Genomic DNA, 72,089 nt, shown 5'->3' with positions numbered 1-72,089 from the left:
CAAGCCTTAGGAGAGCGTCTCTTGAGTCGGGTAGCGGTCTTTTGTCTGGTCTCTCCCTTATAGGTATGTCACAATCATCATCCGTGCCTTTGTCTTTATGATTAGGGTTTGCTTGTAGTAATAGGTATTTGTATGGTGATAATAGGCTTTGCTTGGTCGCTGGATATGTTATCTGTCAGCATGGATTGGTCGCGGTTGCTTAAAGGTAGGTTCGCCTACTCAGTTGCTGTAGATTGTCTAGTGTGTCGGTCGTGGTGATAGTATTGTAATTGTTTGATATGATGATTGTAATTGTGTTGTGTGGTTGTGATCGTTGTTGATGGTTCTCGAGGTGCGTCCTCGGCTGAGTGGAGTCACTTGCGGGAGTGGCTTCACGCCCTAGTTTCGCCTTCATGGGAACCCGCCACGAAGGGATGTGCACATTAATGATACAGGGTTATCGCTCGTACGATGAGCGGGGCTTAGGTGGGAACGGCCGCGGTCCCCCACGGGCGAGGTCGGTCCAAAGGACGATCGATGATAGGTTTGGTTGGACCGCATGACCGTGGTTGAGTCGATGTCGTTGGTTATCTTGTTGTTGTAGTTGTCGTTGCCTTGTCTTGTCTCAGTACTGACCTTGTGTGGTTGTTTGTTTGTTATGTGTCTGCCGTGATCCCTTATGGTGAGCAGTCGGTCTTAGCAGGTGTTGGTATTGATGATAGCTGGAGTCCGGGCAGGGAGGAGTCTTCACGACATACGACGGTCATAGCGAGTAGTCTTGAGTTGTACCTTGCATTGTATTTTGGTTTAAATCACTTGTAATATAACTTAATAGTTCTTTTATTGGCGTTTGATAATTACTTGCCTCGGGCAACCGAGATGGTAATGCCCTTATATGCTAAGGAAGGCCTAGTTAAGGCTCCTCAGTATATCGGGGTGTTACAAAGTGGTATCAGAGCGACGATTTTGGAACCTGTAACAAATGAACATAATGAACGTAGAGAGTCTAATAAAATGAACCTGGTGTATGTAAGATGGGAGCCCCAGCTGATGCTAGATTTTGGGTGAGTAGGCGCCCTCATTTCAAAATCTTGGCCCCATGATACTTAAGCCAGTCACATGGGATGGGGAATGTGGAGTCCGTGTGTCTTTGTGTGTACTCGGCATGATGATTGTACCGGAGCTACCTCCGGTTAAGTTTTGTTAGAATTAATAGCGGTGCGACATAGTACTTGGATTGAATATAGTAATTGTTGATGAAGTTATGGATTCTTTGAATAATTAGTGAACCTATATGATAGATATGTGATGCGTGACGAAATTATTCGTCATGGAATGCGTGAAAGCGTGAATTTGAATGTGTAATAGGGATAGCGAACACGTAGGTGTTTGTTATAAAATTTATTAGCTAGTTGAAATTTTTCCGCTGCGATATATTGAATTATGCAAAATAGATTGCTTAGAATAACATGTAAAGCATAATTGATTAAGTGATTAGCAAAGTATATAACTATGTGATAAGTAAATATGGGAATTAATGTGAACTATACGTTTCAAGTTGATGTAAACACGGGTTTAGTAATGGCATGTAAAGTAGGTTTAAATGTAATAAGATAACACGGCTAGATTTATACGTAACTCGGTGACAGGTAGACCGAGTTGGGTAATTGTATAAAGTAACATGACATGTCTCTTAGTTGTTGGAGAGTTGTATTTTGTGCGACGACGGTTATAAAACATGATTGAATGCGATAATTAGTGTCAAGTTCCGAACTTAGTTGGAATCGACACGCGGTGTTGTTTTTGCAGGAATCTTCAAAGCCACTTCGTATTCTTGATCGAGTACTTAACTATACTTGACCGAGTGCGAGTGCTTACTTGACCGAGTAGACCTCACTCGATCTAATTAGGAAGCTATGATGTCGGATGTGGGAAAAATTCCCGCAGTTACTCGATGATTTAGCTCCTACTCGATCGAGTGGGGTGGTACTCGATCGAGTACCACAGGCACTCGATCGAGTAGGTTACTGTACAGTGACTTCTACGGGTTTTCTTAAAACCCCTAATCCTCCTATATCTTCTTCTTATTCTTCTATACTCCGACACTTTTACACATAAACCACTCTCAACCTCCTTTTTCCTCTCAAATCCTCTCTTTCTTTTGGGTTGGTAGTGATTGTTAGGGGTGATTTTCTTGTTTGATTCGTTCCTTATCTTACTAATCAATTAAGGTATGTTATTCTACTCAATCTATGTGATTTATTGCTTGAAGGTGATAAAATAGAGTAATAATAATCTGAAATTTTCGATTATAATGATCAAATTGGTGCCTTTAATTGTTGAAATATGATTCATATGTCTCCTTTCATGGTTGTTGGTGATTATAGGTTGTAAAATTAGATTGGGAATTGCAATAGTTGAACCCGAAATTTCTAGGGTTTCCAAATTGAAATCGATTTTGATTGTTTTTATGATGATTAGATAGTAGAATTGAGCCCCAAGTATTGATTGTAGTATGTTAGAGGATAGATTTTGATGATTTTACCCTTAGAAAGTTGCCTTAAAACTCCGTCTTAAAAGTGTCATATGAGAAATTCGTGACTGAGAATGAGAAAATTGATGTTGTAATTGGCAATGTAAGCCTAAATAGGATTCCAATATGATAAAAGAAACAATGAGTGATGAATACATGCCACAATTTTCACAGCTGTAAAGACCGTCTGAAAATTTTGATTGAGTTGTTTTACACAATAGTGAAGAGTGATATTGGTTTGTCATAAATTATTCTTTCTCTTGCATTAGTGACGTGTAGTTTGCAATATAAATGGAACGACCTTTAGAAGCATGCTAGGATATTCAAATTGCCGAGTATATGTGTCTACATGCCAAACTTTCGTAATTATGGTTTATAAGTGGTTACAAACTGAGTTCATAGGATAAAAGTGAGGAAACTAGTGATGATATATGACTACTTAGCGAAACATCTAAGTTTAATGACATTAACTATGAGCCTCGAGTATGGAATTGGTTAGCAAGTTAGTGAAGTTGCTGATTGTATAAAACTCGAATTGTGTAAAGTGTACGCCAACATGTCTTATACAAATTGCTTGAGCTTATATGTCAGAAACTGGAAACTGTTGATAAACATGTACACTTACCTTAATATCCAAGTTTAAATAACATGAATTATGTGCTTCGCATGTCAAAATTGTTGGGAAATTCTGTGCTTAGCTGGATATGCGAATTCAAGCTACATGAATTAAGTGTTTGGATGTTTATACAAGTTGTTTGGACTTATGCCTAAAACAGATGCCGAGACTAAACCTTGGAATCCGTCAGAGTAAACGGGGAAGGGTTGACCCACTTGAGAGGGGGGAGGCTAGTGGACCGGTAGTACCCGCTGTTGCTGAGTACCCTTCTGTTGTTTTTGTCGACTTCAAGCAAAGGGAGCGTTTTGTAGCTTTACAGAAACGCAAGATGAGACCCACAAAGTGTATAGACACCGGTGTGCTAGAGGAGTTGGAAATAGAGACGGATGTCCGTCATATATTTGAGACCTTGGGTTTTATTGGTTTGTACCGGCTGAGGAAGCACACTTACCCTTTTCTTACCCTAGAATTCATGAGTTCCTTTGACTATGACCCAGCGGGTCAGACGGTTGAGTTTAGATTGATGAATACCAGTTATCTGTTGACCATGGACCAGTTTGCCTCTCACCTTGGGTTGGCCAAGCCTCCCAAGGACTCCATCACCGACATCCCAGCTGAGTGCGGCGTCTGCCGCCTAATGCCTTGCTTGACTGGGAAGCAAGCTCCCACCGCGAGCAATATGCTGATTAATGACGTTCAGCACATCACTTTGAGAATCTTTCTCCGTTCTCTTTCAAACCTCCTCTATGACCGGAAAGATATCAGTAAGTTGAATAACCATGAGGTTTTACTTTTGATGTCGTACCTCAATCCGGAGCGGGCCAAGAAAGTGGTCTTCAATGCTCCTTCCATAGTTTGTGCTGCTCTTGCCTTGATGGCTTCCTCTACTTCTCGGTACCTGAGCTGTGGTGCCATTGCCACTCGGTTAGCTGAAAAGCTAACCTCCTTTGAGGCTTCTTCAGAGTACGTGCCTCTAGCTACCCCTGTGCCTACCATGGATCGTGAGTACTATCTCGACCTGAAATGGTTGAGAACCTTAGCTGACGGTAGCCTGGCATGGAGAGTGCTTGGCATGAGTTGGATGAAGATTCCAGCTCCTGAGCACCTCCCAGCCACGGAGCCCTTGGAGCCGGCAGTGGTGACTGTGGATGGGGACGATGAGGAGGAGGAGGAGGAGGATGAGGACACACCCCGCCAGCTGCAGACTTATCTCATTGATGGCACGATCCTCCAGGAGATGCCGGAGCCGACGAAGGGCGAGAATGCGGGAGTTCAGAGGGTGGAGAGACCCAGAGTGGTGAGAGGACCCCGTCGCGTGAGGGAGAGGGCCCCGGAGGCTAGGCCACAGCCGAGCACCACCGCAAAGAAGCGGCAGCCCTTCCCGTACTACCCTTACCTCGACACCCCGGAGACGCGATCCAGTTACCTAGCGGAGAGGGTGTCATCTACTTTGACACTCCGGAACATGCATGAGATGGCGTACGCTCAGGGGATAGGGACCGAGGGACCGCATCCAGTTTGGTGGAGTGGCGTTGGGGATTACTCGGGGGTCTTCCATTCCTACGGGGTGGAACAGTCGACATGGGGAGCACCTCAGTCCTTTCCTTATGGAGGCTTGACGCCTTGGTACGTGGGCCCGGGAGCAGGAGCAGGGGGTGATGCGGGAATAGGCACATCTGGAGGTGGTGGTGATGATGAGGTGATGTTCGAGCAGCAGCAGCAGCAGCAGCAGCAGCAGGAGTGATACTCCTTGTCTTTATCTTCGTTCGTGATTGTTGATAGTAGCTGATGTTAGATGGTGGTATTGTTGTTAGACTTTGATAGTTGTTTCCTTTTGTTTTGAGACTTAGTTGGACCTGTATGATTGGCCATAAGGCCGAATCTGATATTCTAACTGTTTGCAGGGTAATAGAAGTCGGGAAGTCGTCCCGACTCAATGTTATATGTGAAGTATTCGTAGGAGTGTTAGCTTGTGACAAATTTATGAGGAGTTGGCCTGTAGGTACTCGATAGAGTACCCCGTACTCTATTGAGTAGCTGCAGGATGGCATAAGGAAAAGCTTTCTGATCTAGGGCTACTCGATCGAGTAGCCAACACACTCGATCGAGTAGCATGGCACTCGATCGAGTACCTATACTTACTCGATCGAGTGTCACTGTTACAGGGGGTTTTAAAAATTCAAAATGTTCAATTGTTTTTATGATTGCATGTTTAATGTTTTAAGTTGTTGCAAACGCATAGTGACACCCCTGAGCCGTTAATTCCACACATTACAAGTCACGATTGAAGTTTTATAAGCGTATTTGTCACAAGTAGTGAGGCGGTAATAACTTCTTGTTACTTCTATTTTATATATACGCCTTTTTACAATCTAGTTATCGGAGTTGTGGCTTCTCGTATGTTTGTGTTTACCATATCAATATATGTTATCACTCGGTGGCTAGTTAGTCCGAGGACGTGTGTATGATTTTAATTTTAACGAGTGTATAATTAGTGAGTAATGTCCATAATAAACAACACGGTTTTCTTTAATAAGTAAGATACAAATAATAAGTGATACGCGTTGGTATTTGGGTGGTGAACTTCGAGGACGAAGTTCCTTTTTAGAGGGGAAGAGTAATGTCGCGAAATAAAAAGGCTGTTTTTGGAATAATGCTTTGTTTATTCATAATGTTGTCGGTATTATGTTTTGCTTGATTATAAGTCATCGGTAGTTGTTTAGAATGTTGTAGGTTTCGCGTGTAAAAAAAAAAAAAAAACGACCTACTTCCTTCTTTAATGCTTCAAAGTGTGTGTGATCATATTCGAATCATGTTGCCAAGTAACAGGGTGGCGTTAGTTGTACCACATGAAGGTTGATATGAAATATGCTCTAGGTGGATGGTTGGACAGTAATTAGCGTATGTGGAAGTTCGTGACCGACAATTCGCACTGCGCGTCGGATGTTTTATGTGTATATAATATAACGGTTGAATGTGATAAAGCTTGCATATAGTGGCAAAAGTCAATAGGTTTAAGTATGGACGGTGATGATGATGACATGGGGGGAAAATAGTATTTACAAGGAGTGATGGTTTGACCGGGAAGTTTGGTGAGATTGTGTTGGATCCGTACCATGAGCGGGTGAGGTGAGTTGAACTTCGGGGACGAAGTTCTTTTTAAGGGGGGAAGACTGTAATACCCGCCCTTTTAGGGATCCCGTTGACCGGCGTTGACTGCCCTTTGGGGGCGGGAGTAGCCTTAGGGAAGTATGCCAAACCATCTTGGGGTGCGTTTTAAGAGTGGTACTCGATAGAGTAGAGGCTACTCGATCGAGTAGCTAGGGCACTCGATCGAGTAGGGGGTTACTCGATCGAGTATGTTGGGTACTCGATCGAGTGCCCGGTTTCCAGCGAGGGTTATATATCGCGTTTTGTTAAATCCGCAAATCACTTTCGCCACTTTCCTCCTATCCTTCAGTCGCCTCCTTCCCTTCCCTTTCACCTAAAAACCTCCATGGATACCTCTTGAAGATCCTCAAGCCTTAGGAGAGCGTCTCTTGAGTCGGGTAGCGGTCTTTTGTCTGGTCTCTCCCTTATAGGTATGTCACAATCATCATCCGTGCCTTTGTCTTTATGATTAGGGTTTGCTTGTAGTAATAGGTATTTGTATGGTGATAATAGGCTTTGCTTGGTCGCTGGATATGTTATCTGTCAGCATGGATTGGTCGCGGTTGCTTAAAGGTAGGTTCGCCTACTCAGTTGCTGTAGATTGTCTAGTGTGTCGGTCGTGGTGATAGTATTGTAATTGTTTGATATGATGATTGTAATTGTGTTGTGTGGTTGTGATCGTTGTTGATGGTTCTCGAGGTGCGTCCTCGGCTGAGTGGAGTCACTTGCGGGAGTGGCTTCACGCCCTAGTTTCGCCTTCTGTGGAACCCGCCACAGAAGGGATGTGCACATTAATGAGCAGGGTTATCGCTCGTACGATGAGCGGGGCTTAGGTGGGAACGGCTGCGGTCCCCCACTGGCGGGTCGGTCCAAAGGGGATCGGTCGATAGGTTTGGTTGGACTGTTATGACTGTGGTTGAGTCTGATGTCGTTGGTTATCTTGTTGTTGTAGTTGTCGTTGCCTTGTCTTGTCTCAGTACTGACCTTGTGTGGTTGTTTGTTTGTTATGTGTCTGCCGTGATCCCTTATGGTGAGCAGTCGGTCTTAGCAGGTGTTGGTATTGATGATAGCTGGAGTCCGGGCAGGGAGGAGTCTTCACGACATACGACGGTCATAGCGAGTAGTCTTGAGTTGTACCTTGCATTGTATTTTGGTTTAAATCACTTGTAATATAACTTAATAGTTCTTTTATTGGCGTTTGATAATTACTTGCCTCGGGCAACCGAGATGGTAATGCCCTTATATGCTAAGGAAGGCCTAGTTAAGGCTCCTCAGTATATCGGGGTGTTACAGCCCATGTCAAACTCAGTATTGACAATTATGAAGAATGGAGTCGATCTGCTCGTATGTCACTCAAATCAAAACGGAAATTTGGGTTTTGCGACGGGCCCATCTCCAAACCAACAGACAAATTTTTGCTCGAACAGTGGGATGTTGTTCACTGTACTATTGTGCAATGGATAATGCATTCCATTGATTCATCTATTAAAGGTAGCATCTCGTACTTTGAAGATGCTCGTCTCCTTTGGGACGATTTAGCGGAGCGGTTTTCCACGGTGGACGGGTCCAAGATTCATTCTCTCAAATCACAACTACATGATTGCAGTCAATCGCCAGGTATGACCGTCACTTCTTATTTCGGTCAATTGAAAGCTCTATGGGATGCTCTTGCTTGTCACGAGCCTCCGTTCTCCTGTACTTGTGGGCGTTGTTCATGTGATATTTCGAAATCTGCGTTAGCACGTCAGGATTCTGAGCGACTTCATAAGTTTCTTATGGGGTTGGACCGTGCTCACTACGGTAATCTTCGCTCACAACTCTTATCACTTGATCCTTTGCCATCTATTAATCGTGCGTTTCAGTTAGCATTACAAGAAGAACGACTTTTTTCGAGTGGTACTGGTGTATCGAAAACAGAGTCACATGATGCTATTTTTGCTGTTCGTGATGCTCCTTCTGCCGCCTCTTCTTCTTCTACTGATTGGCGAGTTCTTCGCGATAAAGAGCGGCAGGAACGAAAGAAAATTGTGTGCTCTCATTGTACAGGTACTGGTCATGAGGTGGCTTCCTGTTTCATTAAATCAGGAAAGTTTCCCGATTGGTGGGGAGATCGCCCCCGCACTGTTGAAGAAGTCCGTGCTCGGTGTCGGGCTCGTTCCGGAGCTGCTGCCTCCTCGTCAAGTTCTCAAATCCCTGCAAAAGCCAATGTTTTAATGAATATTTCATCTTCTGATCGTCTCTCCGGTATGTCCTCTCACTGGATTATAGACACCGGCGCTTCACATCACGTTACTGGCGACATCACTTGGCTGACCGAGACCCACTCCATACCCTCTCGGCCAGTCAGTCTACCTAATGGACATAATGTTGTGTCTACTCTTGCTGGGACGGTCTGGTTATCCGACCAATTAAAACTTCTTCATGTTTTATACATCCCCAATTTAACCTGTAATTTGTTGTCCGTCTCGCAATTAGTCGCTACAACCGGTTACTCCTTGTCTTTTACTAATCAATCTTGTCATATACAGGACCCTTTGTCGAGGACGAGGATTGGAGTCGGTGAGCTCAGTGACGGTCTCTATCTTTTGCGTGTGGTGGGACGGACATCGGCTGTTCATGGGGTGAGCGCTGCTGCTTCCTTTGATTTGTGGCATAAGCGTCTTGGGCACCCTTCCAATAAAGTAGTACATTTACTTCCTTCCGTTAGCAATTTCTCTATTCCCGTTGAAAAAGCTTGTGAAGTTTGTCATCAAGCAAAACATTGTCGTTCCAGTTTTAAATTAAATAATACTAAAGCGTCGGACATTTTCGAATTAATTCATTGTGATTTGTGGGGTTCGTACCGTACTCCATCTACTTGTGGCGCTAGGTATTTTTTAACTATCGTAGACGACTGTTCTCGGGCTGTGTGGGTCTTTCTTCTTTCCAATAAAACAGAAGTTACATCCATGTTTATGCAATTTTTAGCTATGGTGGATACCCAATTTTCTAAACGGGTCAAACGAGTTCAATCCGACAACGGAACGGAATTTAATTTTATGGCTGAGTATTTCTCCAAAAATGGCATTTTATTTCAGACTTCGTGTGTCGGTACCCCACAACAAAATGGCCGGGTTGAACGGAAACACCGTCATATTTTAAATGTAGCCCGTGCTCTCTTATTCCAAGCGAATTTACCAACTACTTTTTGGGGTGAGAGTGTTTTATCAGCTGCTTATCTTATTAATCGCACACCCTCAATATTGCTTCACAATAAATCTCCTTATGAAATTCTTTTTAATAAACCGCCATCTTATGACAATATTCGCATTTTTGGTTGTTTATGTTTTGCTCACATTCAAAATAACGCTGGTGACAAATTCGCTCCTCGGAGTCGCAAGTGTCTTTTTATCGGATACCCTTACAATAAAAAAGGCTGGAAGGTCTACGACCTTGCCACCGGGGATATCTTTGTCTCTCGTGATGTTCACTTTTACGAACATGAGTTCCCTTATTCCCAGTCGACTCCTACCCCAACTGATGACCTCAATACTTCACCTTTTCTTATGCTGGGAGGGGATGACCAGAACACTCCTTCTTCCCAACCTCATATCAGTCACGGTGAGGAGAGCCCTGGTGAGGAGAGTCCAGATGGTTATTCGGGCAATGCTACCACCGGGGATCCGGGGGTTGATTTAAATAATGGGGACAGTCAGAATTCGGGCAGTAGTGAAGGTGAACCCGAGCCACTTGGACGTGGTCATCGCCTCAAGATTCCGTCTACACGGCTCCAAGGCTTTGTTGTTGGTACTACTAACGAACCCACCACACCGCCGTCTGATAGCTCGACTCCTTCCTCGTCCTCAGGTACACCCTATGCCATTGCTAATTATATTAATTGCAATAAATTTTCTGCCCCACATCGCCTTTTCCTTGCAGCGATTACGGAGGGAATTGAACCCCCTTCCTTTCGTCTTGCAATTTCGGACCCTAAATGGTGCCAAGCTATGCAAGATGAAATTTCCGCACTCGAGAATAATGGTACCTGGGAATTAACAGAACTTCCCGCTGACAAGAAAGCACTTGGGTGTAGATGGGTTTACAAGATCAAATATAAATCTGATGGTCAGATTGAACGCTATAAGGCTCGACTCGTAATTTTCGGCAATCATCAAATAGAGGGTATTGATTTTGGTGAGACATTTGCTTCGGTTGTCAAAATGGTCACAATCCGTATTTTTTTAGCTGTGGCTGCCATTAACAAATGGGAACTTCACCAGATGGATGTCCATAATGCCTTTTTACATGGAGATTTATCTGAAGAGGTTTATATGCGCTTGCCACCGGGTTTTAGCAAAGAAAAGGAAGGGAAGGTTTGTCGGTTACGAAAGTCCTTATATGGGCTTCGACAAGCACCCCGCTGTTGGTTTGCCAAGCTCGGATCTGCCTTACGCGCCTATGGTTTTATCCAATCCTACTCTGACTATTCTCTTTTCAGCTATACTAAGGCCGAGGTATGTGTTGATGTCTTAGTTTATGTGGATGATCTCGTCATTGCCGGAAACAATACAAATGCAATTGCTACTTTCAAAAATGATCTCAGCACTTGCTTTCATATGAAAGATCTTGGTCCGTTGAAATATTTCTTGGGAATTGAAGTTGCTCGAAATTCCGAAGGCATTTTTCTTAATCAACGGAAATATGCACTTGATATTGTGTCCGATGCCGGTTTTCTAGGAGCCAAGCCCGTAGCCACACCTATTGAGCAACATCATCAGCTAGGTCTTGCTACGGGTGCCTTTGTCTCAGATATTGAAGCTTATAGGCGCCTTGTGGGTCGCCTTGTATATTTGGCTGTCACACGGCCTGACCTCGCCTATGCGGTCCATGTCTTATCTCAGTTTCTCAATAAACCACGCCAAGAACACTTAGATGCCGCGCTTCGCGTGGTGCGGTATTTAAAGGGTAAACCGGGTCAAGGCATATTGTTACGCGCCTCTAGCTCTCTATCTCTTTCTGGGTGGTGTGATTCCGACTATGCTGGGTGCCCCGTTACTCGACGGTCTGTTTCCGGGTATGCGGTATTTCTTGGTGATTCACCGGTGTCATGGAAAACTAAAAAACAGCAAACAGTCTCTCTTTCCTCCGCCGAAGCTGAATATCGATCCATGGTCGCTGTCTTATGTGAATTAAAGTGGCTAGTTGGGCTTCTTTCCAGTTTAGGGGTGTCCGTTCCCCGACCCATACCAATTTTTTCGGATAGTTAGTCGGCTCTTCAACTCGCTCAAAACCCGGTCTTCCATGAACGGACGAAGCATATTGAAGTTGATTGTCACTTCATTCGCGATGCCATCACTGATGGTCTCATCACTGCAACTCACGTGGATACGCACTCTCAGATCGCTGATCTCTTTACTAAAGCCTTGGGCTCCGCGCAATTTGCCTTACTTCTCCGCAAACTGGGCGTTCTTGATTTACACGCTCCAGTTTGAGGGGGGGGGGGGGTATTAGACGTATCATATCGGAATTATATTATATGATATGATACGTATCTTTTTGTTATTGTAATCCCGAAATATCGGATTATTTCCTCTTTAATAGGATCCCGAGATCTTGTAATCCCTTATATAAGGGCTTGATAATTAATGAATGATACACACAATTTCACACAAATACACGTCTCTAATATTATCAGAAAATATTTTTGATTTCAATATTCTTTTAGTTAGAGACCACTGCTTTTGGTCTGAAATAAGACGGACAACATGTTATCATTTGACAGTAAAATGTTTATATTTTTCTGATAACATGTTATCATTATTTTTCCCACTATTTTCAGTGTGAAAAGTGACACATTTAGTAATAATATTTTGTAGATTCACTGCTTGCATTTTCTTAAAAAATGACAATATTTTGTCGGTCTTATTTCAGACGGGAAAACTGCCCGTCTGAAATAAGATTTTGCGCCAAAAATTTGTTATATACTGTATTCGCTTAGGTAAGTTTCTCGGTTATTTAGAGGTGATTGATTTAGCTTGATTAGACTTTTAAGACTTCTCACTTTCGATATCATGTGAATGTAATTAGGGAAAAGTATCAAAACTTAGTAAAAAGATTTTCTAAGCATTACAATTTGACTCGATTCGAATTTTAACCAGATGAAATAATCAAAAGTAAAAGGCCGTAAAGGAAAAATAGAACTCAAAGCATTATGCACGAAGCCAACCTTGGCATTGCTCAACTTGTAGTCTTGTACCAAAGTCACGGAAGAGGATTTTCTCCATTACTTTTTGGTCAATTTTATCTCTTAAAGAGTATTATATCATATATTTTCATCTTACCCATTTAACCTGTTTTTTTTTCTGTTAAATTATGATCGCCCGATTGGTCCATAACTAAATCTGAACCACTAAATAGATAATGAACCGAGTTTTAAACACATACCGCTTAGAATCAATCAATCAATCAATCAATACATATATATAAAGCAGAAACTTTTCGAGCGATATTAGAGAGTCCAACTTTTTTAGAAATCCTAACAAGAGTAGATTTCGAAAAAAGTTAAATAAATAATTATCCTAATCAAAGTAGATTTCTTTGTATTTAAAGCAAATTTTAATAAAATTATCCTAATATAATTCGTAGATCAAATATATTTTAATAAAATTTTCCTAATATAAGTAGATTAAAATGATCAAATAGATAATAGAAATTCATAATAGTTCAAGTTATCGCATTTATTTTCCCCCCACTTATGGTCTCATACATTTTTAGTTTGTATTCTCGCATCAAAATTCAAGAAGCTGGCGGATAAAAGATGAATTTATTTATTAAATTATTATGTTAAGATGATGTAGTGTAATCTTACGTAATTACATGAAGTATAAATTACGATTTAATTAAAATGTAATCACTAAATAATCATTTGAGTGTGTATAGAAATCATAAACATAAATGCCTCCATATACATTCAAGTTATCAATACATAAAACATTTCACTAATCTATATATGTTACTATTTTTGTTTAACTAATTTACTTTCTATAAGAATGTGGAGATCATGGTGGAATGAAACCGAGAAAAACTGAAGTAGAATTTGGTGGTTTAAACAACTCAAAGCTTTTGTGTAACAATGGAACAACTCATAGTGTTATTCATATGATGAATTGATGATCAGTTTTAGACTCACGCATTAGTAGTATCACTTAATTTCATCTACTAAAAAAATTCATATATACTACCAGCATATATCCAAGTAATCTAACCATTACGAAATAGTAGGTTCTATACACTCAAAATATACTATGTAACTAAGGCCCTGTTCTTTTGGACTTAAAGTTGCTGAACTTAACTTAATTTTTCTGAACTTAACTTATTTTTGCTGAAATTAACTTATTTTTGCTGAACTTTTTTTAACTTAATTTTTCTGAACTTAATTTTGCTGAACTTTTCTGAACTTAATTTTGCTGAACTTTGCTAAACTTAACTTATAATAGCTTAACTTTTCTAAATTAAAATAATCTTACTTAAATTAACTTAATTTAATTTCACTTAATAATAATAATAATAATAATAATAATTCCCTTCAAAAATAATAATAATAATAATATTTAATAATAATAATAATATTTAATAATAATAATAAAGAAATATAACTAAAAACACAAATAAAGATTATAAAATACTTTATTTATATAAGTTAATATTTTCGTACACATTACCTAATACATAAAAATAAAAAGTAAATCACATTACTTTTTTTTTTCTTTCTAATCATCTAGTTCCATATTACCATCTTCCTCGTCACTTTCTTCATCTTCATTTGAGCTCACCCCGTCAAATCCATTGCCTCGCCAAATGTTCTTGACTATGTTATTTCGCACCTTGTACATAGCTTTTTTCCGCTTCTTATCAAACATGCCTAAATCTTTTGTCCCTAGAACGTTCTCATGTTGTATAACAGGTATCCCATGAGTGTGCATCCGTATAAAATTATGAAGTGTGAAATTAGAAACAATAATGGACATTTGATACTTAGGTGACATTTGAGGCATAACTTTTAACACCTTCCACCTTTTTTTCAATTGACCAAATGCCATTTCAACTTTCATTCTCAATGACGAATGTCGGTAATTAAAATGCTCTAACATACCTTCGGGGGATAGGTAAGAATTCGGCTTTAAATAAATGTTTTTTTTTGAAAAAATTATATAGAATAATAATTAATCTCGGATTGTTCATACAACCGATTTGAACGAAAATTGTATCTATTTTTTAAAACTCGTCAATATTATGAAACTTATTATTCTGCTTAACTTTTCTGAACTTAATTTTGCTGAACTTTTCTGAACTTAATTTTGCTGAACTTAATTTTGCTGAATTTTTCTGAACTTAATTTTGCTGAACTTAACTTAACTTAATTTTGCTGAACTTTTCTGAACTTAACTTAATTTTGCTGAACTTAACTTATAGAGAGTGACTTTAAGTCCAAAACAACATGGCCTAATTATATGATATATTAATGTCAATACACATTATTCATATACTATATCTCACATTTCATTATAAAAATTAACTGAAACCTAAAAAACGAGCTTAAAAGATAACTGAAAATTCAGAACCGATCAATTAACCGATTAAATAAAAACTGTTTTTAAAACTAACCGAAAGATAGCTTTTTTTTGATAATATGGTATAAAAGGACATAGTTAAGTACCCCATATTTAATATTATAAATTAAAGTATTAAAAAAAACAGGTAGCTTATTTCTCACATGCTTCGCTTATTTTGGTAAATAATTTATCCACCAAATACTTACAACAAAAAAAGATAAATGAAATTTTGGTCAGATAAATTTAAGCTATTTTTTTTTCGAAACAGAGCCAAAATATGAGATTTTAATTTCATGATCTCTTGACCTTCTTAATATCAAATTAATTTCTTTTTGATAATTTTTTTGGCCAATATTTACTTACTTTTGAACCTATTGTTAGAAGTTAATCTCATGTTCCATTAGCAAGGAGACATTATAACACAAAGTACGTATATATCATAATAATGAGAAATAGAATAAATTGATTCAAAATAAATAGCGTTCCATATAAGAAAATTGTAAACTGTACAATAAGAAAAAAACAAATTTGATCAAAAGAAAAATCTATCACAATTGTCCAATTATATCTCTTTTGTCTTGGATGCAACGAATATAAATAAAGTTTCAGACTCAAATTGAATTTTAAATCATGCCAACCATGGGTGTTAGGTAGACATGGGTAAATAAAATATCAGAAATAATATTTGAAAACTATTGAATAAGCGAGAATATAACATTTATATGACACGAACTATTTTAAACAAGTTGATCTATGGTTTTGAAATTTTTCACTTGTGACAACTAAGGGCATATAACCTTTCTAATTAATATGGATATGAGAAAGCCTACATTCGTCATGTCCCCTCACCCGTATGACATCTTTGCTTTTAGGAGTCGCTTTTTTTTCCTATTATTCGAGACTTGGTAGAGTATTTTAGTCCCGTTAGACATTGGGAGCAAAATTCATTGTTTTTTTGGAATTTCACACTAAATGTACGTCATCCTCTTCGCAATGATCCTACGTATTGCTTTTGCAGAGTCGTCAATACATTAGTTTGACCATGATTTTTCACATATTAATGGTCAAAGTTATAAACGACGTTTGACTCTTGAGAAGCAATGGGAAAAATGTTTATTAAGAAGGGAAGGGAGTATACATGATGAATTTTTTAACATAACTCATAATGGTATATTCTACCAAGTGTGGTATGTCGGTTATGTTGTTGAGGAACATCAACTCCGTAAGAAGATTATCTAAACAGACATCGTCTTATTATGAAACGCCTTGGGAAATTCGAAATAGAAAGGAAGATAATTACGGGGTCCAAAAAAACAAAAGGTATTGAACCGAGCATAGGAATGACTTCCTCGGGTATAAAGATTCCTTTCGTTCCGGAGACAATATACATTGAGGCTATGCTACGCTAGACAGTAAACAAGAGACAGAGACAATCATTTAATCATATTGGAATTTATGTGCTGAAACCAGTTTTTAGTAATGACCGCCTTTACGTAGAAGCGTCAAGAACAACGTCATCCAAGGCATTAAGGTCCTCATCGTGATAGAGACCAAATGTATCAAGGCCAAACGAAGGACATTATTTACAAAGAAGTTTTCACAAATTTATCAAATTATGTGTCGTATTATATATTTTGCATGAAATTTTTAAGGACAAGTAGTCTTAATTGTAAATAGTCAAATACTATTTCTGTTAAAAATCGATGACGTGCGAGATTATAAGAATAATAACTCTACAATCCAATTATATCTGTGAATGTTACAACTGATATAGTCAATACCAAATGCCAACATTTTTGTTGCGTTTTTGTAAGGGGAACGGATGATTAGTCACTCCTCATCTAAATCAACTCTCGAAATTTTGTTTGCTCTCATTTTCAGCATAGTTTGACTTTTTGTTAAATTTAATAGTTTTCTATTACCGGATCATGGTAACGTAAACCAACGTTTCAAATTGCCAAAAAATACTAACTTGGTAACTCAACGATTTTAAATGATGTCATAAAACTAATAAATGATGTTGCCCCCGTGCATTGTATGCAATAGAATTACAAATATTTTTTATTGTTGTTTAGAAACTAATAATTCTATTGGAATTCAGTTTGGATTTGATGTTGCGAGAAGTTTATAAGGAGCAAATACACATAATTGTAAATATATATAATAAAGGTAAAATTATGTTTAAGAGATCTAACATTTTCTTTGAACACACTATATATAATTATGATAATTATTGTTTTACATAACATCATTCAGTTTTACGTAGTTGTTGTAGGTTAAAATAATTACAAGACTCATAAAGGTCTGTCTCCGTTATTAAGAATATATTTTTACAGATAATCCTAATAGAAGCCCCGTGCATCGCACGGGCTTTCCAACTAGTAATATCATGATTTTATAATATCAAAAATTATTATTTCAAATATTTTATTTTACATATTTCAACTTTAACCGAGTTTTAAACACATCCCGCTTAGAATTGAAACAAACACTAGGTATGGGGAATGGAGTTCCAACCCCCTACCACCCAGGTATGATTCCTGATTCCAAACTCATACTCATGCGCGAAACAAACGCCACTATATCATACGGAATACTCCCTCCGTCCCGGTCAATTGTTGTCCTTTCGTTTTGGCACAAAGACCAAGGACAGAGGAATAGGCCAATAACTAAATGACATGTGGAACAAATTGAATGGGGATGACCAAATTACTCATCAAGTCCATTCTTAAAATAGAAAGGACAACAAATGACTGAGACACCCAAAAATGGAAAAGGACAACAAATGACCGGGACAGAGGGAGAGGGAGTATATTTTTATCTCACCCATTTAACCTTCTTCTTTTCCTGTTAAATTACGATCGTCCAATCAGTCCATAACTAAATCTGGATTACTAGATAGATAATGAACCTCCATTTCCTTTTTTTAAAATAGAGAGAATCCTTACCCCTAAGCCACAACCACTAAGTCATACCAAATATACCAACTGTATGAGTGTATGGTACATCAACTGGTAGTTGTATCACTTTAGTAAAGCAATTGTTTACCACTTTACCCTAAACTTAAACATGACAAAAGAACTTACCACTATCTTTTCTCATTTTAAACACGCAATTAATCATACAAAAGTTTAACAAACATCATAATTACGGTTTCTATAATTACCCTTTTCTCGCATTTCATAGTGGAACCTTAGCTTTTCTTTACTTACATACATTATTTCCATCATTTGAACTTACAAAACTTCACAACCTAAAATGCCAAGCTTAAAAATCTCCTCTCTACTAAAATGCATGAATACATGCAAAAACGACACCGCTGTGGGCACGCCACAACTCGGCACAAAGGTGCATAACTTGAGTGATCAACCAGTGGAGATACAAATAAGGGTAGGATCGATACTGAAGAAGGTTCACACATTAAAGCCGGGTTCATCGAAACGGCTTAAGAGCAAGGCCATATACAAAGCTTACATGCCACAAGTAGTTACAAATAATAGTAATGGAAAAGGTATGAAGAATAATAAGTATATGTATTATTATGATGAGACATGTTTGCCATATGTGTGGATCCATGAAAGTGGGGGTAATTTTTCTAGGATGGTGAAGCAACAATATATAAGTCTTGAAGATCTTAGGGATTCTTCTGAAATTAGGGTTTATAGAGATCATCAAAGAGGTTGTATTTCTGTTAGAAAGAAGCCAAGGGTTGATTTTTGCACTATATGACTACGGATTAAGTGTTTTAACTATTTCGGTTTGTCTTGCTCGTGACCGTCACAAGTTTATGATGACGTCTCACAGCCCTCCTTATTTTCTAACATTTTTTCAATCGGGTGTGAGTTGTCTGCAAGTTTGTAACCGTCACAGATTTGTGTCACTATTTTTAATTAGTAGTGTTTGGGGATGTATGGGGGAACTTTTAAGGTTTTGAGTGGGGAGTACATGATTTTAATCAAATTATGATTATTAGTACGTAGTAACCCAAAATCATGTTGATTGTAATATAAGTTCGATTTCTTTTTTGTCAATTGGTGTTTTAAGTGTATGTGCTCTTAGGGGATAAGTGTTGTTTCTGTGTTTGTATGTGGTTGTTTGAATTTGTAGTAGATCTACAAATGGTTAATTAATATGCATCTAATCAAATCTAATTTAATCGAGCAAATTGTATAGCTATATACGGGGAGACAACGGGGTACTAGTTTTTTTTTTGGAATCGTTGTTAGCAAATTGTATACGTATAAAAATTGTATAATAATCTAATCTAAAAGACGGGAAAATTGAGAATACTAATATTATTTTGTACTCCGTAATTTCTTTTGGTTTGACATAATATTTCCTTTATCAAAGTAATAATAATTTAGAAAAATAAAACAATTTGTAGGAAATGAAAATTTGGAAAGAAAAAAAAAGTATAGACGAGTTGAGTTGTATAACAACTTAACAAGGACTAATGAAGATAAATTTTATTCTTAAGAAAAATTAGTTTTATACCCGTGCAATGCACGGGTTTTTTTAACTTCATCGCATAAAAATTAGGGATTATTTAATAATGTTATTGAAAATTAGACTTTCGTATGACACTCACTCAAGATAATACAAATACAACCATTTTACGTGCGACAATCGTACCCGTGCTTTTTGACAAAAAAAATCGACCATTTTGAGTTAAATAGTTGCCGCATTATGGTAACAATGACCACTTTGTTAAAATGATCATTTTTTAGTAGTAGAAATGTATTCACTATTTTAAAAAAATATGATCATAATTTGTGAAGAGTCTATCACACCCGAAATACTCGAGAGGGGGGGGGGGGGGTGAATTGAGTATTTAAAAATTATGCCTACTTTTTATTTTATATCAAGGTAATTAATTACTTAAAGTTTATTGATTAAACTTTAACTAATTAACTAATTGATTATGAACGTAATGAAATGACTGAAATGAAAGATGCAAGGACACACGATATTTGAAGTGGTTCAGCTTCACACGTCGAAGCCTACGTCCACTATTCTCGATTAATAATTTTAGTACCTTACTCCGGATTACAAAATTATCAACCCAACTCGTATAGTTAACTCTAACTATAACTCGATTTGAATATCACTAGATATTCGATTTGACTACCTTAAGTTACTAAGAAAGCACTTGATTGTTCTTCTAAGTGTTCACACAATTGAACGAGTAAGAAACAATATGAAGTTCTATTATCTTATGACGTAATCTTAAGAAAGATAAGCAATTTGAAGAGCACGACTTTTCGCAAATATTTTCCAAAACAAAACAAAAAGACAATTAAGAATTAAACTCAAATATGTTTTGCAAAGATTGTTATATTTCGAAAAGCTTGCCTAAATAAGGAATGATCAATTGTATTTATAGTAGAAGAAGGAACTAGGGTTTGCACGAAACCCTAGGATGCCGTGAGATAGGCGGCTAAGGCTATAAGAGATAAATCTTTATCTCTTTCCTAATTTAATCCAAGATATTATAGTTTAGGTAAATAAGATAAAAGTAAATCTTATTTGATATTTAAAACTATATCTTTAAGATGTTAGGATAAGTAAACAAATCAAATCATATATTATAAAGATAGGAAAATATCTTATATAAATATAAGCTAGATTTGATTAGATAGGTTACTTAACCACAACCACCTCACCAGGGGCGGATCCAGGAATCAAATGTACGGTGGGCTAGAAATTTTGCTTACTCATAATTTTTTTTTTATTTCGAGACGCTATTTAAAGAGGGTTTAAAATTATTATGCTTCATTTTCTTCATATTCGAGCCAATAATTTTAAATTATGAGTTTTGACACTTTATGGACATTATGGTACCCAAGTACCTATGTGCTAATTAAGCTTACATATAACTATAACTATTCTTCTTATTATTCTACCGATAAATTCTTAAAGTTATAAGTTTCGACGAAATTTTTAGATAATAAGCCCTTCATAAACAAAGGAGAGTAATAAAAGATTGTGACAGACAATAAAAGTACACGAAAAAAATTCCGTATCTTATAGAAACTACGAGATTATAAAGCTTACATATAACTATTCTTCTTATTATTCTACCGATAAATTCTTAAAGTTATATGTTCCGACGAAATTTTTAGATAATAAGCCTTTCATAAACAAAGGAGATTAATAAAAGATCATGACAGGCAATAAAAGTACACAGAAAAAATTCCGTATCTTATAAAACTACGAGTTTATAAAGTATAAAACCCAAAAGAAACACAAATTCCAACAAGTAAAAATGGTTAAAATAATTACTGTCCTTGCTGGGGTTCGAACCCCGACCACTAGGTTGGAAATCTCAATACTTTGGCACTAAGCCAAGAGCATAATTATGTTTATTAATTACAATGTTTGCTTATTAATAAATTTTCTCTCAAAAAACAGGTTGGGCTCCAGCCCATATAGCCAATGGGCTGGATCCGCCCCTGCACCTCACACGTCCCAACGGTTTGCAGCTTACGGCTGAAACCCTAGGCCCGTGTCCATCTTGGATAAAACCTATCTCCTTGGATTAGGGTTAGATTAGATAGACTAGCAAACCCTAGGTAGCATGACGACCCATAAGTCGTTTTACTAACCAATAGGAATATGCAAGTCACCAATTATAATAACCCATAATTCAATTCTACTATATACACAAAGGATTTCGAAATATGTTTAAAAGAATTTCATCCTTTGAAAAATGATTTTAAAACAATTAAAATCGTGCCTTTAAAATGCTACCTACAGTTATAGTAGAAACAGCTATAACTTTAAGTTTGGTTAGTAAAGTTATAGGTGAAATAGCTATAACTTTACTTTCCCAATACTCTTATTTTAAGATACCGTCATCAGATGAAGACCTATACTAACTAATCTTCCTGGAGATCTTCAGTAAAGGATCTTCTCTTTATCTTGACCAAAAGCTCTTTATCTTGAGCTTTGTTAAAGACTTGATCTAGCCTTTTGCTTGAATGATCATCATACTTGAAACTTGTTACAGTTGCTTATGATGCTTTAAGAATCTTCAATGTTATAGCTCAAGCTGCTATTAGGGGTGAACAAAAAGTGGTCCGGACCGGCAAACCGGACCGACCCGGACCGGCCGGTCCGGTCCGGTCCAGACCGGATACATACCGGTCCGGTCTCCGGGTCCCAAAAAATATGGTGACCGGTCTCCGGTCCGGTCCACATAAAAAAATAAAACTAAATTGCCTTATAAATTAGTACCGGTCCGGTCCAAACCCGGAAAAAACCGGACCTAGAGGGTTCCGGTCCGGTCCGGTCCGGGTCCCCTTTTAACCGGTCCGGTCCGCGGTCTTGGGATATGTGGTTATCCGGTCCGCGGGTTCATCCGGTCCGGTCCGGTCCGGTCCGTTCCGGTTTTGGACCGGTGAGCACCCCTAGCTGCTATAACATGACTTGAATGATGCCTCACAAATCTTCAATGTTATAGCTACGAGAGCTATAACATTACTTGCTAAACTTGTAAACCTAAGTTAATCTATCAAGGACTAAACAAACGATTACAAGCAGGAGCATTATATAAAACGAAATACACACTTGTCATTATCAAAACTTAATCATATATCTATATGGTCCAACAAATTCCCCCTTTTTGATGATGACAAGTCTCTTAAGATTTGTGACTAAATGTACGTTCCCCCTCAACGTAATACTATAAAAAGTCATAGATAGTTGAACGCAAGAACAATCACTTATATACAAAGTATAGCATCTAAGGACCTTAAGAGATTAAAGATTCCGACAAGGAGCAAGCTTAGGCAAATACTTAAGTCACGAAGATTTCTTCCCCCTCTTGACATCATCGAAAAGACGAGAAAAGACATAAAACAACTAGAATAATATCAGTCGAGACACAATTTAAGCATGAAAGGAAATATTAGAAAACGAGAAAGTAATCTACATTAACATGCCAAATAGAAAATAAGTATACTACAAACCAAACGAGTCTAATTGCCAACTAGGCCGAATAAGAACAAGTGTTTTAAGCCAAATGGGCCGAATGAGAAGTAAGCCAAAATGGGCCGAATTAGACAATTATTCAAAATATAAAGTCTAACAAAGGAAAAGGCAAGGAAAAGAGGAGGACGGGTTTAAGGAATGTCACGTTTCACGACATTGGGGTTGACATAACCGGGACGGGTCCTAAACTCAAAAGAGTCAAGACGATCAAAGCATGAACGGACATGATTAGCTTGTGCCGTGAGACACCGCTCAAAATTAAGCACCTTCATTGACAAGGCTTGAGTAGCCTCGTACACAACCCGCATATCCTCATGCATAGCCTTCCCTTCCTTCCACAAAGCCCCACCTTGACTAGCCAAATTAGCTAACGAACTAGAATGACGAACACACTCCTTTGCCGCCCTAGCCGCATCCTTAGCCATAGCATCCACCCGTGCTTCAAGCCCATGTAAATAAGACAAGACTTCACCATGATCCGAACCCTTCGAACCCGAAGCCTCATTCCTGTCTTTTCCCAAACCCGAGACCAACTCCACAACCACCTTATTTTGTGCATCCAATTTCTCACAAATACTTGCCATAAACACTTCCAATTTTTGTTCAACCACCGAGACCACATCCGACGTTTTCTCCACCACATTCCCTCTTGCCAAAAACACCAAGTCGGGTCCAATAGCACCGACTTTCATCAATTTAAGATGAGTGTCACACATCTCATCTTTCACCTTGACACCATAGCTAGAAAAACCAATCACCCATTTTTGTTCCAAAAGCCGAGAGACCCACATACCATAAGGCAAATCCAAAGTTGTATAAAAATTATCCTCAGTGACACAAACACTAGTTTGAATGATTTTATGAAACACAAGACGAGGAAGACTAACTTTGGTTCCTTCGAGCCACTTACACAACAACAACATCTCATAACTAGACAACTTATCACGACCACCCCTTCTCGGAACAACCGTGTTCCAAATGAAATTAAGAAAGAATTTCAATTTGGGGGTAAATGGCCCCGCAAGTATGTTACTTGACCCCGTAGCATCAACATCAAACGACTTCTTAATTTTAAGCTTATCTTCCTCCGTCACATCTCCCCATTCCGCACTCGGATTTATTTCGATCCCATCATCAGGGACCGAAAACAGAGTACAAAAATCGATGAGGGAGATTTTGACTTCGGTATCATTCACCACCGCATGCAACACATTATTTTTGACAGAGACGGAAGAATAAAATTGGATTACCTCTATAGGATAAACCGGACCAACAAAGGAACAAACTTTCTTCCATTCTTGAAAATTCAAGAAATCCTTAAAGAATTGCAAAGCTTCTATTTTTCCATACCACTTTTCGGAATAGAGACGACCGCCATGAATACCGTACCTCATAACATAGTTGACACGGGTTCTTTCATCCGCGGTGAGTCGAAGCTTATCAAGCCCCATAGATGTTGCATTCGGCATATATTCCCGAAACATTGTCCTTTGTGGACCTTCTTGAGGAGCTACAACCCCAGTCTCTTCCACCGAATCTTCAAACCCCACGGCTTTCTTTTTCCCTTTATTCAACTTCCGTCTTTTCCCTTCTAAGTTAGGATCAACCCGGTTATGATCGGGATTAGTTGGTTTTTGGTTTGATGAAGGTGAGGGAGTTTTGATAGGGACATAAGTTTTACTGCATGAAGGTTTGGAGGATCCGGTCCGAGTTGTGGACCGAGTTGAGGGCGAGTGAAAACGGGTTGAGAGAGGAGTCATGATGATCAAAAGATTTTGGAGGTTGAGTGTGTAGAAAAGTCTAAAAGGAGATCTTTGGGTTTTGTGTTTGTGATGGTGATGGTGACGGTAGGAGGGAGTATTTATGGGAGATGGAATCAATTATGGCAATAGAGATTTAAGGGAAGTAGGATAGTGGAGGTGGCGTGTGGAGAGGAGTTAGGTAAGTTTTTGATTTTATTTTTAAAGATTTACCATAAAATAAACAAGTGGTTAGGGTAAAAGATATGGCAAGATATATTAAGATAAAGTAAGATATGGTAAGAGATAAACTTATGGGAATTTCGGTTTTGGCAGAAAATAAGAACAGTTGGTTACGACTCTTGGCTCATAATAAACTTAAAATATATATGACTAGAAAATGGAATATTCTCATAATATAATAAAAATTTGACATAAATAAACGTGCAACGAAAAATACGGACACAGTCATACAATCTCGTCAATTCTAGTCAGTCATATAGAGAATAAAATATTTGTGACAAGTTTAGTTGCCACCAATTAAACCAATTTCCAATCGTAAAATCTCAAAACGTTCTCTAGCCACTGCTTTGGTAAAAATGTCAGCCCATTGTTTTTCTGTACTACAAAATTCCAGTCTTATGTTGCCCTTATCTACATGATCCCGTAGAAAATGGTGTCTAATGTCTATATGCTTAGTTCGTGAGTGATGTGCAGGATTTTTGGATATAATTATAGCACTTGTGTTGTCACATAAAATAGGTATACACCCTACATTAACACCGTAATCACATAGTTGTTGCTTAAGCCATAAAAGTTGAGAACATACCAGTCCAAAGAAAGAATGTATTCGGCTTCAACAAAGAGATAATGCAACGGAATTTTGCTTCTTGGATCCCCACGTGATGATACACGGTCCAACAAATGTGGCTATGCCGGAAGTACTTTTTCTCATCAAGTGAACATCCCGCATAATCTGCATCTGAATACCCTATGAGATCGAAATTACACTCAAGAGGATACCACAGATATAATTTAGATGTACCAATCAAATACTTCAAGATTCTCTTAACTGCAATCATATGCGATTCTTTAGGGCACGATTGAAATCGAGCACAAACGCATACACTAAACATAATATCCGGACGACTTGCAGTTAAATAAAGGAGTGAGCCAATCATACCTCGATAAGTTGTCTCATCGACAGACTTACCGTTCTCATCCAAGGTCAACTTCTTCTCAGTGCCCATAGGAGTTGGCTTAGAGTTAGAATTTTCCATACCGAATTTCTTGATTAGCTCCTTGATGTATTTTTGTTGATGTATCATAATCCCTTCAGGAGTTTGTTGGATTTGGAGTCCAAGGAAGAACTTGAGTTCTCCCATCATGCTCATCTCAAATTCTGAGGTCATTAAATCTGAAAAATACTTACATAAGCGATTATTAGTTGAACCAAAAATAATATCGTCAACGTATATTTGTACGACTAATAAATCGGAAACCTCAGTTTTCAGGAATAGGGTTTTGTCGACAGATCCTCTTTTAAAACCACTTTCTAGAAGATATTTTGACAATCTGTCGTACCACGATCTCGGAGCTTGTTTCAAACCATACAAAGCTTTATCTAATTTGAAAACGTGGTTTTGAAACTTGCTATCGAGAAATACTTGAGGTTGTTCAACAAAAACCTCCTCATTCAAATAGCCGTTAAGAAAAGCTGTCTTAACGTCCATTTGAAAAAGTTTAATTCCTTTATTAGCAGCAAATGCTATTAATAATCTAATAGCCTCAAGTCTGGCTACAGGAGCGAAGGTTTCATCGTAGTCAATTCCTTCTTGTTGATTATACCCTTGTACAACCAATCTAGCTTTGTTTCGTACAATAACTTCTGTATCGTCTAGTTTGTTCCTAAACACCCATCTCGTACCGATAACCGTTCGGTCTTTAGGTCTTGGAACCAAATTCCACACTTTATTTCGTTCGAACTGTTGAAGCTCTTCTTGCATAGCAACGATCCAATCTGGTTCGGCAAGTGCTTCTTTGATATTTGTTGGCTCAATGGTTGACAGAAAGGAGTAGAAAGAGCAAAAGTTGTTAAGTCTTCTCCGAGTTCCAACGCCTTCATTCAGACTTCCTAGGATGGTTTCCATTGGATGGGAATCCTTATATTTCCATTTCTTAGAAACACGAGGCACATCTTCATCTGAACTCGTCTCGCCTTTTTCTTCGAATGATTGGGGTTCAAGCCTTGTTCCCCCTGAATCCAAGTCTGGGGTTATAACAGAATCAGTTATAACTTTGGACTTAGTTTGTTGATTAGAAGTTGAAGTTATAGCTTCATCAGTTATAACTTTATCCTCCAATTGCTTGGATTGAGAAGAGGTTTTAGTATCATCAACTAAACTCTCAGTATTCTTTCCTTTATCATTCGAAGGGGTTCCTTGTTCATCATTTGTGCCCTCAATTTCTTTATCTTCCTCATCCAATTCTGGAAGTTCATCCCTGGATAATCGGAAATCAGGTTCGTTCAAATCTTCTTCCTCATCCTGTTCAGCTTTGTCAAACATATTATTCTCATCAAAAACAACATGAACACTCTCTTCGATGCATAAGGTTCTTTTATTAAAAACCTTATATGCTTTACTATGATTAGAATAAACAACAAATACGGCTTCGTCACTTCTGGGATCGAATTTGCTTAATCTATTTTTTCCATTATTATGGACAAAAAATTTACTCCCGAAGCAACATAGATGTGATATGTTAGGTTTACGTCCCCTAAGAAGCTCGTAAGGAGTCTTCTAGAGAATAGGTCTAATCAAAGCTCGATTATGAACATAGCATGCAGTACTAATAGCTTCAGCCCGGAAATTTCGAGGTAGGCCACTGCATAGTAACATCGTGCGTGCCATATCCTCTAATGTTCTATTCATACGTTTAACAACACCGTTTTGCTGTGGGGTTCGTGGTGCTGAGAAGTTATGCCCAACACCATTCTCCCTACAATATTGTATAAAAGCTTGGTTATCAAATTCGGTGCCATGATCCGTACGAATGGAAATTAATTTAGATTTATACTTATTTTGGGCAAGTTTCATTAGAACTGCAAACTCCTCGAAAGTCTCATCTTTTGAGTTGAGAAAGATTGGCCAAACAAATCTAGAATAGTCATCAACTAGAACGAAGACATACCTGGATCCACCTCTACTTCTTACCTTCATTGGGCCACAAAGATCCATATGTACGAGTTCTAGTGGTTCTTTCGTACTTACTATTCTCTTGGGTTTGAATGATGATCTAACGTGTTTGCAACGGGCACAAGAGTCACATAGGGTTTCTTGATTGAATTTGATTGATGGAAGTCCTTCAACCAGATCCCATTTCTTTAGCTTATTCAACGTTGTTGAATTTATGTGAGCAAATCTTTTGTGCCAAAGGCACGGATCATCTGTCGTTACTTTCATGCATGTGAATGAGTTAGTAGGAATATTATTTAAATAAATCATATAGACATTCCTTCTACGGTGTCCTTCAAGCACAACGCTACTTGTTCCTTCAATTATTATTCGACAAGAGTCTGAATGAAAGACAACTTTATTTCCTTTGTCGCATAATTGAGAGATACTAAGTAAGTTGTGTTTGAGACCACTCACAAGATAAACATCACTAATTGCATGAGAAGAGGATATTCCAACTTTACCAACACCGATGATCTTACCCTTCTTGCACTAGTAGAAAAAGTCTCATTGACATCGCTTATTTTACCCCATTTACATCGCTTTTGTGGCGATGTTTCTGGGGGCGACGTATTTTGTATTTTTACCTTAACATCGGTTTTAGAACCGATGTAAATAGTATACATCGGTTTTAGAACCGATGTAAATAGTATACAATTAACATCGGTTATAGGTGAAAACCGATGTTAATTGTGTTTCAATTACATCGGTTTCTAAGTAAAACCGATGTTAATAGCATCTAATTTACATCGTTTTTGGTGTAGAACTGATGTAAATATCAACTTATTTACATCATTTATGACTAAAACCGATGTAAATAGGTATTTTTATTATTTAAAAAAAAAAATATTTGAGGCGTTTTTAATTGGGGAAAACGCCTCAAATGAGAGCTTCAATCAATTAAAAAAATTACATTTCCAAAACCCATAATGTATGTATAAATATACATTGTTTTGAACATAAATATTCTTAGATTTACACATAAATAGATACATGTTGAATACATCTGACTAAATAATGACAATATTGATAGTAAGATACAAAATGAAATTAAAAAACTAATATCTCCTCGCTTGTTCCATATATTTGAGCTCCTTCTAACTACCAACATTTTGTCGAGTTTTCATCCTTAACTCTTCATGGCTTGGAGGGGCAATTTAAAAACAAATCAATGTGTATTTGAGCCTGCATATGTACAATACTACAAATTACTATTGAGAAACATATATATATATATATATATATATATATATATATATATATATATATATACATATATATATATATATATATATTACGAGTACCATTTGTGTTGTGAGATCTAACACGGCATTCTGAAAAGTTGTCAATTACTGCCTGAGCCTTTCGCTTGATATCCTCGAGGCAGATATTAGTAACCATATAATATGACATTAGAACTTGATCCTCTGCCTGCAACATAAAAGTTACCTGCTCAGGGGCACCTGGCACCTTTACTGGCTTGATGCCAATTTCTGTTGGTATCCACAAACTAGAATGACAGCTTGTTAACCATGGAAATACATGTTTCGAAACTAGGTGACATTTTGCAAAATGTATAAACAAAAAAACCAGCCACAAACGTTGATAGTAAAAGATCTATGGTCAAAGATTGCTCTTAAATCTCTCTAAAGAACAGTACTAAAGGCTCAGAGAGATTCAAGAACCTGCATATAATCACCGAGCAAACCCTTATCTAAAAGCATTTACGAACTTTTTGAAAAAAGAAAAAGGTGAAACTGCAAAAGAGATGACAGTTTTTAAGTAGAATACCTATGAGCGATATGGTGCTGCAACTCTGCAAGCAGTGGTTTAATATCTATCATGAGTATGTCAGGGATTAATTTCTCATTGCCGGTGAACCATTTATGGAATTTATATTCCAACCCTTGCTACACAGTATCCATATTTACCATTCTCACGCAAAAGGCTGAAGATAACCATTGCACAGCTTTAAATTTAAATTGAAAGAAAACGAATTGACTCCAATTATGCTCTAGCGAATGATAAAAATAAAATCAAGTACAAGTTATCTTTATAACTAAAAGTCTATGCCTGTTTACAGCGCTAGCATGAAGTATCTTAGAGGCTGAGTTCTTGACTACCAGCCATAAAAAAAGATAAACATACCATTTGCCTGAAGCTCCTCAAGAGCAAAGCAGCTCCCAATGGATTCAGGAAGATATGTTATTTGGTTATTTGAAGCATTTAGAAGCTTTAACTGCAAAAATTAGACCAAATATAAAGATGGTTGAGTAATTTAAAAAAAAAACAGAAAATAATGAACAAAAGGTCAAATAACTTGTGGGCATCCAGGGTACTTTCGAAGTATCCGTAGCATAAAAAAATGAAAACTATTACGCTGACGCATACAAAATACGTAGGAAACAACAAATAAGAAAAGTTCGTATAAGTAGATCATACATAAAGGGACAACAAGATATTCAAGCTCATATACTTCAACTAAGGTGTGATCATTTTGAACATATTGCAGCCTAATGGTCACAAATACTAACAAGAAACACCCAATATATAACCCATCATAATCATCCTACTGCCTCCAAAGAAGCATAGCCACTCACGAGGTTAGGCGCGTCAAACATTTCACCCAATATAGAGGTTGTTTCCGGTAGATACACAATCACAAGAAAGATGACTGTTTAGTCAGACTTTAGTAAGTTTACTAATAATACTCCCTCCAACGAACCCCATCCAATCCAATCTACCGCCATTAAAATTTTTTTAGAGTTAAACTCGGAAAACAACAACTCGATAACAATACTAGACCAATCAAAAACACTAATCAACTTCCCCTTAGCAAATTTTCAACTCCCGTATAATTACTCTATTTCATATAAGGTCTTAGCTATAAATCTCACTATAGCAAAATGACAATTTCACCACTAACGACAACAACCAAACAGCAGACAACAACCAAACAGAAATACATAAATCATGCACCTCAAGTAGATTAATTGGTCTGGATAACATCAAAAATGAGATTGGTCAGGAACACCACAAAGAAACGACAGATTTGTATACAATATTCATAATAAATCAAAGAAACAACATAAAAATAAATGGACAACTCACCTGAATAGAGTGAAGATGTAGTCGTTTGAAGATAGCCATGGAACACCTCTATAATACTAATAAACAATTATGAAATTGGAGATTAGTAAACCCTAATTGACATTGTTCTCTAACATAATCCAGAAACATTCGAGAATCATCAATAGCAGTAGCCATAAAATGAGGAGAATTGCATAAATAACGGGAATTAAAATGCAAATGAAATTGAAATGGAAACCTTAATTTAGAAAAAGGGGAAGACATATTTTCCAGAAAAGGGAGAAAGAGAAAAAGAAATGAATACCATAAATGTATAAGCTCATTAAATCGAAACCCTAATCGTAGAAAGGCGAGCGATTTGCAGAAGTGAAGGGGCGTCACACACGTATGTAAGCACGAGATATAAGGTGGTATCAATGGTGTGTGCGTCTGTGGTGGTGCAGGATGGTGATGGCGGCGGTGGTCGTCTCTGACGCTGTGGTGGTTGAGGGCGAGGGTGATGGCGAGATGAGGATGAGAGCAACAAGTTATCTGAGAAAATGAAGGGTTTTGTGAAGAGGAGAGGCACTTAATAAGAAAATTTTTACATCGGTTTTAAATAACCGATGTTTATGATACCCTTTTACATCATTTATTTGAAATCGATGTCACTAATAAAAAAACATGTACACATTTTACATTGGTTTTTCTAAGAATCGGTGTTATTTATGAACATTTACATCGTTTCAACTAAAACCGATGTTTTTGTGGCGATGTCAATAGGACTTTTTCTACTAGTGTTGTTATCACCAAATGTGACCTTACCTCCATCGAAGGGTTCAAGTGAAAGAAATAAATTTACATCTCCAGTCATGTGCCTTGAGCATCCACTGTCAAGGTACCATAGGTTATTTTCTTTCATCAGAACCTGCAAAATAATTAGATACAGGTTTTAGGTACCCAAGCTAAGTTGGGTCCTTTGACGTTAGTCACCCTGAAAACTAACTCCTTTCTAATCCAAACCCTTTTAATAACCTTGCGTCTTGGAGGCGAATGGATTTGTTTAGTAGTCGTTTTAGGTTTAGTCGTGGGTTCCTTATGTCGAGGTTTTTCAGGTTGTTTTGGAGGAGCTTTAGTTTTTACGGGCTCCTTAGATTTTGGTGTTTGTTTAGCTTTGGTATCCTTCTTGAAATCAAAGCTCATATCATAGAACCAACGATGATCATTGTTGCGTTTTTCACTGGTACTTGGTTCAGATGGGGTATTGACACTTTCCTCGAAAATAGTGTCATATGCTTTGACAAAGTTAATTCCTTTTCTTAAATCTTGAGCATATTTGACACAATTTTCTTGGATATGTCCAGTATGACCACAGTAATTGCAAATCAAGTATTCAGGTAAGTTTGTATATTTTCTCCTTCTGAAGTCTCGTTCGGAAGGGGTTGATTTGCATTTAGAGTGATCTCTACGGCCGTAGCACTCGTGCCCTAATCCCATTTTCATATTATTATCTGATTGCTCAGTTAGGAAATTCAGAACACGTGTGCTACCTTCCCATTTTTCATGAACCTTTCTAGCATGCAACAGTAATTATTTTAAGGACTCTATTTCTTTGTTGCATTTAGAATGGTCTCACTCTATGATTTTGGGAGGATGAGTCTCTTCATAACTGTTACGAAAGTTTTGGAATCTTTCATTAAGAACTCGAACCGTCTCGGTATGCGTTCTTTTAGTATTTAAAAGAACGGTTTTAAATTCCTTTAATTGTTGAGTTAAAGATTCGATCTCCTTCTTTTGATCTGAGATTACGGTTTCTCTAGCCGTAGCCTTAGACTCAAGAAGCTCTTTGACTTTCCTCAATTCCAATGTTATAGCTTCACTAGCTATAACTTTGGCCTGAAGATGCTTAATGTTGAGTTTTAGGTCTGAGGTTATAGCTTCATTGGCTATAACTTTAGACTCAAGAACCTTCTTCTCAGCATTTGTCGAATCTGAAGTTGTAGCTATATTAGCTGTAACTTTAGATTTGAGCTTTTTGGCCTTTGCCTTAAGGAGTTGATTCTCTTCAACAATATCGAGAATTTGTTCTTTCAAATCTTTCAATTCCATCTCTTGTTCGTGACACTTATCAAGAGATTGCTCAAAATATTCTATTAAAGCATTCTTAGAAAGTTTCTTGACACTCTTCTTAAGTTCAAGATAGCTTACCTCTTCTTCTTCTTCTGAATCGGAATCTCCTAGGAAGCAGCGAGGGAGTCCACACTATCTTTATCATCGTCCGAGAAGAGGTCAAGACTAACGTTGCTTAAGCATAGGTTAGCAACTTCTTCTTCTTCGATGCTTCGTCGTCCTCGGGGTCGAGATCTCCCCAAAGAAGATGCTATCATAACTTGCTTGAATTCCTTCTTGGTTTTCTCCCGTTTTGCTTTGTCTTTGATTCTCTCCCATGTGGGACAGTCCTTAATCATATGACCGGATTCTCCACACTTGAAGCATCCTCTATTAGCAAACGTGTTCTTTGTCTCTGAAGTTTTCTTATTAGAGAACTTATTATTGTTGTTGAACAATTTTGCTTGCTTATTTCTGAAAATGCGTTTGTTGAACCGTTAAGCAAACAAGACGGTTTCGTCCTCTATTTCTACATCTTCTTCTTCCTTAGAAGAAGCTTGTAGAGCCATGCTCTTCTTATTACTGGACTCGGCCTCATCGTCTTCCAGGACGAGTTCATGAGCCATGAGAGCACCAATAAGTTCTGCATTAGGGAGGGAAGTGAGATCTCTGACTTCTTCCATGACCGTGACCTTGGGACGCCATTTCTTGGTTAGACTCCTAAGTACTTTTCTAGCAATATCCTCGGAGTTAAAGGTTTTACCAAGATTTTTGAGCGCATTGACTATAGTAGAAAATCGTGCCGACATGCTATCAAGTGATTCATTATTTTCTATTCTGAAAAGTTCATATTTTTGAATCAGCAAATCAATGCGATATTTCCTTACAGCCGATGTTCCTTCATAGGCCAACTCAAGACCATCCCATATTTCCTTGGCCAAAGTGCAAGAAGAAAAACGATCGAATTCAGTCGATGTCATGCCGTTTTGCAACATGCTTATCGCTTTCGAGTTTTTCTCAGCCTTCTTGTAATCAGCCTCAACATAGTCTTCTTCTTTTTTCTCATGGGTAGTACCTTCCGAAGATGCACCCAAAATTTTATGTGGTCCTTTCTTTATAATCGTCCAGCACTCCCAATCATGTCCTTTTATGTAGTGTGTCATCATGTTTTTCCAGAGTCCATAATTCTTCCCATCAAAGACGGGACACTTAAGATACTTGGAATCCATTTCACACGAGTAATGCAGCGGAATAAAAATAAAATAAAAAGATAAAAAGATAGACGGATCTAGCCTCTTTGCGGTTAGGCAATCAAGAGCACGAGGCTCTGATACCAATTGAAGAGTCTATCACACCCGAAATACTCGAGAGGGGGGGGGGGGGGAATTGAGTATTTAAAAATTATGCCTACTTTTTATTTTATATCAAGGTAATTAATTACTTAAAGTTTATTGATTAAACTTTAACTAATTAACTAATTGATTATGAACGTAATGAAATGACTGAAATGAAAGATGCAAGGACACACGATATTTGAAGTGGTTCAGCTTCACACGTCGAAGCCTACGTCCACTATTCTCGATTAATAATTTTAGTACCTTACTCCGGATTACAAAATTATCAACCCAACTCGTATAGTTAACTCTAACTATAACTCGATTTGAATATCACTAGATATTCGATTTGACTACCTTAAGTTACTAAGAAAGCACTTGATTGTTCTTCTAAGTGTTCACACAATTGAACGAGTAAGAAACAATATGAAGTACTATTATCTTATGACGTAATCTTAAGAAAGATAAGCAATTTGAAGAGCACGACTTTTCGCAAATATTTTCCAAAACAAAACAAAAAGACAATTAAGAATTAAACTCAAATATGTTTTGCAAAGATTGTTATATTTCGAAAAGCTTGCCTAAATAAGGAATGATCAATTGTATTTATAGTAGAAGAAGGAACTAGGGTTTGCACGAAACCCTAGGATGCCGTGAGATAGGCGGCTAAGGCTATAAGAGATAAATCTTCATCTCTTTCCTAATTTAATCCAAGATATTATAGTTTAGGTAAATAAGATAAAAGTAAATCTTATTTGATATTTAAAACTATATCTTTAAGATGTTAGGATAAGTAAACAAATCAAATCATATATTATAAAGATAGGAAAATATCTTATATAAATATAAGCTAGATTTGATTAGATAGGTTACTTAACCACAACCACCTCACACGTCCCAACGGTTTTGCGCTTTACTACCAAAACCCTAGGCCCGTGTCCATCTTGGATAAAACCTATCTCCTTGGATTAGGGTTAGATTAGATAGACTAGCAAACCCTAGGTAGCATGACGACCCATAAGTCGTTTTACTAACCAATAGGAATATGCAAGTCACCAATTATAATAACCCATAATTCAATTCTACTATATACACAAAGGATTTCGAAATATGTTTAAAAGAATTTCATCCTTTGAAAAATGATTTTAAAACAATTAAAATCGTGCCTTTAAAATGCTACCTAAAGTTATAGTAGAAACAGCTATAACTTTAAGTTTGGTTAGTAAAGTTATAGGTGAAATAGCTATAACTTTACTTTCCCAATACTCTTATTTTAAGATACCGTCATCAGATGAAGACCTATACTAACTAATCTTCCTGGAGATCTTCAGTAAAGGATCTTCTCTTTATCTTGACCAAAAGCTCTTTATCTTGAGCTTTGTTAAAGACTTTATCTAGCCTTTTGCTTGAATGATCATCATACTTGAAACTTGTTACAGTTGCTTATGATGCTTTAAGAATCTTCAATGTTATAGCTCAAGCTGCTATAACATGACTTGAATGATGCCTCACAAATCTTCAATGTTATAGCTATGAGAGCTATAACATTACTTGCTAAACTTGTAAACCTAAGTTAATCTATCAAGGACTAAACAAACGATTACAAGCAGGAGCATTATATAAAATGAAATACACACTTGTCATTATCAAAACTTAATCATATATCTATATGGTCCAACAATTTGTCAAAAAATGGTCATTTTTTTATCGTCACTAATCGACTGTCGTACAAAGTAATTTCTCAATCACATTTCATAGCTCAATACAATATAATTCAATGCTTTAAAGCCACCAATGTTACAAATCTACAATAACAAAATACGGTCCAAAGCTTTAAAGTCATCGTTTTTTCATCAATAATACTAAATTCTTTAAGCTACACGTTTTTCTCCCTTCAACTTCTTTGTCTGATTAATAATGTAAAGAGTCCTCCATAATTTTTTCAAGTGTAGGTCCGTCTATGTCCGGCCCAAACTCACCAAAGATCACCTCTAGTTATGACCAATCGGAAGGATAGGATCAAGTTCGACTAAACAACAAATTCAATTCTATCAATCAAAATGAAAAAAAAAAAACATATACAACCAGCTCAAAAATCTGCATGAATTATTAAATATCAATCCTATCATAATGTTTGGAGAAAACAAAATTTTAAGTATGAATGTACAATTTAACTAACAGTTAACAATTGTGCGAAATAGTTTTATATATCAAATTATCAATCATTGGGAATAATAATCAAAGGAATGTCAAATTAAAATTGTGCAAATGGATAGTTGAGTGAGTAACTAATAGAATTGTACCAGTTAATCAACCAAAAAGTGAACATCATGCCTTAAATAAACATGATTGTGAAAGTGTGTAAACACAATTGACAATGTGATGCCCTGAAATTCTTCACGAATGACAACCCCCTTAGTGACCCAAGTTCTTCAACAAGATTAATTAACCGTCGGTCAAAATTGTAATTATCAATATGTGAGTTCAATATTAATAAACAATAAGATTAAGACTAAGTAAATTAACAATTCTTAATACAAATAATAATATTCATCAAGAGTAACATAAATAAAATATAATTATACTTAACTTACATTCTAAATTTTGGCGAAATTCCAAACAATCACATAGAAATAGGAATGGATCGATGAGATGATCATAATGTCATCAAATTGGTAAGAAACTATTATATACACTTCATAACCAACATGGAATGTATTTCAATTCAATATGGAAAAGATGAAGTGAGGGAAATAAAGTTGGATTAAAGGCCTTCTTTTATTGTTTTTTTTTTTCTCTTATGTAGGAATTAGGTGATGTGGAGACGGTTTGATTTGTTGATGTGACATTAAAATAGATAGGACATTAAAATAGATAGGTAGTTTGCTTTTTTATTACTATATATAGATATAGATTACAAATACCATTCACATGTTTGCGTTTTTTTACAAAATTATCCCTACGTGTGTACATTACTATAAATAACCGCTTACACTTACGTGTATATTCCCCAATCACCACGGTATAATATTTTTACCCCGAGAATCGTTTTTCTTAATTTCTGACTTGTTAAGTGATAATGTACGAAAAATTTTAAAATTACCCTCGTTTACTTATACACTTACGTGTATATTCTATTCCCTGTTCTTTTGGACTTAATTTCAGTTCTAATAAGTTCAGTTCAGTTTAGTTCAGCTCCATTCGATTCATTTCGATTCGATTCGGCTCCATTCGATTCGATTCGATTCATATCGATTCATTCATATTAGTTTATTTCAACATTACTATTATTATTATTCTTATTGATATCATTATTATTATTTTTATATTAATGTATTTACTATTGTTATTATTATTATTATTATTATCATTATTATTACGGATAATTCACGCGGTGCACCTGAAATTGGCCACTTTGCACAAAATATCCAAATTTTTTATCCGAAAAAACTTAAAGAGGCCATAACTCGTGTTTACGAACTCAGAAAGTGAAGATTGTTTTTTTTCAAATCGATCATCTTTCCGAGTACTACGATTTGAAAAAAAAGTTTGACGAGTTTGGAACTCGTGACCAGGAGATATGCTCACTCAAAGTTTGTTCGGTCGAAAAAATTTTGACGCACAATAACTCCTAGTAGCGGAATCCAAATGCGACAATCTTTTTTTTTTTTCAAATTGTAGTTCTCGGAAAGATGAGCGATTTGGAAAAAAAATTCGTCACTTTTCGAACTCGTAAACACGAGTTATGACCTCTTTAAGATTTCCGGATCAAAATTTTGGGTATTTCGTGCAAAGTGGCAAACCTTAGGGGTACCGCGTGAATTATCCGTTATTATTATTATATTACATTTACTATTTTATTAATATATTCATTATTATTAATATTATTCATAACATATTTATTATTATTATTATATTTAATATTATTATATTAATAAGTTATTATTTTATATTTATTATTTTATTAATATACTCATTATTATTAATATTATTAATCACATTATTATTATTATTATTATATTTAATATTATTATATTAATAAGTTATTATATTAGACCTATTATTATTATTATATTATTTATTTTTTAGTTATTATTATTAATATATTATATTATTATTAATAATGTTATCATTTATATTACTAATATATTATTATTATTATTATTATTATTATTATTATTATTACTATATTTATTATTATATTACTATTTTATTTTTTATATATCTTATTAGATTATTATTATTAGATTATATTAATATATTATTATTATTAATGAATAATATTATAATAATATTTATTATTATTATTATAATATTTATTATTAGTATTATTATTATTAGTAGTATAATCTTTTTATTATTATTTCGATTCGGTTGATTCGGTTCCCATTAAGTTCATTCAATTGATTCGAACATTTCATTAAGTTGATTCGATTCAGATAATTTCACCCAAAAAATGAGTGCCTAATTAATCCAATCCCAAATAAAATAACATATCCCTCTTCTAGATTTCCCTAAATCGGCCAATTGATATCGGTACTAAAAAATACTCCGTAGTTTTAACATACGAACATATGGTGACAAATCTGACAATGTGAGATCGATGAGAAAGTTCCGTGATGCTGAGAAGTACGTTTGATATTTTATTGATTTTGTCGAAATCAGAAAAGCTACAAAATAAAATCGATCAATTTGTCAAATGCGGACATCTCCGTGGTTCGTTGTCAACGCGGTCATGACTTTAGTAATGAATCACTGCTTACTGCTTAGCACATCACTGTATGACAATGCGTTCCAAATACTCCACCAAAGAAGATGACACGATTCGTCTTAAATTTAAAATAGGTAAAGTATAATAGCTTAGAGAAATGGAGGATGGCATGAATTAACAAAAAGTTTGTGCTAAATATGCGAGTGAGAATATATTATAACCGTTTTAATTTTAAAACAGATATTAATATACTGCAAATGTGCAAATATACATTTACGCCTATCCCTAATTCTCTCTCACAAAAAAATTAAAACAATTCGTTTCAATCATTTTTTTATTATATTGTTCAGCAACTCTCCTATAGGACCGTCCTATATCATATGTCTGGTTAGGAAAATTACCAAGCATCTTCTTTATTTTAGTCTCCTTGAAATTGACCATCTTAATTAATTATTCGGAATTTTATTTTAAAGAAATTGACCTTAATTAATTATTTTATTTTAAGGAAATTGACCATGTTTTAGTCTCTTACAAATGTTTAGGAAAATTACCAAGCTTCTATATAATTTAATTTTAACCTAAACCGTATAATATTTGCATTGGGATCCCTTAATCGGGTTCATCACACGATGCTATTGATTTACAACTATATAGTATAATTAATTTGTATAACTTTCTCCAATTACATTGAAATCCCTTGGTTTCTGGAATTAATATATACTATTGATTGATTGATTGATTTGTGTATATTGTTTTGTGCAGTGATCACCAAACTAAAAGACAAATACGGAGTACAAAGTATGGTTTAAGAAATACGGAGTACAAAGTATAAAATTTAATTTGGCATGGAAAACATATATACGAGTGCATATTTATTTAAAGTATAAATGCACAAAAAAAGTATTACATGTTAATTATTATATTTTCAAAATGTTTAAACTTGTATAGTTTTTGTAAATCGTCATTTTGAGCAAAAACAAGGCTTTTTTTCGTGACTTTTTGTAATTCGATTAAGGTAAAGACTTGTTGTGATTTAACATTTGCCAAAGCACATCTTTTATTTTGTAAAAAAAAAAAAAAACTAGTTTTTGGTATGACGCTGTGAAAAAATAGATGTATTTTGTAAAAATGAGTGCAGTAAAACATTTCCCTATGGTATCTTACTCTATTTCAATTCCTTCCGATCTTTTAAACCTAACACCCCATAAATACCAGTTAATGTATTATACAACTTTGTCAATGTAACCGGGCTTTGTTACAAAGTTGTCGAGTTCTATTAACAAAATTATTGAGCCATTTTACGGTGTTACTCTTTCACATACGGCTTTTACTCTTTCACATATTTTTTTTCATAATGTTTCCAAACAATATCCTTCCCTCAACTAAAAAACTCTGATTTTGTCTTTTCACTTTTTATTAAAACCTAATTAAATTCCTGAAGATTTTCAATTATCAATCTTAATTCTTGTATTGAATAAGTAATTACTTTGTATCGGTTTATGAAAAAATTACATTATACTAGTATTACACAAAATTACATTGTTCAACTAGATTGTTTTGGTGTTGATCTATAAAATCAAAAACGACTTTTCCCCTGCCAATTTCTTTCGACAAATTAAACTACCACATATCAAATGGATAACAATATGAAGGAGATTGATTGTCTTATCATTTAACTACCATATTCCTTCGACAATATAAAATGAATGACACTGCATGTAGTGCGGTATTTCTTCGACAATATGAAATGAACGCCATTGTTACTAATACACATTGATTTGCTTTTTCAATTTGATACTCATGGTGGTGGGTGGGCATTGTATCGGGATTGACTCACTGTGTGAAGGTTGGTTTGTTGGTGGAGTTATGTCTGCGGTCGATAGATAGGGAAAACGGCAGGTGTCTCCGATCAATCTCTGGTTGGTGGATCGTTGATGGGCGGGATCGGTGGTGATAGAGGTGGTTGGTGGTGGTCGGGTATGGAAATGGAGGTGGCGGTAGAGGCGGAGGAGGGTTATAGGTTTTTTTTGGGAGAGATAGGGATGAGAGAACATTGAAAAATAAAAGGGGTAGAAAAAAGTAATTTGTGTATGTGAAAGAGTAAAATGTGTATGTGAAAGAGCAACACCCTAAATTTATTGAGCTTACCAAAATAATTATCAAGCTATCAATAATTTCGCAAAATAGCTCAATAACTTGTAAAATAGCTCAACAACTTTGTGTAAGAGCTCGACATCTTTAAGGCGGTTGTACAATGTTATTATACAACTGGTTGTAGGATATTATTTGTACATAAATACCACTAAAATAATAAATCACACTTCATAATAAAACATGAAAAAAGGACAATTCGAAAACTCCATAAAATCGGAGAGTATTATTTTTAAATCGGGAAGTGTTGTCTTAATTTAAGACGGTCTTGAATAACATAAACCTCCCTACACACGATACTTCCCTTCTTCCAAACTCTTTCCCAATTTCTCCCTCCATCTTTTACCTCTTCAACCTCCCGATTCCTCAAAAATCCCAAATTCACCAAAACTCACACATAAACAATGGGAATCTCCCTTAGTTCAGGTAGAAGAAACCAACCGACAGCCACAAACCACCACCATCACCACCACTTACACAACCCATACTACAACCAACCACCACCATCACAACCACCGCACCAACCACCATACTCATACCCCACCGCTGCACCAACCACCACCGATCCATACGCACAGTACCCATACCACTACACCTATCAACAACAACAATACCCTCCTGTAACTACAACGGTCCAATCTAATTCATATTATAATAACGGATGGTATAGTAATACTAATACTAATGGGGGTAATTATGTAAATCCTATGATGGGTAGGGGTGGTTTTCAGTTTTACTCTCCTGGGGGTAATTTTGGTAATGGGTGGCAACATCATCAAGTGAGGGACCCACATGGGATGGTGGTGCCGGTGTCGCCGCAACCGCCGCCGTATGTTGAGCATCAGAATGCTAAGGTTGTTAAGAATGATGTTAATGTTCATAAGGATACTATTAAGCTTTTGGTTGATGAGGATTTTCCTGATCGGCATTTGGTTTCTTTTGTTTTTGATGCTCATTTTGATGGCAGGTTTGTTCTCTTCTACTTTTATTTTATTACATTTTTATTCAATTAGTCTCGTTTATAACCGCTGTAAGTTACCACGAAGGGGTGATATGCACCATCACCTTAAAAAAAAAAGATGTTGGTTTGGATGGTTTTACACCCTCGTTGTAAATTACTCCCATTTACAACGGTTGTAAACAAGAATTTATGATTTTTATATTATTTAGTTGATTTGGAGTCGACTGATATGAATCATCCTTTGAAACGGTCGTATATGAGTTGTTTGGAATTGTGATATTGGTTGGAAGAAGTGGACTTTTTAGGTGTTGGATTGAATTTAGTGTGCAACTATGTAGTAGTGGTGATTTAATTGAAGCAATTTGGCGATGATAAGTTTCGCTATTTTGAGTAAACAAAGTCGTCGAAGACTCGACTTGCGAATTAGTGGTGTGATCCATTAGAGATGAAGATAGATGAGCTTAGTTGGTTTACATTAGTTCTAGAAAGGTGATGAATCGAGAAAACAATTTTTAAAGGTTTGAGCGTTTGGGGCTACGGATTGTTTGGATACAAAAAGAGGAGGGAATGAAGCAAGCGAGTTTTTCTTTGTGTCCTTTTGTGTGTTCGAGGGATTTTAATGGAATTAACTTGCTCTCTTCTCCAAATCGCTCCGACTCTTAGGGTCCGTTTGGATTGAAGGAATTGGAGAGAAGGGGAGGGGAGGGAAAGGGAGGGATTCAATTTCCTTTGTTTGGATAAAAAATATGGGAGAAAGAAATGGAAGGGAAGAGAAATGAGAGGACTTATTTTCCCTCCTATAGAACAAACTATAATCTTACCAAGGGTGGCAAGATTTGGAAAGAAAACATTATTTGGACTCTAATTATACCACCAGCATCCTTCAATCCTCCATCCATTCTTCATCTCCCTCCTTCCTCCCCTTCCATTTCCCTTCATAATTTTTGTTATCCAAACACCCACATCCCATTTGCCCTCCCCTTCTCTCCCCTCCCTTCACCTCCCCTCACTCCCCCTCCCCTCCCCTTCCCTCCTAAAATTGTATCCAAACGGACCCTTAAGCTAATCAAACAAAATAAATTGTCCCTCTTCCTTTTCATCTATTCAAGCAAAGGGTGAGTCGTTATTGTTGTTATTGAGCTTTTGTTAGAGAATGGTTTACGTACACTCTTGTAAACCTTCTATAGTTGTGTTGGGCCAGAATTAAACTCAAGTAACCCGGTTTATAAGTTTGGCACAATCACACTTATAAACTTGTACTCAACAACTTTCAAAATTCTGGCTAAATTAGCTAAATGAACGTGTCATGTTTTATTGATTGTTGAGAAATATTCGCTTCAACTAAACTTATTTTTTCCATCGTAATTTAGTGCTCAACCAGTGTAAACTCTGACGATTAATTTTTTCAAATTTATGTAGAGATAAATCACCCTTTGAAACCATCATCGTATCGGTTGTCTGAAATTGTAATATTGTTTGGACAAAGTGGACATTTTAGGAGGTAGATTGAATTTAGTGTGCAACATTAGTGGTCAATTAATTGAAGCAATTGGGGGCTGATAAGTTTTGCTATTTAAAATAAGGGGCTGATAAGTTTTGCTATTTAAAATAAAGAAAGTCTTGGGAAGACTGTACTTGAAAATTTGTGTTGGGATCCATTAGAGATGGAGATGGATGAACTTAGTTGATTTCTGTTAGTTCTAGAAAGTTGACTAATCAGAAAATATTTTTTGAAGATTCAAGGATTTGTGACTAAGGGTTTGTTTGGATTATTGGATACAGAAAAAAGGAGGGAACGGGAACGGGAGAGGGAATGAAGCTAGTGAGATTTACTTGCGCCTTTCATGTGTTTTGAGGGATTTTGATCTGGCTTATAGGGGTCTGATGAAGAGATTCACTTTCTCTCTTCTCCAAATCTTTCCAACTTTAATTAAGCTAACCAAACAAAAGAAATTTCGCTCTTCCTTCACCTCCATGCTCCATCCCATCGAAGGGAAAGTCTTTGTTCTCGTTATTGAGATTTTGTTAGAGAATGGTTTACTTACATCCTTATAAACTTCCCTTTGATTTTGTTGGCCGTAATTAGACTTAAGCAACCGGTTTATAAGTGTGGCACAATTACATTCATAACTCCCACTTCTTTTCTTCAGTTGTGAGACACTAAAATGTGTGCTGGACACTGCTGGTATACTCAACAAGTTGCACTATTTTGTCTTGGGCTAAATTAGCTACATGTGTTTCATTGCTCATTGAGAAATACTTGCTCCAACCAAATTTATTGTTTCCATTGTAATTTAGTGGTCAACTATTGTAAATTCTAGCAAATAATTTTTACCAAATCTATTCGAGATACAACATAAGAGTAATATTTATATGTTTGCTTAATCTAACCAATTTTTCTGTGTGCAGTCGTTTTCAAAGAAAAAGTTGTAGCTGTTTGTTGTGAAAAATATTTTTATGATCACCAAAGCCATATGGGCTCTATGCCTCTACATAAATAGAATGTGAGTAACATACAATTTCTACTCTTAGGAAATGCTCGATTTTCCGAAATTGGCCTATTCATTAGAGTTGCCTCATATTCATTTTTGGCCTACAACGAGTGTGTGAAATAGCAAGATTATCCGTACACAGGCATGATCTACATTCCAATTACTTCCTACTTAACTAACCAGTTACCTTATTAATAAACATCCACCGACCCTTCACTCCAATCAGCCATGGTCAACACTTTTTTAGCAATCAACATTCAAGGTCACACCAGTGACACCACCACTGCCACCGCCAGATAAATGTAACATTACCACGATTTGGGATCTGTGTGATGGAGTGGGCTCGTCAAGGGTTGTTCGATTATGGATTTCAGGGAGTCATGGTCAGAGAGCGGGTTCGTTGTTGGAGATCAGTGGTGGTTGGTTATGTGAGGATGTGAGGGGTGACACAGTTTGGGGTCATGGTGGGGGTGTTTGAAGGCAGGTCGTCCGAGGGTGGAGTCATTTGCGATAGGTCATGGAGGTGTGAGGGTGGGTAGCGGGGATCTGCTGATGTGAGTTTTATGAGTAGAGGGGCGGTGGTAATGGGTACAGGTCCTACAGGAAGTTGTAGGAGGAGAGGTCATGTTGATGGTGAGGGGAGTAATGCTGTTGGTGGAGAGCATGGTTGTGGTCATGATGGGAAGAAGACATTGAAGATAAAGTAAGCACTCTTAATTAACTTTCCCCTTTTTAATAACTGGACATCCACTTGCAACCCTTGATAAGTATGCCCAAAAAAGGGGGCATTTCCTTGAATAGGAAGAAGTAAGATATACTTTCCGGCAGAGGGTGAGCTGTGAGTTTTTATTCTGTTGTTGGGTGATTGTTTGAGCCTGAGGTTTTTGTTATACAGAGAGAAGGATGGGGATGCAGTTCCTCTGGATGTGTGCACCGCTGACCATGTTTTGTTGTATCTCATTAGTGTGGATTCTGTGAGATTTGTGGGGGATCATTTATCGTACATCCGTATATGGACAGTGTAACTAGCTTTAGTTGAGTGATGCTCGTAGGGCCTTTGATTGGTTTTCAGTTACAAATCTTTCATGTCCCGAGTGTATATTGCAGGGTCGAAGAGACTGCTCTATTTGAGGGCAAGAGGGAGCTTATGAGGACCAATCCTTTGTATTTTAAAGATCTTGTTCTAGAGGCAAGAGAGAAATGTCAAGAAAGATTGTAATGTGATATTATTGGGAAATATCTATAATAACTTAATGAGTCTTGCATTATTTGTTGTCTATTTTGTCTAAGCGGGGAGCTATATCAAATTACTAAACACAAACCTAGTAACTGTGCTGTGCTGCTGTCTAAGCAAGTGCTTGTCCTGCTGCAACATACCCTTTCCCTTCAAGGAGACTTACCCCAAGTCTATAGCTCACAGAGTCACAGATGCAATAATTTTGTCTTGAGGCAAACAACACGATGTAGAAATGACTATCTGTGTCATGTATATTTTTGTCTTTGGATATTCTGTGATGTGAGTGCTTCAGAGTGTGGCTAAAAGTGTGTTTAGTGATTCACTAGCAGCTCATGCCATGCTGTTTTGAGACAAAAAGGGAAAGGAGGCTTTTGGTGGCTTCAGTACATGGAATTACAATGTGGGTGCGGGGAGACTAATTGGTACTTTTGTAGGATGCTTTGCATAAGTGAGGTCTTCTGTCTTCAAATCTGCATAGAAATTTAAATAAAGAACCTGATCTTGCAATTAGCTGAACCTTGGCCTTCAGTTGCCTGGTGGGAAGGGTCTTTTTTAGTTGAGGGATTATTTATGACCTGTGATCGCAGCCTTGTTTCATAGGGAAAAGAGTACTGGAAGGTACAGAAACTGAACACAATTCTTTTCTTTTATTTTGGCTCCCTCCATCTAATTCTTAATGAGTAGAAACTTCTGCCTTTCGTTGAGTTTTGGTTTTCTATCGGATAAGTGAAGGGGCTTATTGGCACACATATTGTATGTGAAGGATTCATGATAGAATGCTGGAAATAGTTTCTGCTGTTTAACACCAGCTGAAATTGGAGGATCTGTTTCTAGGTTATCAGTTTCACACTGCGAGTATTTCTTAGCTTTTTTTTTTTTTTTGTCCTACTGGAATCTCATTTCTTTTTCTATTATGCATCTTGCATTTGTTAAATTTCTCTGTAGAATGTAGATTATTTTCAGAATTTCAGAGGCATAAAAATCAAATGTATAGGAACCTATGTTTTCTTTGAGTTTAATATTGTGATATGGCTTTTTCGTCCCTTTTAGCGGACGTGTGAACTGAAGTTTTATAGTATGTTCTTGTTTTGACAGTATTACAATTTATTACTTTGCTAAGGAAGACAAAGAGAACTGTAAGTTTACCCAGCCATCTTTAGCAATCAGCCCAGTTAAAGTTCCATTTCAAAAAGGAACTGCGCAGAGATTTCAACAGCCATCTGGCACTGGAATTGACTTGGGATTTTTTGACCTGGAGTTTCTTGGAAAACCGACAGAAGATGATGTTTTCCCGCTTGTCATCTTTGCCGAAGTGCATTCCTCAGCCCAGGAAAGAGATTACAATGTTCAAGAATCTTCAGTAGAGGGCTCTCAAAGGGCACAAATCACCCAAGCTGTAATAGAGAAGAAGAACGAGACAGCCGGATTTCAAGTTAAAGTGATCAGGCAGATATTGTGGTTTGACGGTGTCCGTTATGAACTTCGTGATTTGTATGGGATAGGAAATGCATCATCAGAAGGCTTTAATGATGAGGAGCCAGGAAAAGAGTGTGTGATTTGCATGACGGAGCCAAAGAACACAGCTGTGATACCTTGCCGACATCTGGTAAGAATCTGCGACGTGATGATTGTTAATACTTTTCCCTCTTTCATTTATACACACAAAGTCATGAACTTATACTCCCCCGTTCACTTCATTTCCATATGTTTATTCAATAGATATGAGGAGAATTTTAATCAAACGTATGGAACTGAAATGAATAGAGGGAGTGCGAGAGAGTCTCACAGATGACTATATGAGACAAACCCATTAATCATATAAACAATTAAATGAGAATAGTCATATGGGTTAGTCTCACAAATCAGATTGTCCAACGGTGTCACTGTCATTTATAAGGTGGTTAAGTCTTGGAAAAAAAGCGAAACCTTTGTTCTTTCATTACTATTTTTCCGAGACTTCTCTTTTCCTAGACTAATGAACTATAGAATGTGGAGCAGAGATTCGGGATTGGTGCCTTTGAAAATTGTAGCATGCATTACTTAGAGTTGTACAGAGCCGAAAGCACTCTTATGAAATAACCTATTAACTAAGGAAGCCTTTTATCGTTGAAAATAGAACTCGGTTTCCATAGAGGCTGTCCTGTGTTAACGGTGAAGAGTTTGTTTATTTTTTCTTCCTTCATAACTGAATTTCATAAGAACAAGATCTATTCTGGTTACACGTTTTGAGTTTTTGACGTAGAGCCTTCTTTTACAAGGTTCTTTCTTCTCTTTTTTTTTAGTCAAAATGTCTCGGTTTTTTGTATTCTTTATTAGTTTATTTGAGTTCTGTTTCTCGGAGTGAATTTTGTAATAGGCTGTGCGCTGTTGCATATCCAATTTAACTACCTATAACGTTGTGCTGTTTAGAAGAGTCACCTCTTGTTTTATACCCTTCGCTGCTATTCGATTCTTAAGTCAAACATCCAACTTCAGGTTTAAGTCCTAATACCCTTTTGGTTGCCTTTTATCTGTGTGAGTGTTCATCTGTTGGTTGTGACCGATCTGACCATGACATGCGCAGAGGTCATAGTTTTCTATATTCGAAGTATACTTGACAGACTGGCTAATGTTTTGTGTTATTTGTTATTTGACTCGTTTCATGTTTTGGTGACAGTGCATGTGCAGTGACTGTGCTAAAGAGCTAAGGCTTCAGACAAACAAGTGCCCTATCTGCCGCCAGTCGATCACTGAGCTAATTGAGATCAACATTAACAGTTCTAATGAATGATCGACACTTCACACAATGATATCGAGTGTATAATGTAGCCAATCTTATACGAGTTTTTTTTTTCCCGTCCTGTGATTGTACATATAATTGTAAGCTTGTAACATAATTGTAATGGATGTGAAAATCTTGTAGGCGTGTTCCAAAATTATTTGTTCATCCTTAAATTTGCCACTTGAAGCCGCCTTGTTGGATATTTGGAGCAACTGCAAGGCCTTATCACAACTAGAGCTGGCAGAAGCTAACCCGACCCGAGGAACCCGACCAGACCCGTCCGAAACCCGACCCAATACAACCCGAAAATTGGGTGAACCGAAACCGAACCGACCCGATAACAGCCTTATTTTCTCCAACCCGAACCGAACCTGAACCGACCCGACCCGTGACTCGATATTTTCTCAACTCGATAGATGACCCGATAATGAACTAGCTTAATAATGGTTTAAATAACACCAGACCCGCTAATGACCCGACCTGACTTGCCACCCGTCGATGACCCGACCCGAAGACGACCCGACATGAACCGACCCGACCCGAACCCGTCACTGACCCGGCATAACCCGAACCCGATATGACCCAACCCGTAACCGACCCGATTGCCACCTCTAAATTCACAACTATCCTTGGAACTGAAAATTGTGAATACGTAGTCGAAATCTAATCTTGAGCTAAAATAGAGGGAAGGACCCGTTTTAAGGTTAAGGCGAATAATGTTGTCTGAAACAAAAATTTGTGATAAAACTTCAAAAAAAATCAAAAATACATCAGCAACTCTCCTATAGGACCGTCCTATAGCATAAGACTGACCCAATAGGAGAAAAGTCCAAGCAAAAACATTGATATATTAAGTTTTTGATTTTATTTTGATAACTTTATACTTTATAATAAAAACTAACATATTTAAATATGTAAGTTATTAATTTAAAATATTAGGTTATGAAAATAAAAGTATTATTTCATATTTTTATTAAGTAATTTTTTTGGGCCTTGTGCTATTGGGTTAGTCCTACCTAAAATTGGTCCTATAGAATAATTTGTGAAGAAAATACATTCTCAATCAAAAAGGAAAACAGTGAGAATGCAAATTATTCGATATTGTAAAAGGATGGTTTTTGGGCCGTATGACCTTATGGGCTTGGTGACCATCCAATGCTTTTTGAGGGTCTAAATTTTGTTTATTCGATATTGTAAAATCATGAAGTTATTAATTACTCCTGTTCACTTCATTTCCACACGACGATATTTACACTAAAATTATTTACAAATTTTCTTTAAGACGGAGGATGCTTAAGACGGGCCAAATTGTATGGTATTTGACTTGTTTAATCTGCAGACGATGCATGCGTCTTAAAAGAGACTTATTGGAAAATTATTTGTATTAATAAAAAAAATTGCTATGGGCTTGGTGACTTTTACAGTCGCCATACGACATGCCAACTTTTCAAAGCATTACTCAAGATAATTCTTTTTTAATATCTTCTCATTTCAATTTGGTGACTCATAGGTAAATTTGGCGAATGGCCATTCATTTCAGGCTCATATTGAGTTAAATCAAACACAAAATCTCATTGAAGACGGCGATATCCGTCACAAGCTTGTGACGGATACCATTTTCTCTCACAAAATACCCATGAGAGGTGAGTGGGAAGCACATGAGGGGTGCCCCACCTTGTCCCCTATCCCTTTTTGTGAGAGGTCTTTAGCTTGTGGCGGAATTAGCCCGTCACAAGCAAGACGATTTGTAAATCAAATCGGTGTCATTTAGATTAATCTATGTTTCAGTTCCAATTTGATTTAAATAATGTTCATTTCGATTAGCCACATTAATTGCATTTTGTTCTTTCGAGTCATCGCGTGGAGGTGAGTTTTGAGTTATTTAGTCATTTACTCCGTAATTTTTATTATGAATATAATAATCCAAAGTATAATTAGTAACAAATGAATTAGCAAAAAAAATTACTGGGATATTCTACATGGTACCCCTCAATTTTTCGACTTTTTACATGGTACCCAACACTTTTTAAAACATACATGGTACCCTAATTGTTGTCATTATCACTAAGTGTACCCCTAAACTTTATTTTCCGTCAATTAAACTCAGTTTTAGGCGTTAGGTGATTACTTGGACGCGTAACCAAGCTTGTCATTTATCATCCCATGACATAAGGACTCTATTAGGCTCAATATCCATCTTTGGACGTGATAATTTGGCAAGGAATCAATAAATTTTCCGCCAAAATTTTTTTAACCCATATATATCAATAAATATTAGAATCGAGATAGATATTGGGCCCAATAGAGTCCTTATATCATGGGATAATAAATGATAAGTTTGGTTACGCGTCCAAGTCATTACCTGAGTGGTGTTATTTATTCACATTTTAATCTTAAGACGGATGTTACTGTCTTAAAAAAGACCAACCGAATTTAATTAATCAAATCTAAGAAAAATGGAGAGTCAACATTTGTGCATAAACAAATATTAGAACCATATCTTTTACTAGAAAATATTCGCATGGAACGTGACCATACCTGGCTGTCCCCTGTGTGGTAGAAGGCAAAGAGAGTGACAAAACTGATTAAAATCACATTACTCGGCACAGAGTTTGATGCAGGAAATTAAGAGAGAAACACGGGATGGATGAACATACTATTCCATCTGAGCTTACCTTTTTGTTTCTTACTTCATTTTACTTGTTTAGGTGATGCTATATCACTTAAAGTTGTGAGATTTGGACCATTTTGGTAGAGACTTTATTTGTTATACAAGTTAGCATAAAGTTGAAGAATGTCTATAAAAGTCTTAAAGTTTACAAAGGATTTTTGCCCTAATAAACTACTTCATCTTCCTTCTTTTGCAGAGGATGATCATCAATCTTGTGTTGTATTCTTCTTGTTTCTAATGATTTGATGCTCACCTTTATAACATGGTTTCCTTTGTTTTAGTTGTTGTAAAATTTGACACAAATTATATAATAAAATCGTGCTAGTCATTTTTTATCTGTCGCATCATACAACGGTCGCACACAATAACTACTAAAAAGTTACTTCGTAATATTTAGGATTAGTCATGCATAATTCATGATATATTTTCAATGTATATTTATCATAAGCGTAAATACTAATAATCATCCAAATCAGAGGACTATACTTTAATATGAAGGAGTACGTATCAGTTTAGGTTCAAAGTTCAAACTAGTCACCTTCATTGTTATGGCAAATTGGCAATGCAAATGTCAACTAGTTTAGGTTGGTAAAGTCATGAGAGTTGATACTCGTGACCTAGGTTCGAACCCCGTCAGCATCAGAATCGCTCTTATGGCTCACCGCTCACACCAAAAAAAAAATGTTACCGTTGTTCCATCACCGATCTTAATTAAGCTAATCATAGAGTATTAAACAAACGCATAACGGAAGAAGTACTTCCTAGTGGCCTAGTACTCCGTTATGTTTAATTGTTTACATTTCTCCAAATCTATCTCTATACTTCCGAAAACCCTGAAAATGACTGTTGCTACTTACATTGTACGGGTAGATCAGATTGCTACCAGTCTACTTGACTGTTGTATTGGTAGTTGATAAAGGTTGACAATTTGTGTCAATTAGTAACAGTAAATAATTCATCAAAAGCATATATATCTGCTCATATATCTATCATGCATGTCACTATGTATGGCTTCTAGTTGTCATCCAGAGATCCCACTGTAACTCAAAATTTACAGTTGTTGGAAACTGTTACTCCAGTGGATATTCAAAATCAGGAGGATTAACTCCAGGGTAAATACTCCATCCGTACATAATAACATGAATACATGATGGATAAAGTAAGTTTGCACCCAATTACTGTAACACTACTTTATTTTCTTTGAAATCATTATAAACATTTCAGTCTTTTCATGTCTTTCTTTCACATTATTAAGACTGGTTTGATGTGATGTTGTTTGAACACGGTTTCAGAATGTTTGAATAGTGTCATATAAAGCAACACAAAATATGAGGAGTGCTATGATATCCCATTCCATCGATTTCTCTCCGATGTGATCACAGTGACAGTTTACACTCGGTAAAAGTAAAACTGACCCGATTTAAATGACCGAGCTGAATAACCCGAGAATCATACCCAAACTCAAAACACGAACTTAACCTAACGCCAGGTTGACTCGACATGATATAATCCGACTCAAATGTTTATTGTTACACACCGATTATTATCTATAAATAACTTAATAATAGCTGACCCGAAAATGAACCGAACTCGAAATAACCCGACCCGTCCTGACCCAAACCATTTCAAATCAGAAACTGACCCGGCCCGACCCGAACTAACTGGCCCAAATCTGACCCGATGAACCCGTTTGCCAGATCTATTCACAGTTAGGGGTGATCACGAGCAGTTCGAATACGGCTTAATCAAAGCTCAAGTCGAGAACATAATGAGCCAACGTTGCTCGGCTGAAAAAGCTTGTGGGCGGCTCGAACTTGCATGATTAGATAATATCTTGCGCTTGTTTAATAAAAATATTTTATCATTTTTTTTAATCACAATTTCAAATGTTGTTATTATTTGTCCAATATTTTTATATATAACCTTTGAACCCAATTTTTGACAATATTGAAAGAAAAAACAATAAGAATTTAACATTTATATATACGCTCGAGTTGAACTCAAGCTCGTGCTCAAGTTTAAGCTCGTAAGCTTGACAATGTGCTCAATTTTTTCAAACTCGAGTTTTCCTTCATGAGCACAAGCAGGGCAAGGCCAAGCTTTTACTCGGCTCTATCTGTTATCATCCCTAGTCAAAGTATAAAAAAGTCTTTCTTAAGATGGCAATATCGGTCTTAAGATAAAATTACGTCCATGTATTTTTCACTCGCATATATAGAATAAATTTTTTGTTAGTCCCTAATTAAACATCATTCTCTTGTCTCACCAACAATACTTAGACATGTTTTAAATTTAAGATGAATATTGTCATAAAGGAAGCAGAGGAGGAGGGGGAGGAGAAGGAGGAGGAGGAGGAGGAGGAAAAAGAGGTAATAATATTTATGTCTTATATACAATGTGTAGATGTTATATAGACAAGTGTTAATGTACAGAAGTAAGCCGAGGAGGACATGGCAATGGAGAAGGAAATGGCAAAGGAGCCGAGGATCGATATCAGGCAGTTGAAGAGGAAGCCAGGAAGGTCGTTACACAGGATGAGATTGAGGTAGTTGATGATCGGACGTTCTTCTTAACACCGAAAAAGGTAATAGCTACTAGTTTATAATTATTCATCTCAGTACACGTTTTTTACTTATGAATTTTATTAAAGGTAGTGAATGTATGTGTCTAATTGATTAAAACTGTCGTGAACGGCGATTGCAAAGTGGCTTGTCGTCTGTTCTATTTTCTATTTACAGGGGAAACAGAAAGTTGTTGTTGCCAGGGTATACTTGTTCGCTTACGACCAGTTTCAACAAGTTAAGCTTCATGGTACACCCCTTCGTGACAAATGCAGGAAAGTGGAAGTGTCCCAATTATATAAAGACGAGTATGGGGAAGTAAAAGTACAATTTCCTAATGAGGAAGTCACTTATTTGAAAGAAGCCCTAAGTTCTTATGTGCAACGGCCTAACAACCTCATCAATGTTGTCATCCCCGAGGTACTTATACGCAGACGTTAATTATTACTTGTTCTTTAAATATATTAGGGTACGAATATTAACATATCGAAAGTACTTAAATCTTTACATTTGCAGAAGTTAAGCAAAGCCATGGCGGTAGCTAAAGCAATTACTACTACGTCAACGGACAAAGTCACCGAAAGGACTATGTCTTCCCCAGAAACAAAACCACAGGACATACAATATAAGCCAGCTACGAAAGTTGTTGCAGTCAAGCCTGCTTATGATTCTTATTATGAATCGTGTGAATAAAAGAAAAAAAAAATGAAAAGTACTTCGCAATAGACTTTGCACAACCTGGTTGTAATGAAGTCACCTAGAGGGGATGTAGTCATGATTAACATTGAAGAGGAAATTACGGGCGCAGCTGATATAGCCGTACTGGACCTAAGCAACTGATGGAATTTGTCGACCTTGACAATTTAGATGTTGTTCACATTTTGATTTGGATGAAGTAAGTTTTATTAATAAAACTATTTAGTCATTTCCATTTACGAATAATGATGTTTGTTTAAATTATCAATTACAATCATATTATTCGTTCCATGTGGCGTAATAGGTACCTGAATAATCAGATCGCTAAGTGGAAGGTCCCAACTCACGCTTACGGATTCTTGAGTCCTAAGGCGTTTTTTGTGCACATAATTTCATACGAAGAACAAATCAATAGTATCGCACGTCGGTTGATGTCGACCAAAAAACTATGGCTTGCCCCCTACAATGAGAAAGTTACCACTGTCATATTGAGTTTAAGTGTTATGTAGTGTTACATTCACGATATAACACTATTATATTAATTTTAAGTTTAGTGAGTATGACAATGTTGTTTAATAAATATGTGTTTTATAGTGCGATATTCATAATATGACATTATCATATTCACTTTCAGTTTAGTGAATATGATAGTGTAGTTTGATGAATACGTATTATGTAGTGATATATTCATCTCATGGAACTATTATATTCACTTTCAGTTTACTGAATATGACATTTATAGTTTAGTGAATATGGCTTTATTTGTTCAAATACATTGAACAATGATTATAAACGTTTTATTCCATATCAAACCGCATAATACAAAATAATTTAAAGGAATAAAAATAATTATGTGAGATGATATGAATATATCAATTACGTGATGTGAATATGTGTGGAAAAATAAAATAAATAACAAAACATACTCCCTCCATACCACACCAATGGTAACATTGAGAATCTTGGCACTATTCATGGTTGTAGAGAATCTTCGATATTATTCTTAATCTATAAGAGAAAAAATATAGTCATGTGAGATCTTGTTTGGTTTATCGTCATGAATGCTATAAGAATATCAAATTTTTATAATTTTTAATAATGTGTAACTAAAGATATTCACGTTACAAAACGTGTCTCGACAAGTGTGAAAAAGTCAATGTTACCATTGGTGTGGTATGGAGGGAGTATCAAAGATGATCTCAATTTGTAAAGGAATTAAAATTATGAAAATGATATACTCGCTCTAATTTCATTTATTGTTCCTCTTTCCCTTTCCATCCATTTTCCTTATTGTTCCCTCTTTCCTCTTTTGGACAACTTTGTGTGGTCCAAAATTAATTTGATGTGGGGTCATGTATATTGTGTGGTCCAAATTAATTCTCTTATTTCTTATGCCCAAAGGAAAGGGGAACAATAAATGAAAATGGAGGGAGTATTTTTTATTATTTTCTAATTTATTAAAATTAAGATTTATTTAATAAAAGAAAAAATTAAGTGGGGAGAGTATCATGCACCATACTCCTGGCCTCCTGGGTGCATGATATAATTTACCCTTTTTTTCCCCTTTGGAGTTAGGAAATTAATACTCGCGCATGCATGCGCGGTATTTATAGATCTTTAAGTTTATAATGTATTATTTATAGATATAAAATTGACATATTATTAATTTTTCATATTTTAATATGAGGATACAAAATTGAAATTGATAAATTCCGTTATCGGGCCTGGGCCGCACCCTCATGGAGGAGAGAAAGTCCGGCTTATAAGTCCAAGGAGGTTTCATCCCAAAACCAATTGGCAATGGGTGGAGTAACTCCTTGGTTTATATGATAGACAACTCTTTCCTCTTTTTCCAATGTGAGATACTCACATATGCCTTTATCATAGGTGAGCTGTATCTTGACAGAAAAATAAAACTAATCAAAAGAATTGAGTAAAGTTATGAAAAGTGTGTTTTAAGAAATATTTATTTACCACAAAACTAATGATCAATTTATAAATTTTCTCAAATAATTTTAAAGATTTTTTTGTCGTGAAATTAATAATATCAGTTCATAATTTTTTTTATATAAGAATTAACTACGTGGTAAGTTGTTTTTTATAGAAACTAATAATATCAATTTATCGGTTTTTTTCATATAAGAATTTTAGATTTATACCAATTTTGTTTATTTTATTAAAAGATTATAATTTAGTTAAAAAAGATTATAATGATTAAATATTACTATCTTAATTAAAAGAAAATAATTAAATATAAATATATTCTTATTTCCTTATTTAGCCAGATTTTTTTTAAGGGAAAATTATTGAAAATTTTTATTCTCTTAATGAGGGGGATGATAATACTTCCTCCTAGTCGCTCATTTTTTCCCTTTCCATTTGGGACAAGAAATAAGGAAATGATTTTTTTTCACACAAAACACTTCACCCACATGCAAATGAATTTGGACCACATAAACCTTTCCAAAAAAGGAAAGAGGGAAGAAAATCCGACTACCATGAAATAAGAAAGGGGAAAAAAAATAAGCGACTAGAAGTAGGGGTGTTCATTCGCGGTTCGTTTCACCGAACCTCTAATTTAATTCAGTTCGGCAAAACTTCGAACCTAAACTGCACTGTTTCTAATGGTTATAAACGGTTCGGTTAACCACTTTAAACGGTTTTTAGCGGTTCGGTTACCGATTAACCGATAATCATTCTATGTATACTTTTTATTCAGTTTTCGTTAATTTTTTCTAATCGTTTGATTAAATTTTCATTATATATTATACCCAACAATAAAGTTAATTAGCTAAATTTTAGTACTCCGTATTAATCTATTTAAGAAATTTTAAATTTAGATACACTAAGAAAATTAAACGAAATAACAGTTTTTTATATAATATTTTAATTTTTTGCTTACTTTTTTGTGAAACGGTTCGATTCGGTTAACCGGTTTTCTAAAATTGTGAACCTTAACTGAACCGTTTCCTTAATAAAGTTAACGGTTCGGTTCAACGAACCTATTTGTCGAAACGGTTCAGTTAACCAAACCTTAAAAATGCACAATTTTTCGATTCGATTATTACGATTCGGATTATTCTGAACACCGTAGTTAGAAGGGATGTCTTCAGAAAAATTGCGAGTAGTTGAGAAATAGTAAAAGTCAAAGGACCAAAGACTAGTATTTTCCGCAAGTTGAAGGGGCCCTACATACTCTAAAACAAAATCATTAGTGAGATTCTTAAAAGCCTAACCCGTGAAAAACTCGTCTAGTGGGTTTTGTCCTTGGTACTCTTTGAAATTCAACCCTTGCTGCTTTCTGAAGACATAGGGCCCTTTACCTCTATAAACTCACATGTATATTGCAAATCATATGGATTTTCGTCCCTCCATTATTAACACTTATTAATTGCATCCATCCTCTCCATGATTTCTTTTTTTTTTGTATTTGGATTCTTAAATTGGATTCCGGCAACTCCTCAAAAGATGGTTAATAGCAACATAGAGTTTTGATGTCAATCTAATGAGTCCAATTATTATAAGGGAGTTACTATTCGTCGTCGACACAATTACCCCCTCCCCTTCCACCCTTAAACGCATTTGTTGTTGACCAGGTTAGGTTCGGGTCGAGTCATTTCAGGTTTGCATGAATTAGGGTCGGACCAGGTCATTTTCAAGTGAATTATTAAGCTATATGGGGACAACAACCAGTATGCAATAATAAACGTTAGGGTCGTGTTGGATAGGGTTAGGTCAATTCAGGTTTTGGGTCAGGTATGAACTCCATTTGAGTGGGGGTCGGTTTATTTAGGCCGGATCATTAGAGTCAAGTCAGTTTTGTGAGGTCTACTTGTTACTACTTTCATGGCATCTTCACTAATCCGACATTCCGGCAATTCACAGCTTATCAAAGTTCATGGCTGAAATCAGGGTTTGATATCTAACCAGGCCTTCAGTTATACTCCATACTTGGCAATTCAGACCATTTAGGGGGTGTTTGGTTGGGGGGTATGGAATGGATTGGAATGAATATCACCGATTCAAGTGTTTGGTTGACCACTTTTGGAATGGATTTAGAAACCCAATGGTTTCTCAATCCACCCCAATCCCTTGGAATCCCATACTCTACTCCTCTCCCAAGTTTCTAAATCCAATCCCCCCTGGATACAAAACCTAAAATTAAGAAAGAAAAAAAAAACCCAAATTGTTGTTGTTCTACTCTACGTAAGTCTTCATCTTCTACTTTCATAATATTTTTTTTTGCTTTTATAAAAAATTTGCTTGTGATTGTTCACAGGTATACATGATTCGTTGCAATAATACATGTGTCTATTGCTTTAAACAATATATACGGGTTGTATGACGACTCGTATGACAATTGCCTTAAAAAATTGTGTTGTTGTATAAGTAATATTGAAATATGCACATGATTGAATTATTTTCGCAGGATTGAATAGTAGAGTTCATTGTCTATGACCGATTACATTTAAATCTGTTGATTGAATTACAATCCATTACAAAATTGAACCAAACAAGTGTTAAAAGGTATGGGGTTCTAACTCCATTCCACCATGGATTCTCATCCCAATCCATTCCATTCCCACACTTTGAACCAAACAGCCCCTTAGTTTACATCTTTGCAACTGGTGGTGTTAGGAGGCTCGGCTTGCTTTCTTAGGAACCTCGCCAAGTGAGAATGAGTATGTAAAGTAACTTTCAACCAATCTAAATATCACATGAGTGTTACATTGATCATGGAGAGCGAATGTAATACTCCCTCCTATTCTGAATAAGTGTCCCATTTTTGACAATGACACGAAAATTAAGGAATATAGTTAAAATAATGAAAATTATTGTATAGGGGTAAGAATATATATGAGTTAAATAATGAAAAATATTGAATATGATGGGTTATTGGTGATTGGGGTGGTAAATAAAGAAAAGAGCTAAGGGTAGGAAAGTAAAAAACCATGTCCAAATATGGCAAATGGGACAGTTATGTGAATAGACGGAAATGGCAAATGAGACAGTTATTTAGAATAGGAGGGAGTAGTATCTTACTCCCTCCATTTAACTCCACACTACTACTTTATTTTTTCACGTTTGTCATGTAAGATTTGTATGATTGAATGTATGTATTATGCATTGATATTACGAGTATTTATACAATTACATGATGCGAGATTATGGAATACAAAATCTAGGGTAAACCTATGTGCAAGGAACATATCAAAAGAATAAGGAAAGAGAACTAATAATAATTACAATTTCCTAAATATATTATTTACGAGATATCGAAGGAGATACGGAAATATCTTTAACACGCTTCCACAAGACGGTCGGTCTAGGAGTTAGACCAGTCTTGGAAATTAACGTAACAAGACGGTCACGCGACAGCGGTTTGGTGAGAACATCCGCAATTTGATCTGAGCCATTTATATGTTGCACACGAAGATGACCTTGTTGTACCTGCTCACGAACAAAATGAAAGGACAAGGCGAGATGTTTCATACGGGAGTGAAAAATTGGGTTAGCTGAGTAGTGAGATGCACCCAAATTATCAGAATAGATCGTAGGGGTATGCGTAATAGTGACGTTAAGCTCAGAGAGCAGAGCACGCAGCCATATAATCTCAGCTGTAGTATCGGAGACAGCTTTGAACTCGGCTTCAGTCGAGGAGCGAGACACTGTCCGCTGTTTTTTCGCAGACCAAGAAACGGGGTTTGAGCCAAGGAACACAACGTAACCACCTGTAGAGACATAGTCATTCGTATCGCCTCCCAAGTCGGCATCACAGTAAGCATGTAGGACGAACGAAGAAGAACGATTCAAATGAATACCAAGGTGAAGGGTACCCTTAAGGTACCGAAGTAACCGTTTTAACGCAGTCCAATGAGACTCTGTCGGATGCGTAAGAAATTGGGCGAGTTTATTGACTGGAAACGAGATATCAGGCCGAGTGAGTGACAAATATTGTAGGCTACCCACGAGGGCACGATACTCTGATTCGTCATGGACGGGTAAATTAGGTTGGCGAAGAAGCAAAGTGTCCGTCGACGACATCGGTGTAGAAACTGGTCGACAGTCTTCCATATTGTACTTAAGTAGGATGTCGGATATATATTTTGATTGATTGAGATGCAAGCCACGTTGTGTCAGAGTAACCCCAATGCCAAGGAAGTAGGATAAGGGTCCTAAATCCTTGAGTGAGAAGCGACGGGAAATGGCTTCTATAAACGTGTCAATGGCAGACACGGAGGAGCCAGTGACAATGATATCGTCCACATAAACCAAAACAAATAAACGAGTAGAATTCTTATTTAAAATAAATAACGATGAGTCAAAGATAGAATTAACGAACCCATATGATACGAGATATGTGCGCAGCTCAGTGAACCACGCCCTAGGAGTTTGCTTGAGACCATATATTGCTTTAGTTAATTTGCAAACTTGTGTCGGATTATTCGTGTCCACAAAGCCAGGTGGATGAACCATGTAGACATCGTCAGATAAGCGACCTTGTAGAAAAGCGTTATTGACATCAATCTGTTGAAGAGACCATCCATAGGAAATGGCGATGCTTAGCACAAGACGGACAATGGTGGGCTTGATTACAGGACTAAACGTTTCTGAATAATCGATGCCAGGACGTTGATTAAAACCTTTCGCCACAAGGCGAGCTTTGTATTGTTTAATAGATCCATCCGGGTTATATTTGATTCGAAAAATCCACTTGCAACCAATGACATTGCGGGTGGAGTCAGGGGGAACAAGGTGCCAGGTTTGTTACGAGTTAAAGCGTCATATTCAGCCAACATGGCTTAACGCCAACGTGGGTCGACAAGGGCATGTTTTATTGTTGTGGGGGTGATATATGGGGTTTGTAGCGAGGCAGTGTGTGCAGATTTTAGAGGAGGGGAGAAGTAACGGGGGTTCGGTTTAATTATGTTGTGGGATAGGCGAGTGGCTGGGCAGGATGAGGGAGGTGGTGGAGGTGGTGGTGGGGGAGGTGGAGTTGGTGAAGGAGAGACCGAGATGGAGGCAGTGGTTGTGGAAACAAGGGTGTGTAGGGGAGAAGCAGGGGATTGGGTGACAGGGGACTTTGAGAGAGGGGTGCGAGGTGTGTTGTCGGGGTTTGCTGTAGCAGGAATATGGGTGGTGCGGGGGCTGATGTTAGTGGGAGAAACGAGGGGGAGTTGGAAGGTGGTCCACTGGGTGGGTGAGAGAGTGGCAGAGGGAGTCGTGCCAAGTAGTTTATTATAAGGGAATTCGTTTTCAACAAAGCGAACCTGGCGAGACGTATAAACACGGGATGATTTGGGTTCGAGGCAGTAAAAGGTGGATTGTGTTGCGGAGTAACCCCAAAAAGACGCATGGGGCAGAGCGTGGGTCGAGTTTGTGGTGAGTGTACGGTCGTAGCCACGGAAAACAGAGGCAACAGAAAGCATGTAGTTTAGTGTAGTTTGGGTATGTATTGAAGAGTTTGAAATAAGGAGATTCGTTTTGAAGTGTTGGGGAAGGTAGGCGATTGATTAAATAGGAAGCAGTGGTGAGTGCATATGGCCAGTACTTGGTGGGTAATTGGGCATGAGTTAGTAAGGATAAGCCGGTTTCAACGATGTGTCGGTGACGGCGCTCCGCAAACACGTTATGTTCGGGTGTATGTGGAGGGGATGTGAGATGTGCGACACCAGAATTTAAAAGATGAGAAGTGAGTTTTTGAAATTCACCTCCGTTGTCGGAGTAAAATCGCCGAATGGGACGATTAAATTGCTTTTCAACAAGAGCTCGAAATTGTGTGAAAATAGTGACTGTCTCGGATTTCTTTTTAACAGGAAATAACCAAATATAATGCGTAAAATGATCAACAAATAAAACGTAATACTTGTGTAATTCGGTTGAATAAATAGGGGAGGTCCATAAGTCGGAAAAAATTAAATCTAGCGGAGCATTTGAAGTTAACGTAGAAGTTCGGAACGGAAGTTTCTGACTTTTAGTAATTAAACACGGGGTACAGTGTGTAAATTCGGAAATTCGAAGATTAAAACGAGTATTTAAAAGCTTCAAAGTAGCGGATGACGGGTGTCCTAAGCGGTGGTGCCATTGTGTTGAAGAGACGGATGCGATTTGTGCACGAGGTGGTGATGGTGTCCACTCGTATGTGCCGTTTTTAAGCGGACCTTGAAAGAGAACCACTCCCGTTGTGCGAGCCTTTATAAGAAAAGAAGTTTGTGAGAATAGAGCAATAACATCGTTATCAATGCAAAATTGAGGAATCGAAAAAAGGTTGCGAGAAATTTGTGGAACACATAATACGTTGTTAAATAATAAAGGACGAGAAGACGAAGAAGGAAAAGTAAAAGAGCCGATATGTGTTATCGGAAGGGAAGAACCGTCACCTATTATCAAGTCGTCGGGGCCTTCATATGGATTATGAAGAGCAAGGGTATCGAGATCGTGAGTGATATGATGAGAGGCTCCGATGTCGATGGCCCAGGAGTTGGTGGAAGAGGAGGGTGCGTGAGTGGCGGTGTGAGCATGTGGAGGGGCAGGTCGAAACTGGCGAGTAGGAAAGACAATCATAGGGAAGTCTGCTTTCAGTTTTCGACAATCAGAGGCGACATGGCCTTTGATATCGCAGTAGTGGCAGCGTCCTTTGTAGGGAGCAGGTTTGTGCTCAGGCTTGTAGTCGGAGTTGGGTGGAGTGTAGGTTGATTTGGGCGTATAGTTAGGATGGGGTACGTATGGTTGGCGGGTGTAGTTGGGTCTGGGTTGTGCAGGGTGGCAGACGGTTGGAAAGTGACATGGGAGGCAGGTTTAGTACGGTTAACATGAATTTCATGTTGGATAAGTTTCTCGTGTAAGTCTTCGAATTAGATGGGAGTATCCTGAGCTTTGATGGACTCGATGACGAGGCCATAGAGGTCATAATTGAGGCCATCGAAGACAACCGTAAGGATGTCTTCAATGTCCATAGGACGATCAAGTTGTGCTATATCATCAGCGCATGACTTGACGGATTGCATAAACTCGGTGATCGTGCCGTCACCAAGTTTTAGGGATTGAAGACGGGCTTTGAGTTGTAGTTTGCGGCCACGGGTCTTTTTGGCAAAGGTGGTAGCTAGGGTGGTCCATGCTTCGTGAGAGGTGGTAGCATGAACAATTAGGGGTGCAACGGTGGAGGATATTGTGCCGGTGAGTGCGCCAAGAATGAACTGATCTTGACGATACAAGGTGAGGTAGGCCGGGTTGGTGGTGGTGGCTGTTTTGGCGTCTTCAGCGGTGGTGGTGAGGGTTTCGGAAGACGCGGGGATACTGCCATCAAGGTAGTGAAAGAGTCGATGGCCGTTCATCGTGGCACGAATTTGGAAGCCCCATTGTTTGTAGGTAAGGGTGTCGGTTAATTGGATGCACTTTTCACTAACTTTGCGCCAAATTATTAACAACGGTTATAATGTATTATAGAGTAAACTGTTGTTATTAGTTTTTATATTAACAACGGTTGTGCAAGTTTGACCCGTTGTTAAAACCAATAACAACGGTTAACAACACATAACCGTTGTAATTAAGTTTAGTAAAATTCGCGCCATCCATTCTACAACGTCTTATGGTGATTTTCGTGAATAAGCGTTGTTAAAGGGGCGTTGTAGTTGCCTGGATTTGTAGTAGTGATGGCGGATATTGGTTTGTTTGGTTCATCGGAATTCGGGAGAAGCATGTTATTGGTTGTCATGGATTTGTCGAAGGAAATTGAGGCCGGATGGTATTTTAGGTTTTGAAGAGGCTCTTGGTACCATGTAAGATTTGTATGATTGAATGTATATATATTATGCATTGATATTACGAGTATTTATACAATTACATGATGCGAGATTATGGAATACAAAATCTAGGGTAAACCTATGTGCAAGGAACATATCAAAAGAATAAGGAAAGAGAAGCCCTGTTCTTTTGGACTTAAAGTCACTTAATATAAGCTCACTTCAGATCCTATAAGTTCGATTCGATTCGATTCGAGATCCTATAAGTTCGATTCGATTCTATAAGTTCGATTCGATTCGATCCTATAAGTTCGTTCGATTCGAGATCCAATAAGTTCGATTCGATCCTATAAGTTCGATTCGATTCGATTCGAATCCTATAAGTTCGATTCGATTCAGATCGATATAAGTTTCGATCAAAAGAAGGGGCCTAATAATAATTACAATTTCCTAAATATATTATTTACGAGATATCGAAGGAGATACGGGAATATCTTTAACATGTCAACATGTCTTTTACGCGCAAAATATCGTTAGCTACGTATTTGCAAAAAATTTAAAAGTTGGCTATTTTAATATGCTCGTAAAGACGAATCAAATAAGATCCCACATGAATATATTTCTACTTATGTATTGAGAGAAAACTGAAATTGAATGCTTAATTGTGAATAGTATATAAAATAGAACAAAGCGTCTTGCTTGTGACGGGCTAATCCCGTCACAAGCTGAAGACCTCTCACAAAAAGGGAGAGGGGACAAGGTGGTGCACTGGTGCACCCTCCATGTGCTTCTCACTCACCTCTCAATGGGTATTTTGTGAGAGAAAACGGTATCCGTCACAAGCTTGTGACGGATATCGCCGTCTTCAAAGAGATTTTGGTTCTATAATGAATATCCATTAGCACAAATTCTCATTATAGACGGATACTATCCGTCTATACGTATAGAGTATAGACGAATACCATTTCCCTCACAAAATACCCATTTGCCATAAAGTGGGAAGCACATGGGGGTGCCCCACCTTGTCCCCCTACCCATTTTATTAGAGGTCTTTGCCCGTCTGTTCGCCCCACCCGTCTATACCAAGACCTATTGATCCATTTATTAGAGGTCTTTACCCGTCTGTTCGCCCCACCCGTCCTACCTTGCTTTAAATATGGTTCGACTCATTTTCGCATTTCACATAAAGGAGAGGAATTTGATTTTAGGATGATAATATCTAATTAAGTATTCCTTCGTCCTGATCAATTGTTTACTTTTTCATTTATAAGGTCTCAATTTATTTGTTTACCTTTCTATATTGAGAATATTTATGAAAAGTAATTAACTCCTACTTGTCAGTTGTCACTCAATAATAATACTCCCTCCTATTCATTTTAACCTTTCCCCTTTCCTTTTTCATCTATTCATATAACTTTCCCCTTTCCTTATTTAGTAAAGTTTTATACTTATTTTAATCATCTTACCCACAACAATACCCCACAATACTCATACTTTATCTTATTTTAATCACCTTACCCCACAACAATACTTATTTTAATCATCTTACCCCACAATAATACCTTCCCTCTCTCCAATTACCTTACACCACCACAATACTTTACAATAAAATAATCATACCCTTAATTTGCGTGTCATTTTGAAAGGGGAAGGTTAAAATGAATAGGAGGGAGTACAAACAAATAGTCCCCTTATTTTTCATGGGTCTTTGCAACAAAATCAATGGTAAACAAATAAGCGAAATTGAATGAGTAATTAATAGATTGCAATATGACATTACATATCCTACTTTTCTCTAGTAATTATACTCCGTATTTCTGACAAAATTAATAACAGAGTTATTTATAGGATAGTCCGTCTCATTATAGACGGACACTATCCGTCTATAATTATAGACGGATAGTATCCCTCTCACAAATTAAAGTGGGTAGAGCAAGTGGGGGTATCCATTTCCCACCCACTTGCACAGTTGCACTACCCATTTTCATTTGTGAGAGAAACACTATCCATCTATAGTTATAGACCGATAGTGTCCGTCTATAATGATAATTTGTGTTTATTGGACGAGATAGTATAGTAAAGAGGTTTACACTAACACAAAATATCAGAAACAAGGAATTCCGACATAAAGCTGAGAAGAGTGCACAGCATTTGCCTCAAAATTGCAAAGTGGTTGGGGGCTACTAAATCAGTAGAAATATACTGCGAACGAGAAAATCAAGTCGAATCTGGAGAGGTAGCTAAGAGTAGAGACTTGTCTTCCATCCGTCCTACAATTTCAGTTCCACCACAAGCAGGCTCTTTGTCCTTCCCTAAACTATTGCATTCAATTCATTCTACAGTCTCATTTCCTTTAATTTGCGAAAGTCTTCTTCCATCTAATTGGGCGTGCGTCGGTGCGTGTAATCAGATTTTTACCAGATTTTATAAAATCGATGTGCACTCAATAATTCCACAAATTCTTATTTGTGACGGAAGGTATCCGTCACAAATAAGAGACGGATACCATATCCCCTCACAAATTACCCATTTGCCTTGAGTGGGGGAAGCACATGGGGGGACCCTCTTTTGTCCCCTCTACCCATTTCCTCTCACAAACTACCCGTCGCAACCCGCGACCCGTCGCAAGCAAGACTTACACCAATAATTCTAGCATGGACACAAGTAGATCTAGTAAAATTGACTCGACTCAAATAATCTGGCCCAAATCCGGCCTACACTCAAGTTAAGGACCCAAATATACCCTAAATCCCGAATTCACCAGAACTTATTCAAGCCGATCCGAATATTTATTATCGAAAACTGATTATTATCCCTAAATAACTTGAAAACAACTCACCCGAAAACGGCCTAAACCAAAATTGATCCGACCCGGCCCGAATTCTTGCAAACCCAAACAACCTAATTGACCCGTTTGTCAGGTCTAGACAAAAGTCCAAGCTGGCCCAGCCCGTCGCGATCCTCACCCTTGGGCTGGATTTTAGTCAGCCTGGCCCCTAGCCCAGGCCCAGTTAGGTCTGTCTCACCAATAGTGTCGGGCCCAAACTTCAATTTTGAGGGCCCGACACGTGAAGAACAAAAAAACAAAAAAAATAGTCTGGTCCGCTCTGGCTCGCCTCATCAGGGCTGATCTGGGGCCAAACACGAGGTAGCACGAGCTGTGCCTGCTCGGCTCGACCCGCCTCCCTCGTGTGGGCCGGTTCAGGCCAACCAGGTCCGACCCATTGTCCAGCTCTAGTCTTTAATGGTTCTTTTGTAATTCAATTATATACTCTTTCCCTCCCATTTATATTATCATATTTTTATTTTTGATGGATTTACGAAAAGCTAATAAAATGGAAAGGATGAAGAGAATTACACTGTAAATATTTACTAAAATTAGAAATGAGAAAATTATCCTGACATAAATTTTGGAGAAAATGAGACAATAAAATTGGGATGGATGGAAAATTAGTTTCATCTCTTATTTTATTTGACAACCAAAAAGATAATATTAGCATGGAGAGAATAGTTAATGGGAGACATAATAGGGAAAAAAGGAATTCAGAGGGTCCCTCACCCTATTATGTGAGAGGTATCTTAATAACGTTATTAGAGACCGTCTTTTCGGAGTTTTTGTGAATATACCACAAAAATGTTTGAAATTTTGAATGTTGTGTTAGTTTTAACATTCATTTGAATCTGAAACAAATTGGTTACGGTCTACAAAAGAATTGTGGCAATGTTTGACACTTTGATTTTCAAGGACAAAATGTGACGAACTAGTCTTACCAATTTAAAAGACAAAATTCCGAGATTTAGCGATCTTTTCTTCATGTTGTGCTCACTGTTCATCATACCTTACACTGTTAGTCTGTTACACAGCCTTTATTTATTCAGTTAGTCTTGCTGAAGACGGGTCGAGCAAGTGACGGGTAATGCCACTCACAAAACGGATAGGGGGGACAAGGTGGGGGCACCCCCATGTGCTTCTCTCTCTCCTCTATTTGGGTCATTTGTGAGAGGAAATGGTATCCGTCACTCCAAAGTGACGGATACGTGTCGTCTTCAATGAGATTTTGTGTTATTGCAGTACCTGGAATGGGTCTCGTTCTTTACAGGGCTGAGGTATGTCGGTATCAGTCTATGGTAAACAATTTGTAAAGCCTCTTATTATAGACAGGATATCCGTCTATAGCTATAGACGAGCCAAATATCCACCCGCTTTAAGTAAAATGGGCTAAATGTCACCACCTTAACGCCAAATGTCACAAGTGCCATTTCCTAAGTTACAACAGGTAGTTTATCACATGAAAATGATACATTTATGAACAATTTGTGGTTTTGTTTCAAAAAAAAAAAATTTAGAAAATGTGAATTTTATATATTATTTTTACAGTTTTTAAGATTTTATCGTACACATGAAAAAGTTGGAATTGGATCTTAAAATTAAGAGAGACGGAGTACAAGTAATATTATTAGCACAAATTCTCATTGAAGACATGACATATCCGTCACAAGCTGAAGACGGATACCATTTTACCTCACAATGTACCCATTTTTTCTCTCTCTGCAACACTATTCATGTGGTCCCCTTTCTCCACTAACCCATTTTGTTACCATTTTATCTCACAAAATATCCGTCACAAATGGTAACCCGTCACAAGGGAGACCAATTGTATTATTAGTGGTATTCGGGTGGGTGTGATGATTGATGAAATGAACTAAATCTTAAAATTAAGTTATACGGACTACAAGACTACAATTAATATTATTAGCATTAGGGTGTGGGTGTGATGATGATTGATGAAATGGAGCCTATTTTCTCCCCCATTTTCTAAAAAGAAATAGAGAGTCAAGTTCCTATTAATGGTCCGGATCGTATTTGAATAATATCTAACGGTTCTAAATTTACACATAAAGATAAAGGAAAATGAGGATGAAAGGGGAAATTATTATCTAAAGAGATTGTGAGAGGAAATGGAGATGATCCATTTCCGATGAAATGGAGATGCAAGTTCCTATTAATGGTCCGGATCACATTTGAACAACATCTAACGGTTCTAAATTTACGCATAAAGATAAAGGAAAATGAGGGTAAAAGGGGAAATTATTATTTAAAGAGATTGTGAGAAGAAATGGAGAGAAAGGAAATGGAGATGATCCATTTCCGATGAAATGCTATTAGTCTTCTTTTTGAAAATTTGCAATCCCAAATTAATATTCTCTCCATTTACTTATTTTCTTCCCATTTCCCCTTTTTTAACAAATTATTTCTTTTATTCCCATTTCTGATCTTTCCTGATTTGGCCATCCAACCGACTACTCCTTCCATTCAACTCCACTTTGCAACTATGCTTTTTGCGCGGGTATTAAGAAACGTATTAAAAAAACTATTAAAAGTACATAGGGAAAGGGAATGGTGGGGTTAAAGATATTAAAAAAATATAAAGGTGAGTTTTATGGTGGATTTGTGTGGGGTATGAATGACATTTTTTGTAAATATAGATTTTCAATAAGGATAGAAAGGTCTTTTACATGTCCAAATAAGGAAACCTGTAAAGTGGAGTTGAATGGACGGAAATAGAATACTTGTAAAGTGGAGTTGAATGGAGGGAGTATATAGTTTCTGTACCACACTCCCACTTGTTTATTTACAATATTTGACATTATTTTTTCATTGTTTAATCTCTTCTAATTGTTTAATCAAAGTCTATTTGCAAGTCTACCATTACCTTTATCATTGTTTAATCCTTTTTCTCAATAGTTTGCAAAAAGAAATGTGATGAAAATAGAAAAATAGTTTGCAAAAAGAAATGTGATGTGATGGGGCATATTCTGCACCCGCTGACCGAGTCAACATATTGACCAATGTCAAAGCCAAAAGACAACGAGTCAACAAGAAGGACGGCCTAGCCGACGAAGCATGCCGACCTGTCACTTGGGTCTCGGCCTCGGCAACTAGCCAGCCGAGATACATATCTGTGTACTCACATCCAGTCCCCTCGGCATGAAGTCAACCAGGCCTGCCGGCCTGCCATGAGTCACCCGACCGAGGGTAGAACGGTCTTTCCACCTGCTCTGCCACTTGGCCACTACGTGACAAAAGGTGAAAGTCTATAAATACTCCACTTCTCTCAACGAGAAAAGGATCCGAAATCTATCATAAATAAAACCTAAAACCACATAATCTGGTATAAACTCCCTTATCTCTCTACAATATACTTTGCCAAGTAACATACAACTTACCTCTCTAAGTTTACTGACTTGAGCGTCGGAGTGAGTACACTTGGCCCCAAGCCGAGTCCTCAGTTTGTTTATCTTAAACAGGAAAGAGCGAAAGGAAGAGTCAAGCAACGACATCATTCAACAAGCTCACGTGGTAACAACACTGCTCCGAAATTACACCCGGAACAATTGGCGCCGGCCGACGTGGCAAAACGGCTCGTCCTGAAGAACGATCTGCGTCGGGGGCATCCATCCCTTCGGCGTGCCATCCTTCTCAGCCTCAAACAGCCTCATTGCCCGCTTTTCGTCCTCATTAAGATAGACCTTCAAGGCGTCCATCTTAAGCTTATTCCGGGAGACATATTTATCATGCTCCCCCTTATTCTCGCACCGCAAATTGACGCGGCTCTGGAATGACCGAGACAGTGGGTAATCCTCCGGCACCTCGACGTACACCCACCGCCCCTTCCAGTCCTTGCAAGACGACAACTTGGAAACGGTAACGTAACCCGGCCCCGTCTGCACGCTGTACCACCCCGTGCCACCTACGAGGCTACGATGGACTGCCGAAGATGATGAAGCCGGCGGAACAGGTTAACCGTTGGGGCCTCCCCCTTAAAGAGACAGAGCCACACGAAGCTAATAATTGTCCTGATAGCCAACTGATGCAGTTGAGCCACGGCGACGTTCATAGCTTTAATGATGGCAGCAACGTATGCATTCAGAGGAAACCGGAGCCCATACTCCAGGTGTCTGATGTACACGCCGATACAGCCCTCGGGAGGGCAGCAGACCGCCTGACCATCCTCAGGAATAACAATTTTATACTCCCTGCCGAAGGAGTAATGATCTTCAAAAAAGTCAGGACCGGAACAACTAGCGAACTTATTCGTCCAAGCACGATCAGGATTGATCGAACAGGCGTCGCCGTGATCCAAGAGATGCGGCCTCTCCGAATCAGATTGAGTAGCCTCATCATCATCATCATCAAAACCCTCCAAAAATTGCTCATCAACTTCGGGAGACGGCGACTTGGGACCCCCAAACCCTATCGGGGTGACGACCAGTGGCTCCGTTTCATGAGGATGCGACGGTTCGCCCCCCGGCACAGAGGTACTGGGTCCGGCATCAGCAGAAGACATGGTGACAGCAAATAACTAACAAGTAAAAAAGTTGAAAAATTTGTTTGTTTACCTTGGGAATAAGTGTTACGCCGAGTAACGCTTTGAAGACTAGAGAGAAATTTCTTCGAAAAACTAAGAGAGAGGAATTTTTTTGAGAAAATGAAGATTGTGCGGAAAATTAAGGGACACACTGCTCTATTTATAGATGCAAAACCCATTCAATTGACCTATCAGGGCAAAGCCCATGAAGCGTCCACCAACAGACACCAGGACACGTGTCACCCATGCAGCCACGAAATGTCAATCGACACAACAGTTACCAAACTTCTTTGACACGCTCCTTGGTATGTACTTGGAAACCGGCCAGCTGATCAACCAAGCTTGGCAAAGACGGGGGGCAATCAAAAGCACGCGGCACTCTCAAAC

The 72,089-nt window shown here is 37.3% G+C and overlaps 3 protein-coding genes across 5 annotated transcripts; 2 read left to right on the top strand and 1 right to left on the bottom strand.

Annotated features, from left to right (window-relative positions):
- Positions 1-18,025: 18,025 nt before the first annotated feature.
- LOC141642409 (uncharacterized) lies at positions 18,026-18,900 on the top strand. Its single transcript, XM_074451202.1, has one exon. The coding sequence runs from the start codon at positions 18,128-18,130 to the stop codon at positions 18,596-18,598; it is 471 nt and encodes a 156-aa protein (XP_074307303.1). The 5' UTR covers positions 18,026-18,127; the 3' UTR covers positions 18,599-18,900.
- Positions 18,901-28,848: 9,948 nt separating this feature from the next.
- On the bottom strand, positions 28,849-31,527 carry LOC141642408 (uncharacterized). Of its 3 annotated transcripts, XM_074451199.1 has the most exons (5): positions 31,231-31,527; positions 30,948-31,003; positions 29,985-30,075; positions 29,163-29,329; positions 28,849-29,021 (listed from the first exon to the last, which is right to left on the bottom strand). In XM_074451199.1, the coding sequence occupies exons 2-5, from the start codon at positions 30,984-30,986 to the stop codon at positions 28,974-28,976; spliced, it is 345 nt and encodes a 114-aa protein (XP_074307300.1). In that variant the 5' UTR covers positions 30,987-31,003; positions 31,231-31,527; the 3' UTR covers positions 28,849-28,973. The 3 variants fall into 3 exon arrangements, with proteins under 3 accessions (XP_074307300.1, XP_074307301.1, XP_074307299.1); XM_074451200.1 differs by having other exon boundaries at positions 29,141-29,329; positions 30,948-31,527; XM_074451198.1 differs by having other exon boundaries at positions 30,948-31,527.
- A 9,942-nt stretch (positions 31,528-41,469) lies between these two features.
- On the top strand, positions 41,470-48,859 carry LOC141642407 (putative E3 ubiquitin-protein ligase LUL4). Its single transcript, XM_074451197.1, has 3 exons — positions 41,470-42,177; positions 46,996-47,506; positions 48,557-48,859. The coding sequence occupies exons 1-3, from the start codon at positions 41,615-41,617 to the stop codon at positions 48,668-48,670; spliced, it is 1,188 nt and encodes a 395-aa protein (XP_074307298.1). The 5' UTR covers positions 41,470-41,614; the 3' UTR covers positions 48,671-48,859.
- The last annotated feature ends 23,230 nt before the right edge of the window (positions 48,860-72,089 follow it).

Source organism: Silene latifolia, chromosome 2 (assembly GCF_048544455.1).
Source record: "Silene latifolia isolate original U9 population chromosome 2, ASM4854445v1, whole genome shotgun sequence".
In the NCBI taxonomy this organism is placed as follows: domain Eukaryota; kingdom Viridiplantae; phylum Streptophyta; class Magnoliopsida; order Caryophyllales; family Caryophyllaceae; genus Silene; species Silene latifolia.
The sequence above is the reverse complement of the archived record's forward strand: the minus strand, read 5'-3'. Positions and strand labels throughout refer to the sequence as shown.

What these genes read in the sequence shown, in the direction of transcription:
- LOC141642409 (XM_074451202.1), top strand. Translation starts at nt 18,128, where the DNA reads ATGCCAAGCTTAAAAATCTCCTCTCTACTAAAATGCATGAATACATGC.
- LOC141642407 (XM_074451197.1), top strand. Translation starts at nt 41,615, where the DNA reads ATGGGAATCTCCCTTAGTTCAGGTAGAAGAAACCAACCGACAGCCACA. An exon ending in GATGCTCATTTTGATGGCAG is followed by an intron (nt 42,178 to 46,995) that starts GTTTGTTCTCTT and finishes TTGTTTTGACAG; the next exon opens with TATTACAATTTATTACTTTG. An exon ending in TGATACCTTGCCGACATCTG is followed by an intron (nt 47,507 to 48,556) that starts GTAAGAATCTGC and finishes TTTTGGTGACAG; the next exon opens with TGCATGTGCAGTGACTGTGC.
- LOC141642408 (XM_074451198.1), bottom strand. Translation starts at nt 30,986, where the DNA reads ATGGCTATCTTCAAACGACTACATCTTCACTCTATTCAG. An exon ending in TACATCTTCACTCTATTCAG is followed by an intron (nt 30,076 to 30,947) that starts GTGAGTTGTCCA and finishes TAATTTTTGCAG; the next exon opens with TTAAAGCTTCTAAATGCTTC. An exon ending in TGAGGAGCTTCAGGCAAATG is followed by an intron (nt 29,330 to 29,984) that starts GTATGTTTATCT and finishes GGATACCAACAG; the next exon opens with AAATTGGCATCAAGCCAGTA.